Below are 70,313 nucleotides of genomic sequence, written 5' to 3'. Positions count from 1 at the left end.
TTTAGACAGACCTGTGGAGATAATAACATGCACAAAAATGAGACAGAGCAAAACCAAGCAATAATATACAACAAAACAACAACAACAAACCAATGACAGAAAAACCACCAAAACACAACAAGAAAGAAAAGCGTATAGTTAGTTAGATTGTTTGTTGGCCTTTAGGAGTGTTTTCCAGTCCAGTCTGTTGGGGCACCATGCCCTGGCCCCAAAGTCCCACCTTCAGGATTCCCTGGGGACCTTGCTGCTCCATTCCCTTGCTGTTCTGTTGCATCTCCTTAATGTTTGCCTCGGTGTGGCGGGATCAGATTGGGTGCAATTCCCACACTGTGTCTCCGGTGTTGTCCCCTGTAGGGCTATGGGTCAGTGAGGGGCACATGTCTCATAGTGAGGCTGGCCATGTGGTCCTCTCTGCTGCTCTAATTGGGATCATCATCCTCAAGGATATGCTCCACTCTCTCCTCCTCCCCCTGATGAAAGGGTTTATGAAGGAAATTAACAGCTTGCAGTGTAGGTGAGAAACGCTCAGGATACAGTGGGTCACCAGGACACATTGCAAACTTCTTTCAGGACTGTTGATAAATGCCCAAGCATGCCAGTCCACTGTAAGCCTCAACCCCAAAGCATTCAGCCTAAGTTCCCTGGATCAGGGAACCTATGGCCCCCAATGAGGTGCCCAGAGGCACCACCTTCCAGGAAGTCTCCACCTGAAGGGACTCACTTTCCCCTCCATGGGGCAGCAAGCCCAGCGCCCCCGGTTCAGTGCCCAGAGACACCCCATGCTACGAGTCAACCTGCTGCTCACAAACACCCCCCTCCACTTGTTTTGCAGACTGGGAAGTCCCCCACTCTGTCTCTCGCTCTGACTCCTGCCTGGTTCTGCTGCTGCCCCTCTGATGTCACAGCTGTCTTCTGGATCCGGGCGGTTCATGGATCGCAGGGTCCACTTTTGACTCTTGCTGGTTATCCAATACCCACCTTTGCTTCTCAGAGGGCTCATTTTATACCCAGTGGGGTTTTCTGCATAGACGAGAGAAACAAACCCATTGAGACACGTATATGTATAAGAAAGGGATTTATATACAAGAGCGATTGAACATTGAGAAAACATCCCAGCCCAGTTCAGTCGAAGGCCATAGTCTAATATTAGCCCATATGTCTGATACCAATTTATAAAGTCTTCTTCAGACTCACAAAACACATGCAATGAAGCCAAATGCAGGACAATCACAAGCCAGTGGGTAGAAAGACTTTGTGTCAGTGGCGTTGGAAGCACCTCAGTGCTGGTATGGGTCTCTCGGTAGCTTCTCTGGCTTCAGAGGTCTGGTTGCGTCCATGTGGCTTGTCTTCTGCAGTGTCTCCCAGGGAGTCACAGAGAGACAGAGAGAAGTGTCTTCTGCCTCCAAGGAGGAAGAACCAGATTTCCCAGAATTCTTAGGAGAAGACCATGCCCACACAGAAGTCTCATTGACTGTCTCCAGATTGACAGCCTAGACTCCACCCACACTCTTAATCCTTAAATTGACACCAGATTAGGTGACTACCGCCTGCCAACAATCCAATGGCACTCTGACGAAACCTGTTCCCCATGACTCAGGTGAGTCCTGCTTGTGTCTCCCACCAACTTCTTCCGAAGGCCCACACAGGAAAAGGTCACTGGGTGGGATTTACAGAGACGGTGACCACAACTCGTTCCCCGTCCAGGTGAACCCTTTCTGAGAAGAATAGCCTTTGAGACCCACACAGCCCAGTGGCACTCCGACCTGGGAGGTTACCATGGCAGCCCCTGAAGTCGTCACACTGAGACTGGGACTCGGCCGGCTATGGACAGGAACAAACAGCCTCTCGGGGCCTGCTGCAACCCATCAAACTACAGCAAGAGGGTCTGTCTGATCACTGAAGCAGAGCTAGAAGGTCAGATCCAGTGAGTCAGGGGTCCACCCACCCAGGTGCACAACCCAATGAACTCCTTGAAAAGAAAGTTAGGCCGCTCCTGACAGGGCAGTCATTGCAAAGTGACACAGTGTGAGTTGGCTGCAGCTGGAACTTGAATGACTGTGACCAATCAAAGGCTCCCCTGATTGTGGAGCTATATATGTGCATGTACATGTCTATGTCTGTATATGCTTGTTTTGAAGAAGGAAGCGCCCCTCCCCCTTCCTTCTTCCCTTCCACACACCCTCTGAAGGTCTCTCCTTTTGACACCTTGATACATTCCTTTCTGAGATTGAGGGAGACGCGGCCCACCTTCAGAAAAGCTCCCCTCCGGTCTTTCTTCTGTATCGACATTTACCTATTTCCATTACCTCCAAAACTCCCTTGCCTCATGTACACTGATACAGATAGGAGCTGGAAATACAGGGAATCCAGGACAGACGATCCCTTCAGGACCAGTGTTGAGAGTGGTGATACCTGGAGGGTGGAGGGAAGGTGCGGTAGAAAGGGGGAACCGATTACAAGGATCTACATATAACCTCCTCCCTGGGGGATGGATAACAGACAAGTGGGTGAAGGGAGTTGGCAGTGTAGGGCATGACAAAATAATAACAATTTATAAATTATCAAGGGTTCATGAGGGAGGGGGTGGGGAGGGAAGAAAAACCAAGGGCTCAAGAAGAAAACACATGTTTTGAGAATGATGAAGGCAACAAATGTACAAATGTGCTCGACACAATGGATGCATGGATGGATGGATGGTGCTGAGAGTTGTACAGCCCCCAATAAAATGATTTAAAACAAAACAGAAACCTCTGAACAGAGACTGAGAATATAAAAACTAATTCAAGAGGTTACATCTAGAGAACCGTGAGGCTCCTCTTTCCTGTGGGGCTTTTTCTTTTTAAATAAAGAATGTAAGACAAAAACGTTTTCTTTCTTTCTTCCTATCCTTTGAACTCTGACATATGCTGAATGACCGTGGTAAGTCTCAGTGCTTCCAACCCATAGCTGGAAAGTATTGTTAAGAGTTTGGCACCGTTTGTATTTCTGTCAGAGCTCGGATGAGACCACAGGACATTTCGGGCCAAAGATATTTGGTATCACTTTATCTAAAATTCAAACCGTTGTCAGCCGTGTGCTCTGGATGAAGGATGAGCTTTTCTCCTTGGCAATCATGTCCTGCCTCAATAAATTACCATTGCTGTCCATCCCCACGGAGTCAGCCTGACTTGTGGGGACTCCAGGACTGTCCTGTCATCAACCTTCCCCGTGATGGGTTACAGATCGGGGTGCTGTGATCAGCGGGGTTTTTGATCACTGGTCGTCAGAAGGCAGTCTCAGGGCCCTTCTTTTCTGTTTGTCGTAAACCCTGTGCAGTCCGCATCCTGGCCACCCATGGGTGCGACACAGCAAGGTCTCCTCGTCGAGGGCGAGGAGTCTCCACTTGACCCCGGCTGCCCCCCTCAATCCCAGCATGGACGACCTTCTTGGGGTCTTACAGTAAAGTCATCTCCCTTCCTTATCTGAGCCATCAATTTCTGGATTCAGTACTTTTTTAAAAGCAAGGTTTCTTAAGGTCATTAAGAAACTCAACAGTTGTTATTACTTTTCAAAAGCTTTTTATCACTCCGGCGTCCAGATCACTTTATCACGTTATCATTTGCTGTTAAACCCAGAGACCAAGCAAACAAACTCTTTTAAATTGCTAACACGCGTCTTTGAAGTGGCACATCTGCGATGTCCTGCCCAGAGCTGTTGCTTCTTTCAAAACTCAGGAAATGACATCTCCCATCCCCACCCCTTTATGGCTCAAGCCAGGGTCTCAGCATCCAGAGTCCCTGTGTCCCTAATGTGATCGAAGAGTCCGCCGTGTCAATGATGATGTCATATATCTACCTCCTGTCCACCTGCTTCCTAGGTCCATTGCCATAACTTGGCCACACCCCACCCTCCGGTCCCAATACCATTGCATTGCCCCCACATTCATCTCTCGGTTCCTTCTTCGATGCTCTGAACTGGACGTAGAGTGGAAACCTAGACTCTACACCGTGGGGGTTGCAATGGTTAAGCTCAACTGTGAACCCCTAGATGAGCAGTTAGAATCCACCAGCTGGTCCCCAGGAGAAAGACGGAGAATTGGTTTCCAGAAAGATGATAGCCTGACAACACTGTGGGGCTGCCCTTCCTTGCTGTACAGCATCCCTATGGGCTGATGAGGCCAGAGTAAGGCCTGCAGTCCATTTCACCTGAAGTCAGAGAGCATCTCAGGAACTAATTTGATCCATTGAATCCCAGTGACTTGAGGTCCAGTGATTTGGGGGCTGACATCGAGGATACCGTACAGGAAGAAAGCAGATGGTCCTTTAAGACAGACAAGAAAGGAAAGACCAAAACGGAGGTCAGAAAATAGTCTGGAACTTGTTCTTGAACACAGAGTAGATAATATGAAGGAAAGGAGCAGAATAGAAGATATCAAGTAAAAATGTAAGTATCCAGTTGTAATACTGAAGGAGCCTATGGGTAGACACTGGGCAATGAAGGAGACATCAAAAGAAGATGGAAGGAATACAGAGTCATTGTAACAAAATAAATTAAACCATTTAGAAGGTTCCATATGATCAAGAACTAATGGCATTAAAGGAAAAAACACTCACTGTCACTGGGCAGCAAGCTGATTCTGACTCATGGTGACCCCACAGGACAGAGCTGCCTCTGCTGGTTTCCAAGACTGTAAATCTTTGCAGGAGTGGAAAGCCTCACCTTTCTATCACAGAGAGGTTAGTGGTTTCGAACTGGTGAGCCCAACTCGTAGCCCTCTACACCACCAGGGCTCCTTTACAAGGCTCCGGAATGGATGCAATACCAAGTGAGATGTTTCAAAGAACACATGCAATGCTGAACTTGCCTTGCACGGCGACGCCTAGAAGCCTGCAAGACCTACAGACACAGATGCCTGCGTGCGCCTATTCCAAATGCATGAGCTGCCGTCCTCTATCACACAAACAAATCTTTGCTGAAGATAATTTTAAACTGGTTGCAGTGTGGTGCTTCAAAAGGGAACTGCTGGAAAATTCAAACCAGATTCAAAAGAGGATGTGGAACAAGGGATATTGCTGCTGATATCGGATGGATTTTGACAGAAAGTAAAAAAAAACATCAGAAAGATATTTATTTGTGTTTTATGGACCAGATGAAGGCGCTTGGCTGTATGGATCATTAAATAATTATGGAAAACATTGCAAAGAAAGGGAATTCCAGACAACTTCATTGTGCTCAGGAAGGCCTTGTGCCTAGACTGGAGGCAGCCCTTAGAGCAGAATACGGAAATCAGAATAAGCGTCTATGCGGGTTGCATCCTTTCACCATGCTGAATCCGCATGTTGAGCAAGTAATCTGAGCATGTGGACTCTGAAGGGGAACGAAGCGTCAGCACTGGGGGAGCCTTTTTAACAACCCGCGGGACTTGAGTGCAGATCACGCAACCTTGCCTACTGCAAGTGAAGAGAACTTGAAAGCCTTGCTGATGAAGATCAAGGAATTTAGTCTACGGTATGGATTACAACTCAATGTGTAGACTCATAAATGGACCGATAAATGTAGATAAGGTTGAAGTGGTCACAGATTTCATTTCATTTGTGCCTCAAATCAATTTTTTTAAAAATTATCATTTTATTGGGAGTTCTTACAGCTTTTATAACATTCCATACATCAATTGTATCAAGCATATTTGTACATATATTGGCCTCATCATTTCCAAAACATTTTCTTTTGACCTTTGGTATAACCTCCTCTTTTTTAAATCGTTTTATTAGGGGCTCATACAACTCTTATCACAATCCATACATACATCAATTGTGTAAAACACATCTGTACATTCACTGTCCTCATCATCCTCAAAATATTTGCTCTCCACTTAAGCCCCCGCATCAGGGCCTCATTTCCCCCACCCCTTCCCGTTCCCCATTCCCTCATGGGCTCTTGACAATTTATAAATTATTATTTTGTCATATCTTGCCGTCTGACATCTCCCTTCACCCACTTTTCTGCTGTACGTTTCCCAGGGATGGGTCACATGTAGATCCTTGTAATCGGTTCCTTATTTCCAACCCACTCTCCCTCTACACTCCCAGTATCACCCCTCACACCACTGGTCCTGGAGGGATCATCCGCCCTGGATTCCCTGTGTTTCCAGTTCCTATTTGTACCAGTGTACATCCTCTAGTCTAGCCTGATTTGTAAGGAAGAATTGGGATTATGATAGTCGGGGGAGGGGGAAGGAAGCATTTAGGAACTAGAGGAAAGTTGTATTTTCATCGTTGCTACATCGCACCTTGACTGACTCATCTCCTCCCCTAGACACCTCTACAAGGGGGTCTCCAGTGGCCACCAAATGGGCTTTGGGTCTCCAATCTGCACTTCCCCCTTCATTCACTATGGTAAGGTTTTTTTGTTCTGATGATGCCTGATACCTGATCCCTTCGACACCTCGTGATCGCACAGGCTGGTGTGCTTCTTCCATGTGGGCTTTGTTGATTCTGAACTAGATGGCCGTTTGTTTACCTTCAAGCCTTTAAGACCCCAGACACTATATCTTTTGATAGTCGGGCACCATCAAGCTCCTCTTTTTCCCCTTCCTCCCACATACTTCCACCCTCATGAATCCTTGATTAATTATATATTATTAATATTATTTTGTATTTCACACTGTCCTTTGTCACCCATCACCCACATTTATGTTATTCATCCCCTTTGGGGAAATCTATATATCCAACCTTGTGATGGGTTCCCCCTCTCTCACCCTTCCCCCTCCCTAACCATCCCACTACCCTCATGACATGGGTACTTCCACTACTGTTCATGAGTGGTTTATCTGTCCAGAATTCCACATGTCCAGAGCTCTTATCCTTACCTGTGTGTGTTCTCTAGTCTAGCCAGGTGTATAAGGAAGAATTGGATCATGTTAGTGATGGGGGGAGGAAGTATTTGGGAACTAGAGGAATGATGTGTGATTTGTCAATGCTATACTGCACATTGGTTGAATCATCCCTTCCTTATAACCCTTTTGTGTGTGTGTGTGGGGGGGGTGTTACCTATTGTCAACAGATGGGCTTTGGGTCTCCCCTCCAAGTCCCTTTGTTTGCATTGATATAGTTGTCTGTTTTGGGTCTTTTGATACCTGATACTTGCCCTGTCACCACCTCATGATTATACAGGCTGGTGTGCTTCTTCCATGTGGGCGTGTTTGCTCCCCTGCTAGATGGCCACTTGTCTGACTCCAAGCCTTTAAGACCCCAGACTCTCTATCTTCTGATAGTCGGACACCAGTCCCTCTCTTCACTACATTTGCTTATGCACCCATTTGTCTTCAGTGATCGAGTTGGGAAAGTGAGCATCAAAGAATGCCAGATTATCAGAACAAAGCGTTCTTGTGTTAAGGGAGGTCTTGGGTAGAGGCTCAAAGCCCATCTACTATCCTAATACTTATGTAATAAATATATGTACAATGGCCTCTATCCCGTTCAGTATAAATTAATATATTTATATACATGCCTATAGCTATACTTCTATGAATAGCTTTTGCCTCCTACTTCTTTCCTTTATTTACTTCCACCTTCCTCCTATCCCACTATCATGCTTACCCTCTATTCAGCTCTCAGTATTTCTTCTGGGATACATTGCTCTGGATCAAACCCCACCCAGCATTATACACCCTCCTCACCATCAGGTTTAGATTTCTTGTTGTTCCCTCATTTCTGAGTTTGTTGGCTCCCCACACTCCTTCCCCGCACCTTCCTCTCCTGTGTCCTTGTGTTCCACCAGTGCCATTGTTTTCTCCTCAGGATGGTTTGTCCTGCCTATCTTATACAGATAGACATAGGGTAAAAGAAAAACAAAAACAGAACATAACAGAACAAAATCAATTCTTACGAAAGCAGCAGTCAAGAAATTTAGCAACACATTTTACTGGGAAGATATGTTGCTAGTGGTAAAGGCAAAGATGACACTATACCTGCCATATGATAGTTTAGATTGCCTCACACACATTCACAAGCTGGACAATGAATAAGGACGATCAGAGAAGAAATGATGCCTTTGAGCTATGGTGTGGATGAAAAATATACCATGGTATTGATGCACCACAGAGCACTGCAGAATGAGAAACAACTTTTGGAAAAAGCACACCCAAAATGGTCTTTGGAAGAGAGGTTGGTGTTATTTCATCTCAGATACTTGGAACACTTTATCAGGAGGGACTGATCCCCGAAGAAGAGAATCATATGTGCTAAACCAGAAGCTCAGAGGAAAGTAGGAAAGAGACCCTCATCAAGATAAAACGACGTGAGTACAATGGGCTCAACCAGTGACATCTGTGAAGATGGTGCGGGGACAGGCGGCATTTCATTGTGCTGCACAGAGGTTGGCTACCAGCAGGAAGTGACTTGACTGCACAAAACAACAAATGTGGCAGAATTAATGTGTTAGTCTTGGTAGACTAGAGAAACAAATCCAGAGACACTCATATGTGTATAAGAAAGAGCTTTATCTGATGGTGCCCGGCTATCAAAAGAGATAGTGACTGGGGTCTTAAAGGCTTGAAGATAAACAAGCGGCCATCTAGCTCAGAAGCAAAAAAGCCCACATGGAAGAAGCACACCAGCCAGTGCGATCACGAGGTACCCAAGGGACCAGGTATAAGGCATCATGCAAAAAAAAAAAAGAATATGTGTGTGTATATATGTATATATATATATACATATGTGTGTATATATATATATACCATATTGAACGAAGGGAGAAGTGCAGAGTGGAGACCCAAGGCCCAAGTGTCGGCCACTGGAGATCCCCTCATAGAGGGGTTTAGGAGAGGAGATGGGTCAGTCAGGGTGCGAGGTAGTACCGATGAAGAGCACAGCTTTCCCCCAGATCCTGGATGCTTCCTCCCCCCAACTACCATGATCCGAATTCTACCTTGCAGGGCTGGATAGAGCAGAGGTTGTACACTGGTACATATGAGGGTTGGAGGCACAGGGAATCCAGGGTGGATGATACCTTCAGGACCAAGGGTGTGAGGGGCTATGCTGGGAGAGTGTAGGGTGAGTGAGGGGGAACTGATTACAGGGATCCACATGTGACCTCCTCCCTGGGAGAGGGACGGCAGAGAAGGGGGGGAAGGGAGACTCCGGATAGAGCAAGATATGACAAAATAACGATGTATAAATTACAAAGGGCACATGAGGGAGGGGGGAGCGGGGAGGGAGGGGGAAAAAAAAGAGGACCTGATGCAAAGGGCTTAAGTGGAGAGCAAATGCTTTGAGAATGATTGGGGCGGGGAATGTATGGATGTGCTTTATACAATTGATGTATGTATATGTATGGATTGTGATAAGAGTTGTATGAGTCCCTAATAAAATGTAAAAAAAGAAAAGGAAAAAAAAAAGAAAGAAAAGAAAATGATTAGGGCAAAGAATGTACAGATGTGCTTTATACAATTGATGTATGTATATGTATGGACTGTGATAAGAGTTGTATGAGCCCCTAATAAACCTTTTAAAACAAATAAAAAGAGAAAGAGCTTTATATAAATGAGCAATTGTATATTAAGAAAACATCCCAGCCCAGTCCAGTCCAAGTGCATAAGTTCGGTATTAGCCAGTAAGTCTGATATGAGCCCATAAATTCTTCTACAGACTTACATAGCACAAGCAATGATACCGAGTGCAGGAAGATCACAGGCCAGTGTGTGGAAAGTCTGTGGATCCATTGGCAGTGGAAGCATCTTGGCGCTGGCATGGGTCTCCACATGGCTCTTCCAGCTCCAGGGCTCTGGTTTCATCAGCACAGCTCCAGATGTCTTGTTAGCAGGAAGATGAAGCAGCAAGAGCCTCTGTTTCCTACCTCCCAGGACGAATAGAAGAGTTCCCAGAATCCTCAGGAGAAGGCCATGCCAACACAGAGACCTCCTATTTGCTATGGCCTGATTGACAGGTTAGACTCCACCACTTCACAAGTTGACTGGAGATTATGTAACTGTCACAATGACTTGACAGAAATGTACATACCTGTGGAAGTGATCTCGTTTGTACATAGGTTTTCTTCTTGGTGTCCAATTGACGAGTAGTTGTTGCTCTCGTTGTTATTAATGTTTATTGAGAGGCTGTTGAGTCTGTTCTGACTCATAGTGACCCTGGGGACCCCAGAACCCAAATCCAAGCTGGGTGGGTCTTAAATCTAGTGACTTCTGAGTCATAAAAGAACAGACTGGATACCAAGACACATGTAGGTAGACAGACACATGAAGATCTCCCTTAAAACCCACAAGAACTTCCAGCATTACCTATGAAGAGAGAATGGACACAGCCAACACCTGGATTTGGACTTTAGCCTCCAAACCCATGAGACGGCACATTTCTGTCCTCCAAAGTCACGCCTGGTGGTATTTGTGTGCGAGCAACCCTAGAAGTAACGGGAGCCCCATGCCTTCCTGCAGTCTGTGTCAGGATGTCAGCCAGAACGAAGACTGTCCGATGTACTTCAGACAATGCTACTCCCCCTCTTAAACCTCTTCAGTGGCTTCCTCTTTCACTTATTAAATCTAGAGCACTTCTGCCATGTATTGCCAGACAGACCCTTTGAGATCTACCCTGGGTGCACCTCCTTCATCCCCAATAATAAAGACCAGGGACTCCTTGCTTACCACATGGCAGCTCCCTGAGCTGGTTTCTGATGCTGTCATCCGACTCATTCACGCCAGACTTGGAACATTTCCACTGGCATTCCCACTGCCGGCAATACTTGCTCTTGGATTTTAAAGACAGTTTTATTGGATATAATTCCCATACTATACAATGCAATGTTTTAAATATATTCAAGTTGTGCAATCATCAACAAATCAATTTTAGAACATTTTAGTTATTTATTCCTATACTCATTATGTTAGCTCCACATTATCTCCCAACTTCCTCTGCCGTAGCCCTAAAATAAAAAACAAACGCATTGCCATTGAGTTGATGCCGACTCATAGTAACCCTATAAGACAGGGTAGAATTGCCCCCCCCCCCCACCATGGATTTCCAAGACCATAACATAACTCCTTATGGGAGTACAAAGCCCAGTTGATTACCCATGGAGTGACTGGTAGTTTCAAACTGGGGACCTTGAGGTTAGAAGCCCAACATGTTACCACTATACAACCAGAGGGTCAAAACCCTAAGGGTCTATTAATCTGGCTACTATCTCTATGTAATACCCTCTTATAGGAGATCCTGGATTTCCCATAAAGAAAATCATACCAAAAAATTACAACAAAATAAAATGCAGAAAAGCTCTATCTAAGATAAAGCAGCAGATAATAGAAACTAGAAAATTAAAATGGGTCAAAGGGGGTAAAAATGGTACTGTTAGATTTCAACCTAATTTTATTGCAGCCAACCGCTTTCCAACGCCCTCTGTCTGCAGCCAGAGTATTCACATCCGGGCCCAGTGGTCCAAGGGATTTCAGTGGAGGTGCAATCATCACGGGGCCCATGAGAATGGGTCTTGGACTGTCATCCACTTTGCTCTTGATTTTTAATTTCATTGCATTATACTTTTATCCCAATACCCATCTCATTTATTTATGCATTCACTTGATTCCTTCAAAAGCCAATTGTGGAAAGCTTGCAACGGGCGCGGCAAGACCTTAGTGTTGCAATCTCACAGCTATAAAGTTCAGTAGACAAACCTCATTCTCACTTCCTGGGCTGATTTCTGGTCTCAAGGGCAGCCACTTAGTCATCATGTTGCTGGGATGCTGGAAACTTCCGGACTGACACGGACTAGGATGAAAGACATAGGAATCCATTCTTAAAATCCATCAGATGGAAATTGAATGGATTGTCATGGTGTGATTGAAACCAATGATGGGGATGTTGTAGAACCGGGGACAGTCTTTCGTTCCATGATGCATGAGGTTGCCATGGATTGGGGTTGACTTGGTGGCAGCTAACATTAGCTCCACTTCTCACAGAGCAACAAGCATGTGGAAAATGTCCAGTGGCCATGAGAGGCAGGGACCGGCAGAATGGCTGTAGAGGACAGGCTTGGAGGGCAGGCTCCTCTGATGAGGTAGAGCCAGAGAGGTGAAGAGAGGAGCCAACAGGTGTTAGAAGACACACTTTCTAAGTAGTGGTAGTTACATAATCTGGTGTCAATTTGAGGATTAAGGATGGAGTCTAGGCTGCCAATCAGGTCATAGCCAATGAGGCCTCTGTGTGGGCATGGCCTACTCCTGAGGATTCTGGGAACTCTGGTATTCCTCCTTGGAGGCAGGAGACATTTTCTCTCTCTCTACTCTCCCTGCAAGAAACTTCTGTGGAGAAGACACATGGAGAGAGGCTGATGGAGCCAGACCTCTGGAGCTGGAGAAGCCATGTGGAAACCCCTGCCAGTGCTGAGATGCTTATACCACCACTGGAGCCACAAGACCTTCCACCCACTGGCTTGTGATCTTCCAGCATTTGGTGTCATTACATGTGTTTCGTGAGTCTGAAGAGGAGTTAATACATTGGTACTGGACATATGGGCTAATATCAGACTTATGGACCTGGTCTGGACTGGGATCTTTTCTCAGTACTCAATTGCTCATGTATACAGAGCTCTTTTGATACACATATGAGTGTGTATCTGAATTTTTCTCTCTAGCTTTCCCAGGCTAACACATGCGTGAAGGGAGAGCAAACACCGAGACCTTGATGGAGGAGTGCCTGCCTGTGAAGGAGCAGCGAGAAGGCTGGGTCTGAGAGGAGGGTGAACAGGGAGGTTGCACATCTTAGAAGACTGTCAGAGTGTTCCTTCTCCATCCAAGGAGAAGGTTTTGGCTTGTGGTTTGGAACTATCATCTGAAGTGAACTGTGGAGACAGACTTTTGTGAGGGCCAGAGAGCAGCTGGCCATTTTTGTCAAGGGGATATTTCTCTACTCTCTTGAGGACCAGGACTCTGCCACCCCTGCCAGTCTTGGACCTTAGCTATGAAGAACCTCCACTGAGCTCAAGCCATGATCAGGACTTTCCACCCAAGACATCTTATTCAGGTAAAGGCCTGAAGTCTAAAGATTTGGGTTGCTAATTGTGAATGCTTATTCTCTGGTTCCAAAGAAGTGTGTGGTCTTATTGCCAAGACTACCCTCCAATAAACAAAAGGTGTCTTTGCATGACAAACCCAAGTGCCGACTGATTAGAATAACATCCCACACAACCGTTGGAGAGGGCTAGCACCTGTGATAGGAGGATGCACTGCATCTGACTGTCCACTTGACCCGCCCTGTTGATGGCAGTGGGGGTGTGAGCAAGGAAAGGTTCAGGAGACCCCAGGAGAACAGAAGTGATGCTAACTGACGTCACGGATGGAGCTGTAAGAAAAACCAAGTGTGGGGGAAATGCCCAGGAACACTGACTTGAAACACGGTAGGCTTGGCAAGACTTCATTGAACACACTTTGGTCATATGACCAACAAAGACTAACAATGTTTGATATATAGGTGGTCAAAGGAAGAGAAGAAGACCCCCCAATGGGATAGACTGACACAGGGGTCACAACCAGGGGATCAAACTACACAATGTGAGGATGGTGCAGTACAAAGCAGTGCTGTGTTCTGTTGAAGGTAGGGTTGCTATGAGTCAGAAACAACCCAATGGCCCCTCATAAGGACATCAAGTTTAAACTAACTCTTGGACATCTGAGTGGCGAAGACAGGTAGGCACATGGAGTTTTGATCAGTGGGCAGCCTGGGTTGCTTCAGATGGTGTTTTGAGCCCATCACCTGGGAATGGGTATGAACAGGGTAGAGAAGGCTCAAGGGCACAGGAAGATCACAGGTTAGTGGTTGAAAGTATTGTGGACCCAAGGGTGGTGGAAGTATCATGGGGTAGGGGCGTGGGCTTCGGGGTTGGAGGTGAAGGCCAGGGTGGGAGGTAGGGGCTCAGGATGGCAGATGCGGGGCACAGGATGAGAGGTGGGGGCCAGGGGTGGGAGTAAGTGGCCAGGGATAGGAGGTGGAGGGCCAGGTGCGAGGTGGGAGGCCCAAGGTGGTAGTTGGGGCCCAGAGTGGGAAGCAGAGGGCCACGATGTGAAGGGTGTCCAAAGTGAGTAGTGGGGTCCAGGGTGGGGATAAGGAGGGCATAGGGTGGAAGACTGGGAGCTTAGGGTGGGAGGTGAGGTCCCAGGATGGGAGGTGTAGGCTGTGTGGGAGATGGGTTACCCAGGTAGGAGGTAGAGCCCCAAAGTGGTGGGTGAGGGCCAGTATGGGAGGTGTAGGTTCAGGGCGTGAGATGCAGAACTTGGGTAGGAGGTACAGGCTCAGTGTAGGTGGTTGTAGGCCTTGTGCGTGAGAGGGGACCCAGGGTGGGAGATGGGAACTAGGCTGGGAGGTGCAGGCTCCATGAAGGTGGTTCTGCAGGCCTGGCTGGGAGTCTGCGGGTGCTGGGAGTCTGGCTGGCCCCTGTGCCTCTCAGCTAATTCTAGCTCTGCCACTTTCTCCCTGTGACCCAGGAGACAGGCACGGAGCACCCTTGTCCCTTGGTTTTTCATCTGCACATCTCTTCTGAAAGAAGTGAGTCCACTCAGGAGCCCAGGAAATGGTTGCAGCTCTGACTGAGCCCAGAGATTGGTGAGGACTGGGAAGGAGGGAAAACCAGCAGAGGGCCCAGTGGATTGGACCCCTCTGGTCCCTGGGGCTCCATGCCGACCCTCCTGCTGCTGGTGCAGGAGAACTCACTCACCGCCGTGGAGCCGATGCCCACAGGGGATTGCTGCCCCTGTGTTTCCGAGATGGTAGCTCTTTTCAGGAGCAGAAAGCTAGGTCTGTCTAGAAGAACATTAGCAGAGGACAGCCAGAAAAACCCTGAGCAGATTTTTTCCCTCTTCTGGCTCTCCTCCAGCCAAGGGCTCTGCGCATCTAGCTGCCAGCTCCTGTTGAGTTGATTCCAACTCATGTGTCAGATTGTCCAGGCTGTGGTCCTTCGGGGCCACTGGCCTGTCCATTCGCAGGTGCACTTCATTGTTGCACCATTAGGCCCCTTCCTCGGTGTCCAGTGCCCAGGGAGCACCCGGACTCTTGGTGACCCTACAGAACAGAGTACATCTGCCCCTGTGGGTTTCCAACCCTGTAACTGTATGGGAGGAGAAAGCCTTGTCTTTCTCCTGCAAATCAGCTGGTGTTTTGAACTGCTGACCTTGCAGTTAGCTGACCAATTTATAACCATGAGGCCACCACTAGCCAAGGGGAGGGGAGACACTGCCTTTCTCTCTATCTGCTTCCCTGGGGGAGTGGAAGCATGCCCTGGCACTCCCTCTGTCCCTCCAAGAGTGTCCTGTGCCCTCCGCACCACTCCTGTTCTCCTGGCACCCTTCCCTCTCCAGTTCTGGGTGACCCCGGGAAGGTGGCACGGGACAAGTTGTGACCTTGAGAGATGTGACAGGATACCCCGCAGACAGCACCAGCCTGCCCTCCTTGGAGGGGGTCTGCTGAGACCACGAGGGCCGACATCGCTTTGCCTCACGGCAGACCCCGCCCTGCTACAGTTCGCTCCACACTGGTGCTTGTCCTTATGGCTGGGCGCTGCCCCATCAGTTCAGATACAGCGCCTTCAGTCTTACACATGACAGATGTAAGGAGCACTGCCCGGCTTGTGCCACTTCCAGATGGTCCCTGTCACTAGCCCACCACAAAGGGCTCTTCTCTGGGTTGGTGGGGGCGGGGGGAAACACTAAAAACAGGGACGTGGGCAGTGGCCTGTTCCCCCTGTGCCTTCACATAGCTCTGCGGATGAACCCAGGGAGGCAGGGGCTTCCTGGACCCACTTCCCAGCCACCAATCAGGGCCGTCAGAAAGGCTGGGGTTGACCCCGTCCCTGAGGGTGACAAGGATGGGTGCCTGCAGATGCAGCTGTCCACCCAGGACAGGCAGCCCTGAGCTTGGTCTCTCCCCTTCCCTCCAGAGGCTCAGGCTGTCACACAGGCAGAGACAGACACCTTGTGGGCATCTGTGAGCACTACACCGCCAACTGGTTATTTAAACACCACCAGAGGGCACGCTGCAGGAAGACTCCCGCGGGGGCAACTACTCCATAAAAGGGCAGCCAGGCTTTTGAGCGAAAAGAGGAAATCGCTTATGTGCCTTGTGGGGGAAAGGTGGTGCCTCAGGTCCTGTGTTTGGCTGCCTCTGCTGACCCGAGGTGGATGGTGGGAATCCTCCAGGTGACCTGGGGAAGCAAGGTGTGGCCATCAAGACTTCAGCAAGTCAATTCCAAAGCACAGCCACCCTATTGGGCAGGGCGGACCTGCCCCGTGGGTTTCCTAGACAGCTACGCTTTACTGGAGTAAAAGGCCTCATCTTTCTCCCAAGGAGCGGCTCGTGGTTTCATGCTGCTGACCTTGTGGGGCACAGCCCAAGGCGTAACCACTGCATCAGGGCTCCTTCCGTCAAGACTGACAGAATCAGAAATCATGGGGCCTTTTGTTCTACTCTGCACCACAGGGCCACTAAGAAGATGAAGGGTTGTTGTTGTGTGTTGGGGGCTGACTACAGGGCCGGCATTTGAAACCACCAGCACTTCCTTGGGAGAAAGACGGGCCTCTCTCTGCCCTTAAAGGGTTACAGCCTCTGAGACTCACAGGGGCAGTTCTACCCTGCCCTAGTGAGCATCAACTCATTGGGAGTGGGTTCTATTTTTGATAGTAATCTGAATCTATTCTTAGACAGTGGGTTTAGTTTAGTTGTATTACATGGGAATCCATCAAATGAAAATAAAAAGCCCGCTCCCCCACCCCCCAAAGAAGATATAAGTCTCCAGGTAAGTTGTTCATGTTAGGTGTTTATGAGAAAACTCCCTTGACTTGTAGCCCAAGCTGATGATCCCCTTCAGAAGAACCGCATGCTAATAACTAAACAACCGCTTGGCTCTGAATGGGACTACATTCTGGAGCTTTGGAGGGGTGTGGCGGGGGCTGCTCTACGTTCACAAGCGGGCCGAGGTCCCATCATTCCTCCAAACCCTTAGAGATGGCTTTCTTTGTGACACAAGCAGAGGAAACTCCATATTGAAAGTAACCAAAGATGTGTGCTTAGTCACGCTGTTTGTGTAAGTGAACAAGCTCCAGAGGCCCGCTGGAATTTTCCTTACTTGGATCCACAATCCATGCTCCTGGAAGCAGCAGTCAAGACATCAAGACAGGTTGCATTATATCAATCTGCAGCACAAAACCTCTTTGAAGTGTGGAAAAGGAAGGTTGTTATTTTGCAGGGTCCGCACATGGGCTAAGCTTCTGGTGAATCCCGACTATAGGCCATGGACGTGAACCGCTTTGTAAAGCTGATTATGGCCCCTGCAGTCAAGTTAAAATGCAACACCTTATTATTTGATCTCCCCTTTAACTCATTCTAAAGATGTTTCAGGTTTTTAACCTTCTCTTTCTTTTAGAGAGGTTGCCTCGTTTGTCATTGCTGTTGCTTTTTGTTTGCCTCTGGATTTTGTTTTGTATGACTTTCTATAGATGGAATCCAGGAGAGGTAAATTGGATGAGTAATGATTCAGGGACCTGGCAGGGGCAGTTGCAGAAAAGTGAGGAGCTAATGAGTATGAGCAAGAAAATGATCTGAAATCGATTGTGGTAAGAATTGCAGAACTCTTCTTAAAATACCTGCCCTACTAATTTGTATGATGTGTGAAGTATATGCCAATAAGGCTATTGAAACAGTTGAGTTGTTGTTGTTGTAGCAGGGAAGGTTGGTGGGAAACATGGAGTGGAAAACGAGTACAAACTGCTGGCTGGATTTCAACCGTCTGCCTTTCTCACAAACCCCTAAACCAAACCAACTGCCACTGAGTTGATTCTGGCTCAGAGCACGGGAGAGAACTGCAACGTGGGTTTCTGGGACCGTGGGGCTTTGGGGAACAGGAACCCTGTTTCTCCTGGAGAGCAGTTGTGTTCCAACTGCTGGCTTTGTGGTGGGCAGTCCAATGCAGAACCACTGTGCTGCCTGGCTCCTCCGCTTCTCTTGATGTTAAGTCACAGCAGACAAACTAGGGTTCGTTTGCACCCACAGCAACTGCACATGCTTCTGAGGAGTGCACTCGTTTTCTGGGCTCTGACCACAGAAGCACACTGCCAGGCCTTTCTCCCTGGCACTCCTGAGTGGATTAGAACTTAGGACTTTTCCACGTAGAAGCCTAGACGAAATTGTATCACCCGGGACCTTGTAAGCAAGGGTAAACCCAAGACCAAAGTCAATGCCACCAAGTCGATTCTAACTTCTAAGGGTGTGATACCTGAGGAGGAATACCGGTGCTGTTAGTCTGGGTTGACTAGAGAAACAAATCCAGAGGCAGTCATGTGTGTAAGAGACTTATATCAAAGAGCAATTGTACATTAAGAAAACACCCCAGCCTGGTCTAGATCAAATCCTTAATTCTGGTATTAGCCCATATGTCCGATACTAGTCCATGAATTCCTCTTCAGACTAATGCAGCCATGCAAGACGCTGAAGTCAGGAAGACCAAAGGACAGAAGCTGGAAAGTCTTGTGGATCCAATGGCAGTGGACGCATCTCCAGGGCTCCAGCTGCCAACATTGTAGCTACATGTGTCTTATCAACAGAAAGACGTCCTAACTCCAAGAAAGGGAGGGAGGTTCCTAGAATTTTCATGAGGCCACGCCCACGTTACTATGTAGGTCTAGTTGGCACAGCACACGTAACTATCACAGGTACCTTAATAGCATAGTGGATTAAGTCAGGGCTGCTAACCCAAGGCCAGTGGTTTCAAACTGTTTCCCTCAGGTAGAAAGACAAGATTTTCAATTCTTGTGAGGAATTCCATAAACCCTCAGGGGCAGTTCTACCCAGTCTATGAGGGTCTTTGAGTCAGAATGGACTCATGGCAGTGAGGTAGGTCTCTGAATGGGCACAGGGAGTTACAAGTAGAATTCTGGATAAAGAGGTTAGCAAGATCCCTAAGTCCACTTGGCACGTTAGCTACTCATAGTGAAGCTATGGCATTCTGACTTTCATATCCTTATCATGGCAAGTGTCAGGTTCCTCGTGCTCTTTCTGTAATGCTCCCAGAGCCCACATGGACAAGGCAGGGTTGTGTCTGGAAACGCTTCTAAGCTATAGATAAACACATCATTCATACTAGAACCAAACCTAACTCTCATGGCCACAGTCAATGCCAACTCTGAGCCACCCTATAGGACAGGGTAGAATTGTCCCTGTGAGTTTCCAAGAGTCACATTCTTTACATGAGTAGAAAGCCCCATCTTTCTCCTGGTGACTGATAGGTTTTATCACTTTGGCTGGGCCAGGTATCTCCCATGACAAGATGTAGCATGGTGTGGTCAGCTCCATGATGGGACCTTGTGTGAAGCAGCCAAGCAGTTGTGCGGAGAATAGGGTGGAGTACCCCTCCTTAATCAGGTAAAGGCATTGACACAAAGGAAGGAGGGCTCCCTCAGGGTGTGGCCTCCTCTTAGAGTAGACCGATGAGTGAAAGCTAGCCCACTCCTGCTGCTGGACCTGTATCCTGCACCTGCTTCTCTGATCTCCTGTTACACCACCTGGCAACCCATGAGCCATCAGTGGACTGCTGACCTTGATTCATTCTATGGGCATCCACCAGCCTCTGGTCTTCTTGCTTCCTGTCCATCACACTTGTGGCTACCAGAGTCAGGAAATGCTTCCAGCCCAAATTTGACCCATACGGTTCAACTAGACTGGACTTACCTACTTCTGTAACAGTGTGAGCCATTCTTGAAATAAATCTCTTTACATATATATTCATTTTACATCCTTTGGACATGTCAGTAGAGACCAGTCCCTGGAGCAGGACGTCATGCTTGGTAGAGAGGCAGTAATGAGAGGAAGGCCCTCAGTGAAATGCACTCACACCATGGCTGCAACTCTGCGCTCAAGCATGAGAACAGTTGTGAGGATGAGGCAAGGTCCAGGCAGTGTTTCGTTCTGTTGTGTATGATAGTCGCTATGGGTTGGAGCCGAATGGATGGTACCTAACAGCATATACATACAAGCATCGCTGGATTTGGTTACGACAGGGACTTAAAAGTAAAAAGTTTCTGTGCAGCATGTCATGATGCTATCCCCTCTCTAAACTGGCGTGGCAGACCTGCAATGATCAAAGTTTTACATCTACCATGGCGACTCACCAGTCCATGTCATCAATGACCTCATCATCTCTAAAAAGACAGCATTAGGTGCATATCTGAAGTTGACTCACCACTGTTGTGCAAGGTCAAAGTCCAAAAATTGTGTGCAAGCAATGTAGGTATATTCCTTGAGAGAAAACTAAGGCAAGAGGCCCCTCTGTAAACTCTTGGCACTTTGCCAGGAGATCTTGCCAAGAACAAAGATTGGCAAAGAGCAGAACACGCGCAGAGGGATGCACACCCATGCTTTATTGCAGCCATTTCGACAGAAGCCAGAGGGTGGAAACAACCCAAAACTCGGGCTATGGAAGAATGGATAAGCAAACTCTGGTACCTTAATACAACACAGTATTACCTGCCCATTAAAAACAGTGATGAGTCGGTCAGGCACCTGAAGACCATGACAAAATCAGAGAGTAGTATGCTTATTAGCAAAATCAGTCATCTCATAATCATAAAAGGAGAAATAGTTCTCATACCCCAAAGAGCAAAGGTTACGATTTTAAAGACTTCGATGAGGATGTGGCAATGCATGGGGGTGGAAAGTGGTAAAGAAACCATGGCGGGAGGGCCAAGGAAAGTTACTGCTTTGACGAGATGTGCTATACAACTACAGAAGTATGTTTTTCTTTCAGTATTATATCCCACAAGCATTAGGGAAAACTATATAAATAAAAACAAAATTAGAGAGCAAAGGGTCATGACCTTAAAATCCCTCCAGATTCCTTACCCATTGGATCTAAACATTCTTCTCCGTGGCTTCTCCTGTGAAAAACACGTTCGTTTCCAACAAACAGAAAAGGACTATGACACTACATCCACTACCAACTTAGGCACCCAGCTCCAAGAACCTCCAAGTAGCAAAGGTCAAGGCTTCCTACCGAGGCTGCCGCGGAAAACTCAAATCCTGAAAATCCTGACATTAATCACAGGATTAACGTTGTTTGTGAGCGGCCCATCGCTAACCATCTAAGCAACCAGGGATCAAAAGGTATCCGAAAGGGGGCCCAGGTGGCAATGCTGGTTAGGTTAGACGAGGAGGGTGGCGGCTCCGTTGCAGACTCACAGCTTTGGATATACTCCTTAGGATCGCTGTGAGTCGGGTTGACAGCGAGGCGTGGACCCAACAGCCCAGCCCCGGAGGGTTTCCGAGACGGAGCCCCAAGCTCAGCGTTGCTCCCGTGGTGGGACTGGTGGTTTCCAATTGCAGGCTACGGAGTCACCACTCCTTCACCAGGCAGGGGTCCCCTGCCTTGAGTCGAAGGTCCTACAAGGCTCTCGGAACCGGCTGGGGTCCCTGGGCGGTGCACAGTCGAGGCACGCCGCGCCCAGCCAAACAGGAAGGCCTGGCGCTCTAGTGCGAAAATCAGCTTCGCAAACCCTGCATCCCACGGAGCACGGGGCCTCTGACTCACGGGGGGCCTCCGGGACTCGGTCCACCGAGCATGTGGGAGTCGGTCCTGCTGGACCCAGACGTCCCCAGGCGGGCGCGGCGCCGTCGGCTAGGGCGTGCGAAGCCGGCCCCGAGCCGCGTGGGCCGCCGGCTGCACCGGGAAGGCCGGGCGGGGAGAGTCCCACAGGAAGAGACGGCCACCCTGGGCCGACGCCTGGCGGAACCGCAGTCCTCCCTCCCGGCCGGGACCTCCCAGGCCCGGGCGGTGGAGAGAACGCGCGCGAAGCAGTTCCCTCTCCTCATAAATCGCGCTTCCCCGGCCGGACACGCGGGCTTGGAACCTAGCGGCGCGCCGGTGACGTCACAGCGGGGTTCCCACCCCCACCCCCCCCGGGAAGGCTAAGGCGTCTACAGCGTGCCTGTTTCAGAGCACGCTGACGAGCGGAGGGTAACCGCCTCCGTGAAGGAAGAACACCTCCCATGCCTCCCTCACCGCGGACTTCTCCTGTCGCGGGGCTCTCCCGCGCGGCCAAGCGCGGACCGCCGTTTCCACCGTTTGCAGGCGTCCTTTCGGGCAGCTCCGCTCCTCGGCGAGGGGCGGGGAGAGCGAGGGCGGGGCGGGGTCCTGGCTTGTCTGAGTCGCGCCCTGGGCCGCGCCGGGAGCGTTTCTCCGCGGCGCTGGCTCGAGGAGCCGTCGGTCAGCTCCACGGGGACCTCTGCGCACGGATGGACCCGCCCGGACGCGGCGGGAAGCGGCCCGGAAGGCGGCGGGCCCGGCGGCCGCAGCGGAGGCAGGACGGGGCCGAAGCCGCGGGGCCCTGAGAGAAGCGGGCCCGGCAGCAGCACCATGATGCCCGGCGAGACGCGCTCGGCGACGCCCGGGGCGGCTGTGGAGCTGTCGCGGTGTCAGGGCTGCGCCTCGCTGCAGCAGGTGCGGTGTGGCCGGGGCCGCGGGGTGCAGGGTTCCGCTGCGCGGCTCCGCCAGTCCCAGAAACCGCCCTGCGCTGCCGGTTCGGGGCTGGGTGCGTTCTCGGGGGGCGGCCAGAGGCCAGCTGACGTGGGGTGAGGGGACGCGCGGGTTAGGGGCGATCGGGCCTCCACGGTAGGGGAGGGTCAGCTGCGAGGGTTACTTGGAGCAGCGCTTCAGCGGGCCTGGTTCTCCAGGTAGGTTTGTAAATGGATCAAAGAACAGGCCCACCGCCTTAGCAGGCCTACCGACCTGCCCGCATTTTCGCCAGCGATCGTTGGAAGGCTTGCAGACTGCAGCTTTCAACAGCCGGGAGGACGATTGACCCTAGCAAAAGGGGAAGCTGATATTGCCTTCTTGATGACCCCGAGAGCCCATTAGCAGCCCAGACCCTCCCATCTGCACCACAGAGGGGGTCTCCGGTACTTCCACCATCCCAGTTTCTTTATAATGCAAAAGTCCATCTAGCCGCCGCCATTCCGGCCTCCAGCACGATCACCAGGGCCCCTTACCGGGGCCCACACACACCCTCCCAGGCACCCAGGGGTCCCTGGCCGCCTGCTGTTTGCAAAAGGACGATCCCCTCCCCGTGTGGGCTTTACAAAGCTGTGCTTGGTCAAAGAAAAACAAGGGAACTGCAGACGTAGTGGTCTTGTCTCCTGCTGCTAGAGTGGTCAGATGGCTGGGGGTGGGGGTGGGGGTGTGAAGATCTGGGCAGGGGGACCACAGCCAGAGAAGTGCCTGAAGCTTCTGGGGCCCAGAACAGGGTGGGGGTATGGAGCAAGTGGTTAGTGAAATGTGCTTAGTGGTAGGCCAGCAAAAGTGTGTTTTTACTGCTAGAGTCCAATCTGACTGGACAACCCTATGGAGCAGCATTTCCCAGAGTGGGATACCAGCCCCTGGAGGACACTGGGACTATCCAGGGGGGCTGCAAAAGCAGAGACCTAACCCTGGTGGCCTAGTAGGTTAACACTTAGGCTGCTGACTGCAGGGTCAGAAGTTCAGACCCACCAACTGCTTCCCTGGAGAAAGACAGGACTTTCTACTCCAGCAAAGAGTTACAGCCTTGGAAACTTGCAGGGGGCAGTTCTACCCTGTCTTGTAGGGTTGCTATGCATCAGCATTCACTCAATGCCAGTGAGTTTGGTTTTGGGTTTGGACACTTGATCCTGAACAATGGGCAGTATTATAATACATAAGTTTTTGTCAGGGGTGTGTTGAGTAATTCCCCCACCCCCCTTTGAAAAGGGAGCCATGGGCCAAAGTAAGTTTGGGAGCTTGTACTATAAAGAATTTTTCAGACAGCCTCTTTTTTCTGAGGAATGGTTGGTGAGTCTGAACTGTCGACCTTGAGACACCACCAGAACTAATCCATGAATATTGCATGTGACAGGAGGGGCTGCCCTGTGCCAGTACTCCATCACGGTGAAGAGTGGCTTATTGAGCTCACCTGCATCGCATAGACCAGGTCTTTGACCTCAGTTCCCCCGCACGACTTCACTGCCACCCAGGTAGTTCCCATTCAGCAATGAGGTTTCATAGTGGAATATCTTTATGGAAGCAGGCAGCCTAATTTTTCCCCCGTGATTGGCTATGGCAGTGGTTCTCAACCTTCCTAATGCCTCAACCCTTTAATACAATTCCTCATGTTGTGGTTACCCCCCCCCCCAAGCATAAAATTATTGTCATTGCTACTTCATAGCTGTAACTTTGCTAATGTTATGAATTGGATGGCCCCTGAGAATGGATCGTTCGACCCCCAAAGGGGTCAAGACACAGGTTGAGAAGCGCTGGGCTGTGGTTGGCTCCTGAGTTGGCAGCCCCATGCTTAACTAGCTGGGCCAGCAGTAAGAGTCACATTGAGATGTGTAGAGATGTTCCTCCTAGGAACTCAGTCCTCTCTGATCTTTACAAGTTGTATTTTGTGGAGGTCACGTAATTGGCTAGGTAAGTGGAAGTTGTGTCTATGGTTAGCACTGCACGGGGTGTAGCAGAGGGGTCAGAACATTGAGTTTGATCTCTTGGGACTTCTATTCTCTGGGACTAGACTTGGAAAATATAGACAAAATGAGTTAATCTGACACGTTTTTTAAAAAATAAATTGGAGAATTAAGCAGACTCGCTGCCATCGAGAAGATTCTGACTCAGTGACCTTACAGGAGAGAGCAGAACTATTGCCCCATGAGTTTCTGAGACTAACTCTGTATGGGGACAGAAAGCCTTGTCTTTAGCTCAAGGAGCAGCTGCTGGTGGTTTTGAACTGCTCACCTTGCAGTGCTTAACTTATAACCACTCTGCCACTTAACAGGTGAGGAAAGGACCTGTGATTGCTGGGAAGTAAACTGGCAGTCCACATGGGCTTTGTCAACATCTGGAAGGTGCACTGAGGCATGGGACCAGCTGTGGGGGCTGGAGGCTTGACATGGGTCAGGGAAGAGCAGCTGGCTTTGTGGCTGCAGGGAACTCAAGAGGGAGCCCTGGCAGGTGGGGGTTGCAGGCCCATACTCTGGATGGCAGGATGAGTCACTGGAGGGTCCCTGCAGGCAACAACTGGCAGGGTGGGGGTGAGAACGGGCACATTTCAAAGCTTTGAAGTCACAGAGCTCCTACTGGAGCGAAATGCCGGAGCTGGTGGCTGCCCCTCAGCTGTGACTCACAGGGCACAGTAGGATGGAGGACAACTGCCTCACGGGATGTCCAAGGCCATCCATCCTCCTGGAAGCACACAGCCTCATATTTGTCCTTGGGAACCTCTGCTGGTGTGGATCCACTGAACTTTCACATGGCATTGCAGCACCAAGCCGCTGTGGCACCAGGGTTTCACAAATGACTTTGGGGGTCTGTGAGCTTATTAGGGGCTTTTGGTCGTGGTCACAGCTTCTCCATGTAGTAGAACAGCAGCCGTAGTCAGTAGATGGGGGTGCCCCATGCTGAGCAGATTGGGGTCCACACTTAGACCTGACCTTGTGGTCCAGGCGGGCACCCCCCATAGCCATCCTCAGGAAAGTGGGGGCCTGCGCTGAGGCCCCTCCCATCATAGAGCCTCAGCATGAAGTGCTCCATTGCGTGTCTGGACTGGAATGCTGCTTCTTGGAGAAAATGGCCTGCACGGTAACTGCCTTGAGTTTTGTGCCCGTTTCTGCAGGTTACAGGGCTGTGGTGGTTTTAGGGTTGCTGTGGGAGCATTTGTATTGTGGGCAGCAGGTGGGTTGTAGCTGGAGTGGAGTGGGGACTGAGAAGGGAAAGGCTGCAGCTAAGTGAGGCTGCACAGAGGGGACGGCCCGTTGAGGGACTGCTGCAACTCAATGGCGTCGACTTTAGGCCCACACGTGGAAGTCCTGGGGTAGTGACATGGGAACTGGAAACTTTCCATTGTGCTTAACTCGTCCATAGATTCCAGGACCCTCCAGTGCATTGACGCGAAGGGGCTTCATAAAGGTGTGGAGAAATTTCATCATCATCTAATCACCAACATTTTGGAACCTGTGGGTATATTTCCACAAAGACCTGGAGCCGAAGGTCAGAGAATGGGGAATGTGTCCTAGTACATAAAGCCAAGCCAACCAGGCCCACTGCATAGGGTCAAATCCAGCTTGGGGTCTTTAGATAGAGCTCCCAAGGCACCACTGTCTTCGGTGAGCAGCCAGCGCTGGCCAGTGGGTTCAGACCTTGGTAACAGACCGGTGCTTAATCCACCTCACTTACTCGCTGCCGTCGAGTTGCTCTGCCTCACAGTGACCCGGCAGGGCAGAGCAGAACTGCCCCGGTGGGTTTACACCAAGACTCCAGGCGAGAAGAGAGCTTGCTTGTCCTGCAGAGTGTCTGGTGGTTAGAACTGCCGACCTCCGTTAGCAACCCAACACACAACCACTGTGTCACCAGCCCTTTTATAAAAGTTGCTAAAAACCAAACCAACCTAGCCCACTGCTCTCCTGGAGTAACCAGCCTCAGCTGTCCCCCACTGTGTGGTTGGCGAGGGCAGAACCACTGACCTTGATGTTGGGCCTACGCAATGCTTTTAAAGAAGTCTCCAGTCCAGCTGGCACAAATCAGTGATTTGCTTCTGCTGCTGCTGCTGCTGCTCTGGCTTTGCTGTTTTGCAACTTCACAGCCAATACAAACCGCTGGACTCCTGGGCATCGGGTTGGGGCCTGCAACCCTGGGCTGGCCTGTTAGCCACTGAGTGACAGGTAGATGCAGTTGGCTGTTTTGACTGTCCTCAGGCTGGGTTTGCGAGTCCTGCTGACACGGTAGACGTGTGGCGGTGTGTTTGGCCGAGGGAGCCAGGATATTCGCCTGTGAGGAACGACATGGCGGGCTGCATTGGTTAGTGTGCAGGAGAAGTTTTCTGATGCATGTTGGATTATTTCCCATACTGTGAGTCGGAATAGACTAAGGGGCAGTAGATTTGGACGAGCTTATCAGTGGTGCTGTGGGTTGGGTCTCACTGCTAGCTCTGAAGTCCATGGAACAAACCCACTAGTGGCTGCTTGGGAGAAAGACAAGGCTGCCAGCTGCTCCCTGGAGAGGAGGGCCTCTGAAAGCCGACGTGGAGCTGAGCCTCATGGGAGCAGACTCCACAGTAGAGGTTGGTGGGCTTCACCGGCCAGTGTGTAGTGCTCTGTACTTCGGGACAGGACCTTTGTTTCCTGTTCAGTGTGCTTAAGTTGGTAATGACCCCACTTAGCAGCTGGCTCTGCATCTCCTCCCAGTCTGCCCTGTGTTTGAGTCTGGTTGCAGCCAGGTGTCAGCTTCTCTCCCTGAGGGCCTTCCTCTGTCACCGCCCCCCACTTTCCCACCGAGCTTCCTCCTGAGGATGTGCTCAAAGGATGGGGGGCTCAGCTCTTGCCAGCCTTGCTTCTGAGGAGCAGCCTGGCTGTTTTTTTTTTTTCCCCAGACAGATTTGCAGGTCCTTACAGCACCATAATCCTGGCACATGAACTCTTACTCAGCCGTGTGAGTTCCCTGTGGACATCCTGATTGGTAAATGGTGATGTGATGGGAATTAGAGAGCTTGCTCCCAAGACGCTAAGCTGTCCGAAACTCAACTTTCCATGGAAAAGCCAGGAGGACTTGCTGGCAGCGGCTGCAGGTCTAAGGGGTGGTTCCTGGCATGGGTACAGACCAGGGCACCCCCAAAGGGCTCTCCTGTGAGTTCAAGGCCCTGTCACCAATGTGTGAGCACTTCATTGTCCTGTCTTTCCTGTGTCTATGTCCCCCAGAGTCACTGCCAGCCTGGGTTCTCAGCTCAGTCTCCTGTGCCTGGGTGAGCCTCACCTGGCCCCTGAGGACCACAGTTCACTGGACTGGTGGGGCCTTGTAGAGGACATGAATCTGAACCAGGAGGGAAGCTGGCTGCTTATAGAGTTTTGTGGGCACAGTGTGGGGATGCAGTGCTGTCCATGAGGCATCAGGTCACATGGGAGGGAGACCTGAGAGAGGTCTGCCCCTCCCTTACTGGCTCCAGAAGGCTCTCTCTTGGTGGAGGTGGAGGAGAGGGCCTAGCCAGCAGCCGCACAGTCAGAGGGGAAGTGAGTGAATTCAGGTGAGCAGCTCACCCTCCCCTTGTAGAAGGGGTGGCTGGCTAAGGGGACTTAAGAAACCACAACTTAGAAGGAATGTCTGACTAGTCAGTAATAAATGTTGCCAGACCTTTTTTTTTTTTTAAACAATTAAACGGTATGGACAAGCTGTAATAAAGGCACTGGCCTTCCCCCAGGGGCTCAGCTGTACTTGGTGCCGGAGAGGCGATTCCCACTCCAGTGACCCTGCAGGGCATGGTAGAGCTGCCCCTGAAGGTTTCCGAGACCGTAACTCTTGACAGGACTGGACAGCCTGGAGCAGTGGGTAGGGGCACACCACTGACCTCGTGGTCAGTGGCTCAGTGTACAGCCCTCTAAGCCACCAGGCTGGTAATGCTCAGCCATGTGCTGTTGGCCTTGTTTTCACACCCAGTGACTGCTGTTATTTTCCTCAGCTATCATTCTGCACCCCTTTTGGTGGTCAGTCAGTGACTGAGCATGGGCACCAGTGCCCTTGCCTTAACTCGGTGTCGGAGAGCGGCGCTCAAGGCCGCAGAGTTGCTCACTCCCACTGAGTGCAGGCTCGGCAAGGGAGTCGGGCTGTGTGCGCAACTCCACGTGTTGTCTTTGCCCTTCCTGTGGTGCTTGTGTGACCCTGGAAGCCGTGCCTCGGTTTCTGGAGAAGGAGATCTTGCTTGATGAAGTAGAGGGTCAGCGAAAAACAGGAAGGCCCTCAACGCGATGAGCGAACACAGGACTGGGTGGTAGTTCGTCCTGTTACGCGTAGGGTCCCGTAGTCAGGGCCAGCATGGCAGCACCGGACATCAATAACAGTGTGTGTGTAACTCATTCATCGGTTTGTCTCTAGTTTGTTGTAAGTAATGTAAATACGGACAGGAAATTGTATGTGTTACGGAAACACCGAGTTGACTACAATATGTTTTTTCTTCCAGAATTTAAATGAATATGTGGATGCACTAATTACCTTGAAGCAGAAGATCATTAATACTGAGTAAGTGTACCTGCACGTGTTTGGGCTGTGAACCCAGCTTCCTGAGCGGGGTGGGTGAGGAGTGAGCCCTGGGGCGGAGGCGGAGGCGGGGTGCAGGTGTCTCACTGGTGTGGAGCAGAGTGAGACTGTTAGGTTGGGAGCACGCCTTGCTGCTTTGAAACGTGCTGGGTCAGAGGGTATTTCCTGGGGTAACAAAGGAATGTCCCTCTGCTCTGTTGCAGTAACTTGTTGACAGAATACCAGAAGAAATGCGATGATATCCTTCCACTGGCTTCTCTTTTGAATTTATTCAGGGGGGTTTCTTGGATGCGGGGGTGGGGTGGGGGCAGTTTTTCCCATAACTGTCTTTGGGCATGTGATAGTTCCGTGAGCTGTTGAGTGGACTCTGGCTCACAGCGACCCTCTGTGCCACAAAAGGACACCCTGGCCGGGTCTGGGTCTGGGTCTGGGCCTGGGCCATCCAGTGTTTCTCTGAGTAGAAGTCCATCTCACAAGCACAAGGAACAATTGATTTATTTCGATTACTTCCTCAGTGGATCTGTTTGCGTCTGAAATGAGGAGAGCTGGCATTGTGTGTTGGCCTTGGCCTCTGGTTTCCCAGAAGCCTCAAGCCCTTCCTTGACCACCTGTGCTGGCACAGCGGTCTGAGGGCAGTGGAGCTGGGGGCGTGCTGAGTCTGCACCAGGACAGTGGGGTGTCTGCTGGAGAGACTCTGATGACGTCACCCACGGTGCTGGGAAATGGCCTGTGCCTGTCAGAGAGGGTGGGGCCGCCCACAGCCCTGGTCACCCCTCGGGACTCCTGGGCAGGCGCGGTCATCTCCGCGAGAGGCGTCGCTCCAGTACTTACTGTGGCGTGGCATCTGGGCTGCGGGAGGGGTGGTCCTTTTCTTGGCAGGTCAACAACATGCATCACCAGACTTACATATCTTTCCCCAAGAATCCCTCCCCTGAACTGTTGGTCACCCCCAGATGTAAACTTTCCCCCATGAACTTTAAAAGCCCCAGACTTTCGGGGGGTGTGCTGCAGTTCGCGAGCCCCCTCACAGGATCCCAGGCTGCCCCCGGTGCGTCCGTGTCCGTGTGCTGCAGAAGAGGGAGCCATGGCAGAAGAGTCCAGGGGAGTCCTGGCGAGCTCTCGCTTTGTGGGGAAAAGTCCACCTTCATTCTAGTGTTTCAGGAGCTTTGTGAAGCCTCCCTTGGGTGGACCGTTGTAATAACTGCTTACTAAATACTTAGTACAGTGTTGGGTGGTAGATAGAACGGGAAACAAATTTGCTTTGTATTGTTATCCTTAAAGGCTCACAATTTCCTGGCAGAAAGACTGAAAAGAGTAGAATTATTCTAGGGACCCCATTTCAAGCTCACTTAATCCGAATGAGTAAGCAATTTCATCCGAGGGTCTGTTTTGTTTGTTTTTCACGGAGAAACCACTTGACTTGGGAGCATGCGCTGGTGAGTGGGCTGACGCATGGCAGAATTTTATTGTTGTTATAAAAGGAGCTGGGACGATTGCTTTCTTGAGTCTGTGGTCACCTCTCTGTTGACAGTGCCCACGGGTGATTACAGGTACTTACTAAGCCCTCTCCAGCCCGGACCAATAGGCAACGTTCTTGGCGTTTTCCTTAACCAGTGCTTACAGCTGCAGTTCGCAAGAAGGTAAGCCACCTGCCTTAGTGGTTGAGGAAGCCTCCTTGTGAGCCGTTGCTTGAGGGTAGTGTTGAGCAGAGAGGGGATTCTGTGTGAAGCATTCAAGCGAAATGCCTCATGGGATGGTCAGAGCAGGCACTGCTTTCCTATGCATTGCTTTTTTAAAAAAAGCTGCTTTTCCCTCCCAATCAGATTGCCCACATGGGCTTTCAACTCAGGCTTTTGATTATAGTCCTGGCATTGTAGTTCCCACTAACTGACCAGATGGCCTCTGAGATGAAGTCCAGTGCCATCAAGTTGTCACTGTCTCCGGGAACTGCCCTAGTCAGTGTGGCCATTCCCCTGGGGTGACTTTCACAAGTTTAAACAGAGTCACTGAGGGCTCTGGTCACACCTCTCACTCATCCACCCTGCCGAGTGCACAGACTCCCCAGCTGGTTTGAGCGGGCACCAATGTCAGGGTTTCAGGGTCGGACGAGCTGGGCTGCCGACTGTAGCAGCTCTTCAGTTGCCTCTGTACAACTTTGCTAAACTACAGACCATGGTGGCATGGAAGTGACAGGCAGATTGAATAAATAGAGTGGGTTTCTAAAGAGAAAGATCTTTTTTGTTTTGTTTTCATTTGTTTGACTTTGTTAGTTACAGAAGAAACCTAGAGCTGCCAGGACGCTGTGTTGACCCTTTTGTATGGTAACGTCTGCACATTGTCCGCTTTCAGAGAGAATAGCACTCTGCATCACCAAGTGGAACAGATGCTTCAAAAAATTTCTCCCCTGCAGAAATGCCAGGAAGAGCTGGGATCGTTAAAAGCAGAGCTCGAAGAGAAAAAGGTACCTAAAGCTCTTCTCCTCCAGGGCTGTGTCGGCCACTTAGGATGTGCTCGCTGGCCGTACCTGCCGCAAGGAGGAGAGGGGGGCGTGGCAGCCCCCAGGGTGGGCGGTGTAGTTATTGGTCCTGACACAATGGCCTGGGGCTCATGCGCTGACAGGTCCCGTGCAGCCAGCATGGGTGCTGGGGGTCCCGCTTAATGAGCCCTTCCTGGCTTTTTCCTCATCTTATTCATGCCATAAACACAAGTTCACCCATCAAGGTGGAGGCATCAGCCTGTATGTGTGGTGGGGAGGTGTTTGCAGCCCGCAGGCCTTCCCCCTGGGGTCCAGGCCTTCAGAAGGTGATGCGTTGCCATGACATGAATGGCGCTCTCAGCTGCCATGCATTGTCCGGATAATTCTGCCTCTGTCTGCCCGTTTTAAACAGTTACAGGTGAGTGCTCCGTCTCTGCTGGTTTCTTTTTCGCCGTCAGTGAGATGAGCCCTAGAAAAGCACCCGACTGTCTGGGAGTCCATTCTGACTCTGTGACCCCAGACCGAGGAGAATTTCCCCTTCGGGCTGCTGAGACGAGGCCTTCACGCGGGCAGGCTTCTACCCTTTCCTCCCTCGGAGCGTCTGCTGGGCTTAGACCACCCGGCCTGCAGTCAGCAGCTCAGCGCTTAACTCACAGCACCACCAGGGCTGCTGGATGTCCCAGATAACACCTGCAAAACTCTGGGAATCCTAAGCATTCACACAGGTCTCTGAGTCCCTGCTCTGAGTGACAATGAGCTGAGGGCAGGCCTGTGTTGAAAGAAGGGGCCTCTGAGAAAGGGCAGCAGACAAACTGAGCACTTCAGTCTCCCGTCACACTTAGGGGACCGTTTAATGATGAAGATTAGAATCTTCTTCCTTCACAGATAAGATCCTGATGTGGATCAACCTGAGCCGGGGACCAGCTGGCTTGCAGCCCATGGCCTCAGGTTGGGCTCCATGTGGGGCTCGTCTCCCAGGCTCTGTCCGTGGCCGCGTCTCCCCCTGTGCCTTCCTCAGACGGCCTCCCAGCACCAGCCGGCCTGGGGGAGGCCGTAGGCACGGCACGCAGCAGCGTTTGTTTTTCCACTTCACAGAAGTCTCTGGCTGTGCCTTGGGCTGCAGAGCTCACTGCACACAGTCTGACACGGTGTCAGGCGCTGGCCCTGACACGCGTCTCTCTTGCAGAGCTCCCTGAAGCTGTACCAGGAGACGCAGCAGGAGTACGCACGCGTCAAGGAGGAGTGCCTGAAGAGTGATGCGCAGTACGTGTCCCGGGCTGGGCGTCTGTGAGCACTGCCCCTGCCCTGTCGGGAGCTCCTTCTGTGAAGGCTCCCTGGGTAGGGGTGGGGGTCAGCTCACCACGAGCCCCTGTAACGGTGGCCCTGCCCCTGGGAATGTCCTGGGCGGCTCACCCTGCGCGACTCCTGCAAGGCCTGGGGCTGGCTGGGGGCTGTTGAGTGCTGAGTAGCAGCCACTGAGAGCACCTGTAGGAAGAGAGCAAGGGAGCCTCAAGAGGGCCATGGAACACTCCCATGGTCTTTGAATTCCTCTTCTCCAGAAATGTTTTGAGACCCCACCCACCATCCTGTGGCCCCCTGCTTGGGCCCAGGACCTGAGCAGTTGTGCACTAGCCCCTGACTGGGGCTCCTCTGTCGGCTCGGAGTCACGGGGGCTGTGTACTTGCCACAGCACTCGCGGCTCGCTGCAGAGCTTCCTGGAGGAGAGAATGTCACTGCCCCAGCTACACAGAAAGGATCTGAAAGCATCCTGTGCGTGCGTTTCTATGCACGAGGGCCTGGGAGGACAGTGGCATGGTACCATGAACTTCCATGTCGGGCTGCTGTTTGAAACCGCCAGAGAAAGACGTGGCGTGCTCCCATGAAGAGCTAGAGCCCCAGGACCACACGCACGGAGGCAGCTCTGCCCTGCCTCCAGGTTGAGCCAGAGGTGTCAAGGCAGGGAGTTGGAGGACAGTTCCAGGTCATGAGACGCCATGTGCTCCTGCTCCCTGTAGTCTCCCGTGCCGGAGAGCTGGGCAGAGGCAGACCCGCCACCCTCTTGCACAGAGGGATGGGTGACTGCAAACCAGCAACCTTTGGGTAGCAGTGTAGTGCTTACTCCTGGCACCACCAACACTTCTGTACCAAGGTACAGTGTCAGGCTGTGTGCAGTGTGTAATGTGCGATAGTGTGACTTGTAACTTCAGGAACGGAGGCCGCGTCATCTCCAGTCATCCAGTTATCACCTGGTTGGGAGCATTTTCATGTGCACTCTTCTCCTAGGACAGGTATCGTCATCCTATGGCAGATGCTTCGTTAAGCAGTTCAGTTGGCATACATTTCACATAATGTACTCCAAAACTTATTACTGCATTCCTCAGAAGGTGCATTCCTCAAGCCCCCGTCCCTGTCCTCACAGGTGGCTCGGGCCGTGAGGCTGGTACAGGGCCGGGCAGTGTCTCCTGCCCCTGTGCGCGCAGGGCTGCTCTGAGTTGAGCCGACTGGGTTGCCCTGCCAGCAGCAGCTTCTGCTCTGTTTCTGGCTTGCTGGCCATTTCAGCTCTTGTGTGCTACCAGCAGGAATGAAATTCTTTCCTTGTCCGAGTCTAAGTTTTAAAAGCTGTGGTGTGTCACATTGAGTTGTATGTGTATGGGTGTGTGGTGGTTATGCCGATTCTCACCATTGCCTTATGAATTACTAGGAAGAAGAAACTAGAAGCCAAAGTGAAGAAGCTGGAAGGTAACTAACTGGCTCTCTTATTATTTGGTCCAAGGAAATTGCTTGCCATGCACAGACAGCTTACGTTTCAGCCTCTAGTGGGTGGGGTCTGTCCGTGTGTCCTTGGGGGAGCCCTATACGCACTCAGCTGTGCCAGGACTAGGAAGACACGGGCTGTTGTGCACTCGTTAGGTGCCGGCCTCCATGCCCACTATGCTGCATTGCACTGGTCTGTGTGCCAGCCCCATGCCATGTGCCCCGTCAGGTTTCGCTGGAATGCTGACTTTCGAGGGTCGCTGCATTCACAGAGGTGGCACACGGTGCCTCTACAAATGTGTAGGATTTGGTCTTGGGGTTGGACCTCCTCTTTCCTAAAGAGAGGTGTAGATGGGAAAGCTCCCAGCCTCTCCTGAAGTGCTCCACCTGCAGCTTTTCAGCCTGTCCGTTCTGGTGTCCGCACAAGTAGGGCCTCTCCCAGGGGCGGGGCCACAGGACACGGTGAGCCTATGGCCAAGTGTCTACAGGAATGCATGGTTCCGTCCTTCTGCTCAGACATAGGTGTGAACTGTGAGGGCCTTCGGCACATTTGTAGGGAAAGGGAATTTTCCCATGCAGTTTCCATAGCCCCTGTGGTTCTCTCAAACGTTCAGGCTGCCAGTGCTTGTGACTATGAGGAGCCAGGGGCCCTTGGGCCTGGGGTGCCTGAAGAGCCTGGGCTGGGAGGGAGTCTTAGGGCTTCTGCCAGTGTTGAGAGTTTGTGATTGGGGTTTGAAAATGAAGGTGTCCCTGTAACTTAGAACTCTCCGGACACACTGAAGGGGCAGTAACCAGGACGAGGAGTTCCTCGGTGCATCGGAAATGAGAAGGCCCTTCAGCAGTGCAGGTCTTGCACCTTGCTCGCGGCAGTGATGGAGTTGTTAACCTCTCTCTCTCTCTCTCTCTCTCTCTCTCTCTCTCTCTCTCTCTCTCTCCATCTCTCTATCTATTTCATGGTTCGTCTGCGTAAAGAGGCTGCTTTCAAGCAGATCCAGGACTTCAAACAGCTGAGAAATGAAAAGAAAGTGCTGGAGAAGGAATATAAGCAGACACAGGTGAAGGATCACCTTCCCAGGTCCAGGCCCCGACCTGCTTTCTCTACTGCAAACCTGTAGAATGTCGATAGCCAGCCTTACCTGTCAGAATGGCCACACGCCCTGTGCCTTGCAGAGTAGTAGTGCCTACACCAGCGGTTCTCAACCTGTGGGTTGCGACCCCTTTTGGGGTCGAATGACCCTTTCACAGGGGTCACCTGATTCATCACAGCAAAATTATAATTATGAAGTAAGCAACGACAATAATGTTATGGTTGGGGGTCCCCACATGAGCAGCTGTCTGAAAGGGTCGCGGTGTGAGGAAGGTTGAGAACCGCGGCCCGACAGGGCTTCCGAGGTGCCCACACCCTCGTGTCCTCTGCAGCGGCCAGGCCGGTGCGTCCAGATGAGGGACCCTTTTTCGGTTTGTAGCCGAGTGTCCCTCCTTTGTGCCCCAGGAGGTGCCTCCCTAGTGTGTTGTAACATACTCAGTATTTTCTTTCACAGGAAAAACTCGATGAATTTTCCAAACAAAAGCACGACAAGGGTGAGTATTCTATGCGGGCTCGCTTTAAGCTGCGTGTCCTGGGGCTGGGGAGTGTTGCTGCTGGTCTCACCCTTGCTCTCTCTCCCCTTTGTTTCTAGAGCTGAGGCACATTGGGACGCAGATTTCAAGTGATTCCCATGGCAACATAGATAAAAGTGAGTATGCTGGGCTCTCCTGTGACCCGGTGTGTCCCTGACGCTGTGGGTCGGCGTGGTGCTACTCTTACGTGTAGTAGGAACATGTCAAAGCTCTGTCTTGAGGAAACCCATCTGTGTGAACGTGTTCGCCGCTGCCATGTACAAGATTACCATGTATATTAGCCTGTGAATCACTGTCTATTGCCCCGTTGTTTCGCCATGTGTACCACCACGTATGTTACCTTGTATGTTGCCACCTATATGATTGTGAACATTATCACATACAGTGCCGAATGCAGGACCATCAGCAGTACTGTGTACATTACTTTGCGTGTGTACTACTGTGCATGTTACCACATACATTATCACCTGTCACACCATGTCCATCACTACCTGCATTTCTGTGTGCAGTGCCATGTGGTTCCATGCATATTACCACATATATTACCACACATTGTGTCCATGTGTGTCACCACATGTTACCATGTGCATTGCCACCTCTCTCACCATGTATATCACCACATATTACCATCGCTATTCACCAGTTATCCTTATACCTAGAAAGTAACAGATTGAGAGTCAACCCCATGAGAAAGGCTGGTTCTCCGAATGGACACGCGGTTGGTTTAGAGCACTGACAGTAGGGCTTGCTGTTCGGAGACTGCATACGGAGCGTAAGGGAGATAACCTACTTCCTTGCCTGTAGATTAGCTGTAGATCTGTTTCTGTGGAGAGGTTTCCCTGCGGAGATCGCAGCCCGGTGGGTATCCCGAGTTTCCCTAGGTGCAAGGGAGAGTCAGGAGGGTAGGTGGTGGGGAAGTGACAGGCCATCTTCCGAGCCTAGGAGGAGTTTGTCGGAGATCTCCATCTCTGCAAGGGCACAGGAAACCTTGTCTGGGAGGTAGAGAGAGAGCAAGGTGGGGTCCAGTTAGGTCAGGTCAGGTCTGAGTGCAAACGTGTTGTCGGGCCAGAGCTGTGCCCCACAGCGTTTCAGTGACCCGCTTCCTCTGGTGTAGCCCACCAGGCATTTGTTCCCATAGGCAAAGGGCCTACAGTTCCTAGGGGGGGAGGGGTTAGTTCTAAACCTGAACAGAAGATGGATGCAGGAGGCATCTGTGAAAACTCAGGGCTAACAAGGAGGCTTATTGGTGAGCCACATACGCCCACGGTGGCATGTGTGTGTCTTCACAGTGGTTTACACTGTCTGTCCCCGTCGCCCTCAGGCCCTGGCCCAAACCAGGTGATGCCACCAGTGCAGAGCTTGTTCGCACGGCGTGCAGCTGCACAAGGCCTGGTGACACCAAGCAGTGCAACCACCGAGAGCTGCACGCACACCTCAGTCGCAGGATTCATTTATCAGGGACCCGGCATCGGTGCCCATTCCTGACAACCCAAGGGAGCGTGCCAGGCTGATACTGTTGCTTTCCCCTCGCTTGTGGACGTGCTTACGGTTACTTGCTGACTGCAAGGCCACGGGTTTGAAACAGAGCGGCTGAGGGTTGAATTTGGGGACAGTCCTAAGCGTGCTCCGAGTGTTCTAAGTCCTTTCAGACCCTTACTCTGGCCATGTGTGGCTAAGCCAGCCGCCCACAGCCACATGCTGCCTCCTCTTTTCCTCCCAGGGAAAGTCAAGCTGCTGCTGAAGGAGCTCTGGCTGTGCATCAATGCCACTCAGGGACTGCCAGGAGGGGACCACCTGCCAGGTGAGAACGGGCTGGGGACTGGGTTCCTGGACGCCTGCCTGCCCGTGGGGCCTCCCAGTGACTCAGTTCATGTGGTTTTCCATGTTTGACAGCAGCTGCCACCCCAGAGAATTCAGAGGAACCTGAAGGACAGACAGCGGAGTCGCTCCCGACAGGTACACGGAGGGTGCATGCTCCCTCTCGGCATGTAGGCAGCCCAGTGGGTCCACCTGCCCAATGCTGGCTCCCTCTGCTGGTCGTGGGATTCACCAGGCCCTTCTCTTGACTGCAGGAGAGACGGCACCATGCTGGTTTGTCTGAAGGGCTGTATGGTTGTCAGTGGGGCTACAAGTGCTGCATCTAAGTCCTCAGACAGAGCTTTTTGCCAGCCGTTGTTCACGTGTCTGTCCTGAGCCAGCGGATCCCCTAGAGCAGCGGTTCTCAACCTTCCTAATGCCACAACCCTTTAATACAGTTCCTCATGTTGTGATGAACCCCCAACCATAACATTATTTTCACTGCTACTTCATAACTGTAACTTTGCTACTGTTATGAATCGGGTGACCTGTGAAAGGATTGTTTGACCCCCAAAGGGTCACGACCTGCAGTTAGAGAATTGCTGCCCGAGAGCTTCCTGGAATGGGGGAGAGGTGTAAAGACCAGACTGTGGGAGCCACTGAGAATGTGGCAGGTGACTGGGATTTAATTTTAATTAACGCACCTTTAAATAGCCACATGGGACTCATGGCTGCCCAACTGGACCACAGTTCTAACCAGCTTTTCCTCAATGTTCGTAGAAAATGGGGTTAAGAAGATGTGGCATTTCTTCTGGGTTGGCTTGAAGCCCTCTTGTATTAGGTAGATCTATGTGCTGGGGCCTCAGGCACCTGGACTCCTGTCCTGTTAAAGGTGAAACCACAAATAAGCCTGTGGACTCTGACTCACGGTGTCCCCACGTGTGCAAAGGAAACTCCCTCAAGCTTTCCAGGCTGTGCCCAAACTGCTGGCGTGCATCATTGGCCTCTGGAAATGCACTTTCTGATGCCCACAACTATCCCTTCCCTTGGAGTTTGGCATTTATGTCCTCGTAAGCCCTGGTTGTGTGGTTCCAATGGCCAGTGCCCGTCCATTTCAGTCACTGATGCCTTCCATGTTGATCTTTATGCTCCCTATTTTTGGCAAATTTTAACTCCCGACTCATACTTGGTACATTTCCCATTCTGGTTGTTAATATGTGCTTTCAGCTGGTTCTTCTAAGTTTGGGTAGTGCCCTGGGAGCAAATACAGGTCCGCACAGCTCTGGTCCTTCCACGTCATTGTGGTTGACAACACCTTGAGGCAGCAGCTCTTTCCAAGTCGTAGTTTGAGTGCTCTCCAGCCTGAGGGTTCTTCCTCCAGCCCTCAGTGGTGGACCACCTCTTCCTCCTCCCTGCTCTGCCTTCGTTGGGTGCTTCTCTGAAACCTGTTCACCTTGTGCGCGGGATGATTCTGCAGGGAACTGGAATGCCGGAAGCCTTGCTTCCACTGTCGTGGAAACGCACCTGCTACCACAGTCCGACCCAGTGACAGACTAGCCAGGTCCCACACCAGTAACCACCACTGATTGTGCATGAGGATCCTTGGTGGTGCGTTGGCTAAGGCTTCGATGGCTAACTGAATCTCCACGTTTGAAACCACTACTCCTCCACAGGCGAATGGGGCAGCCCTCAGTCGCTTCTGAAAAGGCATGCATGCCTCCGAATCCTCGCAGGTGTGCTGTGCCCATGCTGTGGCGGCGAATTAGGGCTGACTCAGCGGAGGCTTCAGGGCTTGTGACTGACCACCTTGTCGTGCTGGTGGCCGTTTGAATGGCATCCTTTGGGACTTCAGGTCCTTTGCCCAGTTTTAGATTGGGCAGTTTGTCTGTTAAGCTGTAGCATGTTAGATACATGCTGTCTATCAGACCCGTATTAGTTTATGTGGCTTCCCCCAATTCTCTCCTCATCTGGTTGATAGTCCTTAAAAATTCCCATTTAACATTGTGCACATTAGGATACATTTTAATCCTGTAAATGTCTGCGGTATTCATGGCTTCTTATCCTATCTGCGTAGACAGATGCAGAGAGCCTATGGAAGCCGGCGGGCTGTCACCCCTGCAGTACGGGCCCCCCGGGACTCCTGACATGCAGACGGGCCCAGCCGGCATATCAGCCCTGGACATACGAGGTGACTTCTCTGTGTATGAAGACAGTGTGGGCAAGGAGTGGCCAGGGCAAGCAGGGTCCTGGAAGAAAGCCAGCTCCCCTGAGACCTCGGTGCCCTGGCCAAGTGACGAGGAGCAGAGCATGGACTTTGCCCCACACGACCCGTCTTTCGATGAGGACCTGCAGGTGGCCATTGACTTCTTCAAGCTCCCCCCGCCTCTGCTGTCTCCGGTGCCCTCACCCCCTCCAGTGCCATCGCCTCACGCGGGGCTCTCCCCTTCACGCGCACCCGTGAGTTCCACCTCTCGCACAGTGTGTTGTCTGTCCTGGACTGCCTGCCAGTCACTGGCCCTGGCTCAGACCTGAGTGGGCCGCCATGAGGGATGTCGGAAAGTTTAGGGGAAAATCCAGTCTGCTCGGTCACTTTCCTGGGCACTTTCAGAAGCCCCTCATTTGCATACTGGGTTTTTTCACTAAGGTTTGGTTGCAAGGAGTCCTGGGAGTGCCGTGGGCTGCACGTTGGGATGCTAACTACAAGGCCAGCAGTTCAAACCCACTGGCCTCTTGTACAATTAGAGCCTAGGAAAGCCTGGGCAGTGCTGCCTTCCCCACAGTGGACCCCAGGGCAGTGGTTGTTTTTATTTATGTGTTACTGTTGGGCTGGCTTTTGCTTTTTCCCGCAAATCTCTCCTGTCCCATTCCGAGTTTCCGGTGTGTGGTTCTGGGTGAGTTTTGGTACCACTGTCCTGGTCTCTAGTGCCCGTTGTCCTGGAGATGTGGAAGGAATGTGTCAGAGGGCAGTTCTCACAGGCAGGGAGTCCTTGTGTTTAACTCTGATGGGTGTGTGTGTGTGTGTGTGTGTGTGTGTGTGTGTGTGTGTGTGTGTGTGATTTTCTTAGCAGTTCAGTGACTGACACAAGTCCAGACCTGTTGGGAATGGAGGGGAGGGGGGTATGAAGGGGCAGTGAGCGAGGTCCAGGCCTATGTGTGTGTGTGCGCGCGCGCGCTTTTGCGAGTACGCGCACTCATATGCACACTCATAACACTTGGAGCAACATTGGGCTTGCTGGCTCAAAGTCTTCTAGGCACCCTGCTGGGTGGGAGGAGTGGGCGTGGCTGGCTGGGGGCTGAGGGAGGTAGGTGGTTGCTCAGCTGTGCCAACCTGAGCAGAGATGAGTCCTCAGGTAGGGTGAGTCGAGGGTAGGACTGCTGTTCCCTGCAGAGTCAGGGCAGACTGGGCTGTCATCTTAGCCACGGGCACTGGACACTGAAGCGATGAGGTCACGTGTTCAGGGAAAGGCACTGGTACAGCAAGCTTGATGAGAGAGGGTGGGCTTGGAAAGGCCAGCCCATGGACTCCATGGGCATGTAGACCTGGAGCCCAGCAGTTGAAGAAGTGGGGACTGGTTGCCAGTGTGCTGTGAGGTCCTCGAGCAGCTCTGGGGACCACTGGTTCTCTAAGCTCAGTGAGGTGAGGCTCTCAGGCCAGGTGCAGGAGACCGTGCTCCCATGGGCAGCCCAGGAGACCCTGCTGGGGCGGGTAGCAGGGTGCTGTGATTTCACAGTGACGGTGGTAGGACATCGTGTTTGGGATAAAGCGGAAGGCCCTCTAGGAGACTGACTGACAAAGTGGCTGTAACCCCACATGTACGGTCACTGGGTGTCAGAACCAGCTTGATGGCACCTAACACCGGGTCTGGATGGGACTAGGCCTGGTGTGGTAGCAGGAGAGTCCCCAGGTGGGACCGGGCAGGGTGTGGTGGTGGTTGGCTTTGGGAGCCATGGCTGTTGTGGTTTAGAGCTGGTGTGTCGAGTGCTAGGAAAGGAAGATCACCCTGGTCCTGTGCTTCTGGAATTTTGGTTCGTGTCAGGGAGAAGCAGGCTTCTCGGGGAAACTCCCAAACCACACCTGCTGCCATCAGGTCGATCCCCACGCAGGGTGGCTGGGGGACAGCATTGAACTGCCCATGGCTTTCCATGGCTAAATCATCAGCAAGTAGACGGCCACTTTCTCTTACTCGAATCTCCTACCTGCTGGCTAACGGTTCAGCTTGCTACTCAGTGTCACCAGGGCTCTCTCGGGGCTGGGGCTGGGGTGGCGTGGAGCTGTTCTTGGGAAGCCTGCAGCTTGTGTGTGCACGCTTCACTGACGGTGGTAGCGCTGCGTGTTGATGCCCGCTCTGCCCTGTCTCTTCTGCAGGGGGCCTACTTTGGTGCGTTCTCCGACTCCAGTGAGGAGGACTCGGTGCAGCAGCGGCACTTGGCCGGCTCTGCTGAAGAAGAGGATACCGCCGAGCCCCAGAACTACTTTGCATCCTTCATGAGGAGTGAGGGGAGCAGCACCCTGTTGGAGCCACCCGCACCCCAGGAAGTGCTACAGGCGCCCATCTCCTCTGAGGGGAGCGAGGCGGTCAGGACCGAGCCAGCAGTGCTACAACAGCTGCCTGCTGCAGCTGCAGAACCACTGAGGCGAGAGGCCGCGACATCCCCGGGCGCCCCGCACAGAGGTGCTGCAGGGTGGCCGGCAGAGGCCAGCGAGCTGGAGAAGGCTGTGCAGACCGAGGACGCAGACAAGGCCGTGCAGACTGAGGACATGGCGCTTGGAAGTCCCGGTCGGCCCCTGTGGCCTCGCTCACCTCCCCTCAGCCAGAGGTCTTTGCGGGACCTGCTTGAGTCTGGAAAGAAGACCCTCCTGTCCGAGCTAACCAGGCGAGCTCTGGCCAGTGAGATGGCGTCAGAGTCAGACCGCGTGCGAGCCATCTCAGAGCTCTTCCACCGAGTGTCCTGGGAGCTGGAAAAGGGGGAATTGGGCAGGCAGGAACCGGGCTGCAGGGGGACACCCGAGTCAGAAGAAGAAGGCTCAGGGCACGGGGCAGGGGTGGACGTGGACATGGACGTGGACATGGATATGAGCATTTCACCTTCCTCTCCCTCGGGAGCACTGTCTCTCTGCAGTGCGCCCCAGTCCTCTGATGATGAAGACATGCCAGTTCTGCCCACCAGAGTCTGCCCGGAAGAACCTTGTGCCACGCAGAGAACGGCCCTCTCGGGGTCCAGCCTGGGCAGCCGTCAGTCGGAGATCCCGTCCAAGTGCTCTGTGGAAGAGAGCGAACTGGACAGCAGCGGCCACGCTCTGAGCCCCAAGATGGGGACCTCTCGGCTCGACAACCCAAGTGTCCACTTGCGAGAAGGGACAAATGTGGTCAGGGGGATCCATTCGCTTCTTCAGCCCACGTGTTTGAAAGCTGCAAGGGACAGACCCTGTGAGCACAGAGTTGCCGGCTCCGAGTGCCCGATCTACACGCTGGCCCCTGCCCGGGCGGCAGCTGCTCAGAGCTCATCCTGGCACCATAGTGATTTTCTGAGGAAAAGCTTGAAAGGGAGCCTGAAAGCTGCTTTGGATTGCGGGCAGGAGACTACCTCCTCCCTGGAAACCAGAGGCTCCACGCCCAGACCTGAGCCTGCTCCCAACACGAGCCGCCCCGGGCAGATCAGGCCTGCCTCGCTGCTGCTGCTGCCTAACCAAGTCTCTGTCATCACCACGCAGGCTAGACTTGAGAACATCCCAAGTGCAGCCTCTTCCGGGCACCTCCACCTGCAGGGGACGGAGGCCGCACCAGCAGCAGAGAGCCCCAGAGCCGGGCCTGACTCCCTGGCCCCTGCACCTGCACCTGCACCTGCTCCCGCACCCATGCCTGCGCCTGCTCCCTGGGACGATGGAAGGGAGCCTCCCAGAGACCAGGAGGCCGCCTCCACACCTGCTGCTTCCCCTAAGGACCCCACCCTGCAGCCGCAGTTCGATTCGGATTCTGATAGTAGCACTTTGCCAGGGGAAAACTCTCCTTGTTCCACAAGCAGTAGATTATCTTTCTCTCTTGAAAACATCCCAGCCCCGAGTCCAGACCAGGAGGAACTGCAGAAGCGGAGACAGTCCCCTCTTGCCCCCCAAAATCCAGATGTGCCCGGAATGGCCACGTCACCCTCTTCCTCCAGTGAGTTGCCCTCTGGGGACTTGGGTGGCTCCAGCAGCCAGACCCCAGCTGTCTCGGGTGGTGCTCCTGGCACAGCACAGGGCCTTGAAGAGTCTCCACGGCCGGGCTCCAGTGCACCAAGTGCTGCGTTTTCTGAAGACCTTGCCTGTGCGGGACCCACTTCTCCCGCTGCCCTTGTGCAGGAGGAAGAGGCCCGTGCCCTCAGCCAGCTTCGTCCCCCGGAGCCCCCACGTTGCTACACAGGCCTTCGAGACAGAGCAGTGGAGGACACAGAGAGCGAGGGCTTCAGCTGCAGCGAAGCCGAGAGCGAGGCCGGAGCCCTGCTGGGTGCTGGGAAGCCAGGCACGGCAGGCGCAGCCCCAGCCAAGGGAGCAGGCGGCCCTGTGCTGGCCAGCCAGCCTTGCGTCGAAGTGGGTCACCTGACCTCCGCTCTGCAGGAAGTGAACATCAGTGCCCTGTCCGACATCGACCAACTCTCCACATCAGAGGTCGTCCGCTTCCTGGAAAGTTGTCAGTTAAGAGATTACAGCTCAGGGGACTCCTTTTCGGAATGTTCCAGTAAAGGAGTCCTGAATCTGGAAGGGGCTAAAGAACTCCGAGAAGCTGAGGTGTTGGGCGAGCAGAGCAGCCCGCCACCCGGTGGAGAGGAGGGTCCCCCAGAGCCAGCTAGCTCTGAGGAGGAGGTGCTCCCCATGTGTGCTGCGGACACCCTGTCCGAGGTCCTCACCAGCATCCTGCCCGAGTTGCACGGACAGTATGGGGATGCGACTGCCCACGCCTCGGGTGAGGCACTGACACCGGTGACGGCCCAGACTATGGCTGCCCCTCAGGAAGGGGAGGCTCCTGCACAGCAAGCAACCATTCCCCTTCAGAAACCCGCAGCTTCTCTGCAGGAAGTTGGGGCAGCTCTCCTACAGGAAGCAGTTTCTCCCCCACAGGAAGCAGTTTCTCCCCCACAGGAAGCGGTGCTTCCCCCACAGGAAGCGGTGCTTCCCCCACAGGAAGCGGTAGCAGTGCTCTCACAGGAAGAGGCAGCAGCTCCCCCAAAGGAGGAGGTGGCAGCTCCCCTACAGGAGGCCGCAGCTCTCTCACAGGAAGCGGCTTACTGCCCCTCCAATGCTCACTCCCCCTCCTATGTGCTCGAGCTGCCACCATTGGCAAGCCTGGGTCCCCCGAACAGTCCTCTGGCCATTGGTGGGTCTGATGGTGAGGGCGGTTTAGACGCTCCTGGAGACTCGCTGCTATCGGCAGTGACCTCAGAAGTGATCAGCGTGCTCATAAACACAGGCCACAACCTAGTGATTGGTAGCGGGGACCAGTGGACAGTCATAAACAGTGTGGCGGTCCTGTCAGGCCTGGACCAGGTCTTGCTGTGTGACACCTCTGGGGACCCCCATATTTCTCCAGATCAGGAAGGACTGGAAGCTGGTTTCTTAGCAATTTCCCCTGTGGAGAAGGACCCAGAAGGCCTTGGAACTGGCTCTCCAGCAAAGGAGCCTGGGTGCAGCAGCCCCCAGACCTGCAGCCAGGAGGTGGCGGCCAGCACCGGACCAGGTGCCAACTTCGACAAGAGCCGCCTGCGCCTCCGGCCTGTCCGGCCCAGTGTCCGCATCAACGCGCAGATCTATAGCCCGGACTTCGAGTCTCAGGCTGTCGCGTCCGACCACACATACTATAACACCAGGCTTGAGCAGAGTGGCAGGAACAAGAACCGACCCAAGCTTCCCATTAAGGATCAGCCAGCCAAGGTGGTGAAGGCGTCAGCACCCAGCAGGGTTGATGGTGCCCCGAGTGACACTGCTCCGTCGTCGTCGGGGGAAGTAGTTAGTTCTAAGCCTCAGAAGAACCTGGCCCAAGCCGTCGTTGCCAATGCAGACACATCCACTCCACCTGAGGGATCTGCCCTACCTGAAGCCACTTCCGACACGTTGAGCAAAATAAGGCAGGAGGTGGGCCCCCCGCTGCCCCCACTTCTGGCACCCCTGATCGCGACCCCGCCCAGGACTTCACGGCCGGTTTCTCCGCTGCAATCAAGCTGCAGCCCCTCCTCACCAGCTTCCCCGCTCTGCGACGACGTGCCAGCCTCCCCTGTGACATCGCCCCTGCCCGGAGCCACCCGGCCTACCCCTCCCCCCGGAGCCTCTCTGTCACCCTGCACCACACAGGCTGAGGAGAGGGGGGTGCATTCCCCGCTGCAGTTCTGTGCTGCAACACCAAAGCACGCGCTCCCTGTGCCTGGCCGCCTTCCCCCCATGGCACCCAGCCCCACCATGCTGGGGAGTGCCCAGGAGAGCTCCGTGAAGATCCTGGACACCATGTACCCAGAGCTGTCCGCTCGGGCCCGCACCCTCCACATCCTCAAAGGGGGCCTTCAGCTCAGCAGCGGGCCATCTGCTGAGGCCAGCACCCTGTGTGGCCCCCTCGCCGCCGCTGCCAGCTTCAAGGCCATCACCTCTGAGCCCACTGCCTTTGTGAAGCCTGGGGGTGGTGCCAGTACAGACTGCAGCCAAGAGCAGTCAAAGGCCTCAGCTCCCCCCCAGGACGCTGGTGCCAAAAGGACGTTGTCCCTGGTCACACTGCGCAGCGCTAAGAGGCTTCGCCTGGACATTGGGCCCCTCGCTTCAGAAACCAGGGGGGCAGGGACAGAAGGGGTGGACCGAAGTCTCCGCAGGACCGTTCCGCCAACCCAAGCCATGCCAGCCAATGGGGAAGGAAGCTGCTTTGTGGCGGCAGCGGCGCCTGTGGCTCCCCAGTCACGCTCCAACCCAAGAGAAACCGTAGAGTCGCATGACAACACCATCGCCAACGCACTGAGGAAGCTGGAAGAGGCGTCGTTTGACCTGCTGCCTGTCATCCGGAGCCACGTCTATGTAGGGAACATCTCCAAGAAGCCCGTCATGAGATTCCAGGAGAAAGAGGTGGTCTACGAGTTCAGCACCACCAAGAAGGTAGGCGCTGTGCTTTGCGCTCTCTGCTCGGGGTGCGCTAGGTGTGCTGCGTCGCCACAGGCTGCACTGCTGTCGCCTCGGGACGGGCCGACTGGGCCCGCCACACCTCGAGGTGTTCAAGAAAGTCACATGTCAGGGCTGAAGTTGCCTATTTCCCACCATCCTGGTGTATGTTTGAGGTTCAGAATGATTTGTCCCGGAGATGGCCCTCCCTCTCAGGCTTCATTGAGCTGCAGGCCATCCCTGTCACTGCAGGTGACCAGCCTTGTAGCTCCTTCTGCCCTTTTTGGTCACGTGAACAGACCCGAGCTTTAGCCAGAATGGGAATTGCTGCAGGCTGAAGCTTTGCTGCTAGACACTTTCGCACAAAGGGAAGCAGAGCAGCGACCTGGGCACCCAGCAGCCAGACCCCCGCTGTCAGACTTGGATGCCCAGGGACTCAGGCAGAGGTTGTCTGGGTGCTGGGTTCTCTGCCAGGGTCCACTCCCCTAGGGTGGGCGACTGAGGGGCAGAGTTCATGGTGCCTCTTCAAAGCGTCCCTCTGCTGGCCTTCCCCCCGTCAAATGTCATTGTCCTTGGTGGTGCGCAGGTGTTAGACAGCGCCTCTGTTGCTTCTGTGTCAACCCCTGCTTAGCCTCTCTGCAGGATGAGTAGGCGATGTCCTGAAATAGGGCATCTGTGACCCCTGGACACCTAAAGAAGTGCTTAACCCCCACCCGTCCCGCCAGAATTTGGTCATGACTCATACATCCGTGGGTGGGGAGCAAGTATTTGAGGATTGGGGCTGGATTGTGAAGTGGGAGACCTTTTGTAGCCCTGTGATTTCTGAATGACCCCGTGGCGTCTGGTATGGATGACACCAAGGCCAGTGGCCCCTGCTGCGTGGTTACCTTACGGCCTCTCAGCCCAGAGGGTATAAATACCTGCCTCATCTGCTTATGTCAGATGGCACGGCCGTGTAAGTGCCTCTGACAAGGAGGCACATTCTCCAACAAACCACAACTAAAACAACCACAGCAACAACAAAAGCCTCACTGCCATCGTAGCTGATTCCAACTCAGGGTGACCCTCCAGGACAGGACAGATCTGCCCAGCACCTAACACTCTCTTCTTGTTCAAGAGAAAGGGTACCTGGCATGGGGAACCTCCATAGTGTGGATGGGGTGTGCAGAGTGGCTTGGATTGCACAAAGCAGACATGGGCGTAGACCAGCAAGATCACCGTAGCCCAGGACATTGCCCTCTGTTCCCCAGTGCCGTCACAGTAAGCTGTTGGATGTACCCAGACTTGCCCTGTGGCAGGCCTGCAAACGGGGCACTGACCACAGCTGGGAGGTAGTTGCCATCGGCACTCTGTTCCCAGGAAGTGTGAGCTGCCCTATTCCTTGGAATGGTTGTTCTTAGGCATTGGTGTCTCTTGGGGAGGCCCACGGTGAAGCGCCTACACCGCATTGCCTCCCCGGCCTCATGTTCTGCTTCCCTCCCCAGCACCTGGCCGAGTGCTTCCTGCACTCGATCCTCTCAGAGCTGCACCTTCAGAAGAGCTCGGCGCAGCACAGCTACCTGCACGCTCTCTGTAGGGTCTACGTGGGCATCTGCCGGCAGCTCGGGGACCTGGAGAGAGCACGCATGTTCTGCTACAGCATCCTTAAGGAAGGTATGTGCCCCGGGGTCCTGCGGGAGGGGACCGGACTCGTGCGCTCGCCTTCAGCCTTGGTATGCTTGCGTCGGTGGTGTGACGGGGCCTAGGGCCTGCCTGAGGTGGACCTGCGCTTAGCCGTGCAGCACTTAGCTGATGGTGCCAGACAGTGACCACAAAGCAAGCAGAGGCCGTGAAAGTGGGTCTGATCTTTTCAGGAGGATTCACAAGCAGAGGATAAGGAGGAGGGTGGCGAGAGGTGAAGGGCTGATGAGGGTGTGAGACTGGTCTCTCCCTGCAGTGTGTTGCAGCAGCTTCTGCCGTCAGACCGGATTGGAAGCTAGCCCTCAGCGTGTGGGGCTGGGGCTGGGGCCGGGGCCCTCATTGCAGAGGCTCCCCGTGTTGGTCCCCAGCACCTTTGTGGGGCTTTCCAGTCTGCATCTGTTTTGTCCTCCTTAAGACATGTCCCAAACCTGCTTGTCTCTTGTCTAACTAGCTTGCGTCTTCCAGGTGAGGGGTTCTGTCTGTCTGTCCACCACGTTTCCCTCTTCTTTCAGGAAAGTGTGCCATCGGCATGTGCTCACCACGTGTTGTAGAGGGACGACTGGAGGTGTCTGAGGGGCTGGGAAGCTTTCGTTGTCAGAGGGATTGGCTGCTGAGTTGTGGATATGCCACGTTCTGTGATGGCCTTAGGAGAATGTGGCGGAACCGGGGTATCTGTGCTGCCTGAAGCAGGAAGCTGCACGGAGCCGTTAGTTGTCTGCTGCCGGTGGCCTCACAATGTCTGCTCAGTCTTGGCGCGGCTCAGCTGACTGCTGCGCAGGGTCTCACCCAAGGCAGCAGCAGCACTGAGGCAGGACCTGGCTCTCACCCGGGGCTGACTGGGGCAAACTGCCTTCAATCTCTCATGGCTGTTAGCAGGATTCATTCTTTTTGATTTGCTCAGCACCTTAATTTCCTTCAGGCCATGGGTGGATGGCTCAGTTTCTTTAGACATGGCTCTCTGATTTCGGCAGCTTTAATTTGATGAAAGCCAGTAGAGAACAAAACAGAAGTTGAGTTTTGAGCAATTCAGTTGCCAACATGACGCCGTTCACCTTTCTATGAGAAAGGACTCGCAAGTCTGCCCCCTGGGCTGAGTGCCAGGAGGCAAGACCCGAGGAGGGCCAGCCTGCGCTGCCCTGACGCCTCCTGCAGCCTGCCCCATGGTGTCCTGCTTCAGCATGGGGTTGTGTGTAAACAGCTCTGAAACGGCCAGACTCATTCTCAGCTTGTGGTCTGCAGAGTCAAGCTGAGCCTTAGCCGGTGGATCCATCATTGATAGTGTCACACGTCAGCCATAACCCAGTCGTCAATACAGACACAAGTACGGTTGATTTTTGTCTAAATGAAAAAGATGACTAAGAGAAACTTGAAGTTGGCTTGTATGTGGCTTTAGCAGTAGTCAGATTTTAAAGTTGCTATTGTAACCAAGGGGAGAACAACGGGGCTTTCTACTCCTGCAAGCTGTCACAGTCTCAGAAACTCACAACAGCTGACGTTTGTCAGACAAGAGAGGTGGGCCCAGGTAGAGGAGGGAACGGGCACTAGCGAAGTTGGGTCTGGGGATTATAATAAATAAAACTGCATTTTTGAGTACTTGTTTTTTATATAAGACCACATTTTTCTCTTGAAGTACAGAACTATGAAATTAATTTTTTTAATCCTATGCTTCTGATTAATCTGTGGGCCAAAACCCTCCCCACCCAAAAAAATTTCAGAGCAAAGCAAATAGAAAGTACTTTGTGTTCTATGACTGTAACCAGTATATCAAATGTGTTTGGGCTTAGGTAAGCTTAGGAGGAAATGTGTGACATTTAAAACCTGTATTCATTAAGTAGTAGAGAAGTCTGATTCAGTTCTTCAGCTAAGCTGCTGCCTTGAGAAACCAGACGTGACAAAAACAGACATAGAATAAGCTAGACAAAGTGAGAGTTGGAGTCATTGAGGTAATCAATGGTCTACAAACAATAGAGAAACCCTTACAGGATCAGTAAAGCAATTCAGACATCTGCCCCTGCAAAAGGTGCATATAATCAAGCTCAAGCTGCACCGAAGGCATTCGGGAAAAGCTCAACTTCCCGACACAACCGCTGGCGACAAAGCGGGGATAAGCAAATGTGGTGAAGAAAGCGGATGGTGCCCGGCTGTTGAAAGTTATAGCATCTGGGGTCTTAAAAGCTTGAAGGTAAACAAGCGGCCATCTAGCTCAGAAGCAACAAAGCCTCCATGGAAGAAGCACACCAGCCTGTGCGGTCACGAGGTGTCGAAGGTATCAGGCATCATCAGAACAAAAAATCATACCATTGTGAATGAGGGGGGGCCTGCGGAGTGGAGACTCAAAGCCCATTTGTAGGTCACTGGAGATCCCCTTACGGAAGAGTCTCGGGGAGGAGATATAAGCCAGTCAGGGTGTGATGTAGCACCAATGAAACATACAACTTTCACTATCATGATCCCAATTCTACCTAACAAATCTGGCTAGACCAGAAGATGTACACTGGTACAGATTGGAATTGGAAATACAGGGAATCCAGGGCAGATGATCCCTTTAGGACCATCTGGGAGGTTCCTTTACTGTGAGGGTGGAGGGAATGAGGGCGGGTTGAAAGGGGGAACCGATTACAAGGTTCTACATGTGACCGCCTCCCTGGGGGATGGACACCAGAAAAGGGGGTGACGGGAGACATTAGGGCAAGATATGACAAAATAGTGATTTATAAATTATCAAGGGTTCATGATGGAGATGGGAGCACGGTATGAGGGGAAAAAGAGTTGGATGAGCCCCCTGATAATAAAATGAGTAAAATAAAATGAAAGACGAGCTGTAATGTGGGCAGAGGTGTTTGTAACCAAAGGATTGCTACTCAGACTTTGGAAAGCATATTGTTCTTCACATCACAGGCCTCATCCTCTCCTAGGTAGTCCTGCGTGTGTTAAGTGCATAAAACAGCCTGAGAGGACTCGTGCCTACCTCTGGAGAGGGGTGGGCATGGGGCTCTGGGGAGACAGTGTTCCCTTTCATTCATTTCTTTGCTGTTAATTTTCCCCTACGTGTATTCATGTTTTGCTTGCGTTTAGAATATCATGGAATTGGCTGAAGGGCCGAAGGCAGCAATGTCGTCTTGTCTGTGGCTGCAGCCAGGGCCTCCCTTGGACTGTGTGTTCCCATTCCGTCTGATAGGGACACCCCTCACGTCTTAGCGATGTCGATTGACCCAGCATGTTCTTGGTTTGTGGCATGCGCACTCACTGACAGGATCACACTTAACTGCTGCTTATTCGTTTTCTCCCTCATAGATTTTCCTGAGTCTGACAAACTGACTTTATTTATTGTAAACATGTGGCACGACATCTTTATCTCACAGTCGGTGATTAATAAAGCGATGCAGTTAGTTGCCAGGCAGCGTGCAAAAGGGGAGGTTCTCAACTGTCTGAGAGCGTTTCTCAACTGGGAGAAGGTGAGTGGTGTTTTTGTTCCCTAGCGTACCGTTCTTGGAGAGCTAGCATCAATGTTGTTTGCTGTTTTTTTTCCATTGGCTCATAGACATTTTAAAGATGTTATTTTTTGTATTGGATATAGTTAAATATCATGTTTGTTTGAGCTTACGCATTTTGCTCTTATTCAAGAGACATTGCAAGAGGAATGTTAGAGGTTTGTGCTGCAGTTTTAACAGTTTGTACAATAACTTATGACTTGACGAAACCATGCATATGTATATAAGCATGTTTTTCCTAATAAAGGGGTCAGAGAAGATGTAAATTACTTGCTCTTCTAATAGATACTTTATTAGAGATTTTGAAAATTTGGTATCCCAACTCCTTTCTTTGAAAACCTGTTGAATTTCTTTTTTTTTCCCAAGGTGATGGGGTTTATATTTCTTCCCTCTGTTGCCATGTCACTTTTTATTTATTGTTCCACTAGCTGTAAGTGCTCTTTTATTCATAGATCCAACCTAATGTGGGTCTCTGGGTGCCGATGGGGTGACTGAATGAAAGGTCCACGTCAGTAAAGATGGGGTGACTGAAAGAAGGGTCCGCGGCAGGAAAGATGGGGTGACTGAAAGAAGGGTCCGCGGCAGGAAAGTTGGGGTGAGTGAACGAAAGGTCCACATCAGGAAAGATGGAGTGAGTGAACTAAAGGTCCACGTCAGGAAAGATGGGGTGACTGAAAGCAGGGTCCGTGGCAGGAAAGATGGGGTGACTGAAAGCAGGGTCCGCAGCAGGAAAGATGGGGTGACTGAAAGCAGGGTCCGCGGCAGGAAAGATGGGGTGGACTGTGTGCCCTCTTTCAACATTCATGCATCAGTTTTCCTTTAAAAAGCAGGAGTGGAATTGTGCTACAGTGCTATTTCCTCTGCCATTTTCCTTTACTTTTTAGTGGTTTTCGGTATGATGATTCATTTGAATTCGTTTTGTGTTTTTTTTTTCATGAAAAGCTAAAGGCCTGCCCCTCATCTCTGTTCTCCTTGCGGTTGTGTACTGCTTACTGTGGTAATGCTGGAAGTTAGGGAGCCGGAGTTCCAGGTGCCATCAGAGCGGACCACGGCAGACCAGCTGAATACCGAGACAGGCACAAGAAGACCTGGGGAGCTGTGTGGGAGCATCAAGAGCACCGTGTGTGAAGACGGCAGAAACAACAGGCAAGACAGAAAAGAGCAACACGGACCTCGGGAGAACGGGACACTTGCTCTTGAATGTGGAGTGCCAAAGTGGAAGACACAGATGAAGTGAAAGAGCTGAACAGAGATCTGCCAGGGTTGTTTGAGAAGACAAAAGAAGTGAGCAAAGACTCGTGACTGGAAAGTCCAACGAGAAGACCGTGCTCAGCATTTCTCAAGCTGGATGGGCTGGAAAGATAAACAAAGCAAGCCTTGTGTGGAGCGACACTAGGGTTGTACGGGCAAAAGAATGAGTGGTGCAAGAAGCGCCACAAGAAGGTGGAAGGAGGAGTGCCTTCTGAACCAAGAAGAAGGCTTGTATTCAGCCATTTTCCAAGAAAAAGCCCATGATCAACACACAGTGTTTTTACAGAAAGGCACCCAACTGGCATAGGTGACAGCGGTAAAACCGAGGCTGGAAAAATACCTGTGAGAAAGCTCCAACCAGCTGATGGAGGGAAGGAGGTACCCGCTTGTGTATCCTGAGAAATTTAGAGAGCAGCTTCTTAGCCAGTCCGCTGGAAGAGGCTGTCCTTGCCCGTTCACAGGAAGAGCACCCAACACCATTAATGCCACCGGTAGTAAAAGTATGCCAAGGGTAATTTCAAAACGGCTTCAACACGATTGACAGGGAGCTACCAAATTCCGAGGAAGCTGTGGCTCGGGACATCCTGGCTGCTGTCTGTCTGCTGGTCGTTGAAAGCAGCCGTTACAGACGTTTCCTGGGTCTTCCTGCTGTGACTCCTCATCCACGATGCCTGCCACGATGAAGAATGGGAGTTCTAGAACAGACCCTGTGTGTCAATTAAGGAAGGCAAACATTTGAACAGAACGGGGGGTAATGCTTGGCTTAAAATCAGGAACGGTGTGCAGCAGGGTTGTATCCTTTGACCACACTTACTCAATCTGTGCTGAGCAAGTCATCCCAAGCAGCTGGACTGTGTGAAGGAGAAAAAGCAGCGTGAAGGTCGGAGGAAGCTTGCTGACCTACCTGCCACACACAGGGGACACTGCTGGCTGAAAGGGAGGGAAAGGCACCTGCTGATGAAGTGACTGCGAATGGTCAAGGTCAGGAACGGCATCATTCAGTGTGGTCCTCATGTAAGAGCAGCCCTCGCAGTCGCCCCGACAGGAAGCGTGGATGGTAGGGAGCAGATGATGTGGTCAAGGCTTGCTTCTCTCTTGGCGTCATAGTCAAAGCCTCGGAACCATAGAGTGAAGACGTTACACGGCGGGTTTGTTAGTACAAATCTTCTACAAAAAAGACCTCTGTAAAGTTTAAAAAGCAAAGTATCAATTTGATTACTGTGGGGCTCATGACATAAGCCTGGGTCTTTTCGAATGGCCTCCTATGTGAAATCAATCGGTTTGGGAATCTAGGATGTCTTTTGGCAAAATGGAAACTTACGTCATTGTTTTTAAAAGTAAAACCAGTTCATTCCAGTTAGTATGAAATGATCATGAGAGCTTAATATATAAAATCATATGTATTGATGGTGTCTGCATTTTATCTGATGTTCACAAAAGAGCACGTTGCAAGTTCTCTCAGGCACGAGAGAAGGTGGAGCTTTCAGTTCATTTCCAGTGACGTCCCAATACTGCCGATTATAAGAAAGGTAGAAGACTGCTTTCAGGGAGACGGTTAGTTTTAACGGGAAATGCAGCATTAACTTTCTTCCTCAAGAAGAAGAATTCTCTGTTGGTGTATCAAGAAATCAATGTAATAAATTTAACCAGTAAATTCAAGTTGGAGAGAGTCATGCTCTTTCTGAAGTGAAAAGGAGAGTTACTAAACTCCGTTCTGCTAGCTAACAAGAAACCCATAGCATCTATTACCCTGGTGGCAAACAACTAATTGTTCCAGGGTGAAACCATGAATAGGGAGAGTCATCGTCACTGTGATGTGGTCTCTTTAATTTTCCCAACCCAGTTATTAAAATCTAGATGACTCTTTGATGCGTATAAATGACAATTTGACTTAAGTTGATGCTGAATTTTTTAAAATCTCAAATGAGACCGTGTTTTTGATAGCATTTAAAATGATAAATCTTGTGGCATTCATAGATCAGTTACAAAGATAAAACTTGCCTTCGTCATTAATTGTAACCTATGGAAATATTTTACAAGGTTCAGTTCTGTAATTTTCATAGTTTTACAAGTAATGTATATAATAAGATGTGTTTAAAACACTTAGCATTTTCCGATGTAGTCGAGTATTTTGAATCACTGGTGACTCGCAAATGTAAAAAGTCACACTCTGAATGCAGCCGTATAAACATTCAAGCATTATTTGTTAACTTGCATCTCCTTACACATAGGCCAGTGGTCAGAAAGTTAGGGGAAAGCTGGTATTGAAAGAGGAGGGATGTTTCCATGAACTCTTTGAAGCCCCCTCTTCTCTAAGGAGGCCTGAGGGTACAGTAGTGAAGCAGGCTGCTGGTGCCCTAGACGATGACCATCAGACCTCAGCAGCCTGGACCCACCAGCTTTCTGGTAGAAAATGGTAACCCTCGGCTTTTGTAGAGATGAGTCCCGAAACCTTAAGGTGCAGCCACAGTGAGCTAGAATCGACTCAGTAGCAGTGAGTTTGGTGTTGTGGGTTGAGTTCTAATAGCTAGTTAACATCTTCTAATAGTAAACACTCCCAAGTATAATCACAGCTGAAATGAAGCAGATTCTCATACACTTTGAGACAGTCTAACTAACAGACCTCAAATTCATATTCAGTCTCTGGATGTCTCCTTCAGTACAGGAGATCAGAGTAGCAGCTTGGCTTACTCACCCGTGCCCCTTTCTGTCTGCACCTTTTAGAGAAGAAACAAAGCTTCCTGCTTTATAAAAAGATTGCAGTCACTTTTGCACCCTAAAAAAATAGCCCATTGCCCACTCACAGTGCCTGTTTGTTTGTATGCTCCCTCGGGGTGTGTTTACTGTCTCTGCTAGGGTGCTCATGCACCCAGGTCGAATGTTTTGGATCACATTTAATTCTTTGAATAAGGAAGACTAAAGAAGAATCAGAGCCTTTGCATTGTAATGCTGACAGAGACTAGAGTACGGAGGACTGCCAGAAGAACAAACAAATCTGGGAGAAGTACGGCCGAATGATCCGGAAAGGAAAGGGTGCAAGCCTTGGTCTGACTGCTTTGGACACGTCGCCAGGAGAGCCTTGTCTCTGGAGAAGGACCTCGGGGTGGTAGAGTAGAGAGGGGCAATGCAGAAGAGGAAGGCCCTCGACTAGATGGGTCGAAACAGTGGGCTTCAGACGGCACAGTTGTGAAGACAAGGCGGCGAAGATGGGGCGGTGTTCCATTCCCTTCTCCACGGGGTCTGTGTTAGTCAGAGGTGACTGCAGGCAGGACACCTAACAGTAGCAGCAGTTTAGTTTGGGCTATCTGCTAGAAAATCTTGTACTCGGTCAGAAGATCGGAAGATCGACACCACTGCTAGGCCATTATCCTCTGTCAGTCAGCTCTCAGCCTTGAAATTGTCATGCAGATTTTCATATATCCTGTGTTACATGTGCATCGTTTTTGTATTGGACCCTCCACATCACGCCGGTGGGAATGTCACGTGGTACATACAGCCACTGGGCTTTGAAGGAGTTGGACAGCTCCTTATGAAGTTAACGTAACTGATCAAACGGCCCAGCGTTTGCCTGTGAGAAGTGAATGTGTGCCTATGTGAAGACTCACATGTTCACTGTCCCCAAGCCCGAGGAAACCCAGAAAGCCCTTCAGAGGGCCAGTGGATGGACAGACTGCAGTGTCCACACAGCAGTGAGAGCCAGCACACGACTCTCACTTTCTCCACGTGGCTGAAGACCTAACAAGGACACACAGGCATGGAAGAATGCCGGGCTGTGTGGAACTCTGGGATTGCCGTCAGTGCGCCCGGGGCAGAAAAGCCGAAGGAGGAGATGGTTCTTGATTGTAACTTGCGTGACGTACTCGAGTTTGAGATGAGGAAAACGTGGCTGCTGGATGGACTGCGGTTGACCTAGTGTGCCTGTGTGTGCGTGCGTGCGTGCGCGTGCAAGCGCGCACACTTCTAAGGAAGAAGTTATTCATCTGGTGCCTGCTGTGCTCTGGGGAGTGCTGGGGCAAACTGTCTTCTACTGAGACTCCAACGTGTGTTTTCTGTTTTGTTTGCTAGAATGCTCCTCTAGATGTTGGCTTCATGGTTTCTAAGCTGCTTTTGACAATACAGTTATGTCCAAACACAGAGTTTCAGTCGAGCGAGAGGTTTGGTGAAGACCTGAGTGAGAACACGTGGGAGTGCATATTTGCCATTGACCTGCTCTGCTGCCACCAGAAGTGGGTGTGGACTCATGACAACATCATAAGGTGCGGCTGTGGACGCAGGGGGACCAGTGGTGCGGGCTGTGGACCAGCAGTGCAGACCCAGGGAGCATGTGAAATGCAGGGTGGGGGGACCAAGGGGACATGAGGTGTGGGGGGTGGATCCAGGGTGACCCAATGTGCAGGGCAGAGGTACAGTGGGCCGTGGGGTCTGGGGACACGAGGGGCTGAGTGCAGGGGCAGGGAGCCTGAGGTGTGGGCGTGGACCAGGGAAACGAGCTGCAGGTTTGGATGCAAGGTGACCCGGTGTGCGGGGCGCAGGTGCAGGATGCAGACTCGGGAAGGATATAAGGTGCGGGGCACAGGTAGGGCTACCCTGCCTGCGGCATTGAATGGTTGCCTGCAGGAGGAGTGGGTCCTTGATTTGGGTCATGTTTTCTCCACTGAAAAGCGCCAGTTGCCAGCGTCTCAACTTGGGTCACAAACTGTTCTCCTGCCGCCTTGTTTTCTGGCACCAGTCTGTGTCTCCTCACTGATGCCCTGTGGCCACTGCCATGTACCAGCATACCCGCTCCGTCTCCACGGCGCAGGCTAAGCACAGCCGGTGCTGGTCACTGAGATATACTGATAGGGCGGGTCTCCAGGCCAGCAGCCTTGCCCACCTGGGGTTTGGGAAAGAACAGATGCTCTGGAGCATCAGTTGTACAAGTGGCCTTTAAAGGGTTCTGGAAAGTTCCATTATTTGTTTATCCGTCTTATTTTTCTATGCATCCAGAATCCCAGTGGGGCCTCCCTTGGGGATGGAGGGGTGGGACAGAATACAGCCTGTAGTTCAATCCTTTTCTCTGTCAGTCTTTCAGGATATGTTCTGTGGAGACAGGGGCACAGGTGTGGGGGGACAAGCTCTGGTCAAACCGAAGAGGAGTGGCTGGGCTGCCTCTAAAGACAGCTCTGCATGGATGGGACTGAGGCTACTTCCCCACCGCATGTTCTCACGTCACGAGCAGGGGCACAGACTGGGTGCTGCGGTGCTTGTGGGGGACTCTGGAGGTAGCACAACAGTGGGGCCAGGGGGCCAGGCTCAGTAAGGGCAGGGCAGACCCCCTGGAGCAGCTCCTGCCACTTCCGTCCTGAGCCCTGCACGGCAGCCTCCATAAATCCACACGTTCCTGCAGAGAGCCTGCCCGTGTCCCAGGGCAGGGACAGTGGGAACACCATTGTCTTCTGTTTTCTTTTGTTCACGTTTCCTTTCCTTAGTAAGTGTGTCAGCACAGCCCAGAAAAGGTAAATGCTCAGTACGTGCCCTTCTGTTTCACAGCAAGGAACTGTGGCCCGTCATGGACAAATGGATAAAGTACAGGAAGGGGCACGTGAACACCGCGCACACCCCTGATGTCATTGTCGCGTCCGTCCTGAGACTCATTGGTGAGTTAGTTCTGTCTCCTCGTGCACTCTTGTTATTGATGGCGTCACCGGAAGGAAAGCATGCACGGCAACAGCCGTATTAGTCCAGGACCCTTGCCTCAGGGACTGATTACTTAGAATGGTCTGAGCAGGCAACTTTGCTGCTTGATTCAACCTTCTTTCTTGCCCCCTTGATTTATAAATGAGGGGTTGTCTGTCTTTGTCAGTGATTGAGAGTTTATCATTGAACTCTTGTTCGATGCACATACTACTGTACAGTGGCCGCACACACCGGGTCCCTAGGTTGCTATAACTTGACCTCTGCTGTAGTCTAATCTCACCCTTAGCATAAGCAGAGCACCCCCAGCCCCCTAAAATGGTTCTCGACTTGCACAGTAGAGCATCACTCGTGGACTTACATCGTGGGGAGCTTGGTGTTCCTGCCCCGGACTCCTTGCTGGTGTGATGGTGGTGGCACTCGGTGTGCTCGAGGCAGTTCTGGCTCACAGGGATGCCCGGTCCTGCTGCACCCTCACCGTCATGCCCATGGGGGAGCCTGTCAGAGTCTTCTTTCTGCCACCCTATTTCCCAAGCACGACAGCCTTCGACAGGAACTGTTTCCTCTGACCACGTCCCAAGTCTGTGGCAGGGTCTCCATCCTCGGGTCCATGGAGTACCCCGCGGGGCTGGACACTGTACTCCCAAACGGATGCGTTCATTGTTGTCCTCTCTGTCCTTGTCAGTGCCCTAACTCAAAGGCATCAGTTCATGCTGTCCTCTTCATTCACTGTTCAGATTTCCTGTGCATCTGGGGTGATTGAACTTGGGGAGTGACTTGGGGCAGGGGCACCTTGGTCTTCAAGGTAAACACGTGTGACTTCTCTGGTGGAAGCAGCCACAAATGCACTAGGAGCTGGGCTGTGTGTGGCATGAGGTGGTGATTGGTCCCGAGCGAGTGTTGTGTGCATTCACAAGAGCGAACAGTAGGCTGTGGACCTCCGGGGAACAACTAGACGTGGGCGTGAGTGCGGTGGGTGTGGGAGGCCTCTGAGAGGCTCATGCTGAGGGATCCTGGTGGGTAAGGATCTCCTGAAGTCGCACGGGAAACGCTGTGACTTGGGCATGGCTACAACGGGACTCGGTCCTTCTTGCTCACACACTGGAGACCACTTCATGAGGTGCTTCAGCTGCTCTAGACCCTCGTACATGTTGGGGACCATCTGCCTCACTTGCCAAGGAGCCGAGTTCCGGGTGTGTTACACCCTGGTGTGAGGCCCCTCGGGGGTAGACATCTGCCCCCCACTTGATACCAACCCCCTGCTGCCGAGTGGCTCCTGCCTGCCCGTGACCCTGTAGGACAGAGGCTACCCTGAGTTTCCAAGTCTGTCGTCTTGACGGGAGCAGACTTTCTCGTCTTTTCCGTGCAGAGCAGAGCTGGTGTGTTTGAACCGCCAACCTCTCAGTTAGCAGCCCAGGGCTTCACCGCCTGCACTTCACACTTGAAGGGCGTCGAAGCCATTTGATAGCATGTACCAGACTGAGTGTTTCTGGCCTGCCTGGAATGCGATGGCTCTCTGGTGTTAATGGGGCACCAACCACCCCACTGCACTGAGTTCATTCTGACCCATAGCGATCCCTCTAGGCTCCAGTAGAACCGCCCCGTGGCATTTCCAAGGCTGTAGATCTTCATGAGAGCAGGTGGACACATCTTCCTGAGGACAGCGCTGCTGAACAAGCAGCACGCGCTCCTAGCTGTAGTGTGAAAGGTGAAACCTGGGCGGAACTTCTCCTGCCCATGAGAATCCACTGGGCACTGACACACTTAGTGATGCCGGTGTTCTCCCTGGGGAAGTCGGGCGTGTGGCCGGTCTTGGCAGGGCTGACAGAAGCTCTCCAAGGTCCTGACTCGATGACAGGTCAGCCTTCATCATTGGCAGCAGTGACTGCTTTCTCTGAAGGGTGACCCTGCTCCTTTTGGAAGGAGGGCAACCTGGATCCGAGCAGCCGTGGATGATCGTTAGGCCTGGGGGACTCAGTGTCCAGGAATTCAGCCAGCGGCCAACTCACAGGACCGGGACATGGCATGGGCTCTGGTCGCATCAGTAAGAGCTGCGGTCAGAGCTTCTCCCAGCCTGTGCTGATGTGAACATGACCGCAAACTGGTGTTGACGAAGACTCGCTCGGCCTGAGTGAGCCAGGCAGCAACCCTTAGTGCCACGGGAAGCTCTGGCCGCTGGGGTAGCAGTGGCGGACTGGGGTTTGGGCAGACCTTTGTTTCACCATTGAAACATCAGGGGCAGCTCGACCGTGAGTCAGAATTGACTGGACGGCAGTGAGGTCGGAGCAGGAGCCTGTTTTATGGCAGATCTGCCAGCCTAAGCAGACTTTGTCATCTCACCTCTGCTGTTGGCCTGCTGTGCCCGCCGGCACAGTCTGCCCGGCTGCTCTGCGTGCCCCTTACAGACAGTGCTGCCTGCTCTGAAGAAGTGTCCTTGATTAATGGTCCCTAGCGGTGTGCTTTCAGTACGTGACCTCATGCAAAAGAAAACATGTCGAACATCTTATGGGCAGTGAATCAGTGTCTAACCTAGACAGTGTGCTTTCTGCCCCTCGATTCCTCAGGACGCCTTGGCCAGTTGGGTCTAAAGGAAGGATTTCCATCGGCCGTGAAAAACATCAGCTCGGTGATCGGCATGTTCATCCAGCATGCTCAGGACGAAGGTGAGGACTGCTTCATTATAGCCATTGCGCCTCTATTCCTGGCTGTGGGCCATGCCCAGTACCTCTGCTCACTCACGAGCTGCGTGTGACCCCTTGTCCCATGGTCATACCTGAACGAGCAGGTGGGTGCTATGCCCACCCTGCTGGGCCGTGGGGGCTGCAGCCACAGGTACGCTCTCACCGGACTCACTAACGCTCAGCTACCTGCCAACCCCCCGGGACCTGACTGGTACAGTGACAGCCTCTGTTGTAACCACACGTGCCTAGCCTCTGGCTGATGGATGCAGCGAGGTGCAGCCATGCCTGTGCTCTCCTCACGGAGCACACTGCTTGCTGAGGCTCTGTGACGGTCCCTGTGCGGGTCGCCCCTGGGCTTCTGTCTTCGTCCTGTGTGGGGCCAGGGGGCTCTGAAATGGTGTCCTTGACAGCTGATGGTTTCTCCCACCGGAAACTGGACTCTTTTCTAGTGTGCGGTGGGTAAGGCAGTCAGCAGCCTAGTGGAGAACGGTCTTCTGAATGGAGCTAGTAGTCCCCCTGGTCGTGCAGCTGGCCATGCTCAGTCCCAACCCAGAGGGGGCTGGTCCAATGCGCCCGTGGCTCTTCACAGGAAGGCCGGGAGATCCTACTCCAGAGCCCATATGGGGCACAGCTGTACCACTGGACACACGTGGGGTCTCCCTGAGCCAGAGCCAGCTGGGAAGGACAAAGAGAGGCACCCTACTGGCGGTGCTTTCCCAAGTATTTTTAGGAGAAATCTGCAACCTAAACTAAGGGTTGGTTCCCACCTAACCGCCTCCCCTCTCGGTAGACCTGAGCTCACAGGAGAAGGTTCCGATAACCCTCTGTGGGCACAGCATCCGTTCCACGTTCCGGGCTCTTTGAGGGGACAGTTTAACAGCTGTTTCTGTGTGGAAAGCTCCAGGAACCTCACTGCATGGGGGAGCTTTCAAAACATCAGGGGACAGATGGAATACATGGTAATAGCATTTCCCACAATCGTTTTGACCACCCCCTGCTGCATGATGACCCTTGTGTGGGAGGGTGGCCCTGCAGAGGTGTTGTGGGAGTCGGTGTGAGTGTAAGGGATGGGTGTCTGAAACGATGCCTGACTGTCCTCACTGGTGCTGTCTTACATTCCATTCTCATTATCGGCAGGCGGCCTCCCATTGTTGTGTAATGTCTTACTCAATTATCAGTGAGGATTTAGAAAGACCATTGCCTGGGGTACCGACTGACTTGAATATCCTTTTCAGATATACCCTGGGGCGTCCAGTTAGCAGCCGTCTATGCCCTCTGCGACCTGAGTCCCAGCAATCCAGCAGGAATATCCAAGATCCTAGACACCTGGCAGAAGGACTCGTCGCAAAGCATCCCGGCCGCTGTAGTCGCCTACCTGGAGGAAGCTGGTGCACTGTGCGAGGAGGAAGAGGAGGAGGAGGGGCACGGCTAGGTCCCAGGTGGCCTTATGTCCAGAGAAGTGCCTTCGCGTTGTCTGAATGCTCACAGGCCAGTGACCTCTCAGAACCAAGAAAAGTCCCCCCTGAGGCTGATGACAGGGAGAGGCGAACCCTCCTTCCTGCTGGCCGCTGGCCGCACACATTTCACACATGCCGTTGCCATCCCGGGCCCCAGGTCCCTGTACCAGGTCCAGTGGCAGAAACTTGAACTTAGCCCTTTTTTGCTGCAGAAAGTGTCCTTTTAGTGGCTTTTAAAATTGAGCAACATTTTATAATGAATTTCACAAGACAAAAATGTGACTTGTTTGGTTCCCCACCAGCTTTAGGACTCTGCTCATGTCATTGACTCCAAAAATCCAAACCCTCTAGAAGGAACGAGAGAGTCTTCTGTCTCTGCCATCAGTGGGCCCGGTCCCCTCCCAGGTGGGGGTGGTTCTTTGAGGGGCTGCAGGAGCCTCCACGGAAACCTCTGTGGGCGAGTCTTCTCTGAAGCGCTTGCTGGGAGGCGGCCCGGGCCCGGCTCGTGTGGGCGGCATGTACATAAGCTTCAGAGATGGCCGCATGGTCGGCCGTGCCGTGTTCCTCCATCCGAGACAGTGCTGTAATGTGCTTCACATTGGATGCTGTTCCACTTTCGGAATTTAGTTCTGTACATAGAAGATGGGTTAATAGCTCACCGCGCTCCTGATCTTAAACTCATTGTTTCTTAAGACGTGTGTGTTTTTATAATAAAGGAGAAACGTGAACCTGTCCGGATCGTACTGTGGCCCTCGGCAAGGCGTCACCTGACACGGGTGAAGGAGAACTCCCAGCGACGCACCTGCGTCGTCAGCCAGGTCTAGCGGGCTCTCATTACTCCCCGAGGGGTTCTCTAAGTGCCATGAAGTACCGGGAAGTGATTAACCCTCCAAATGGAATCGTTGCCTCTATTTTATTTACACTTGCTGCCCTTTGGAAATCACACTTGTCCACTATTTTGTGACTCCCTCACCATTGTTTTTTTTTTTGAGTAACTCTAATTTATAAATATATAAACATCTCTGTGTTGCCCTTTGGAAGCATCTCAGTTCATTTATTCATTCCACAGATCCTTGTGTGGGTGGTGTGTGCCAGGCCCCTCCCTGGAACTGGGTGTTATCCCATTGGGTACAGGGCTGGGCCCTGAGGATCTTCAGAGCTTCCCCATGTTGACTGAGCGCCTGAACAAGGACTCAGGCTGTCATGTGACCCCCAGGGGTTTGTAGCTGGGTGGAGGAAGGGTGCTGAGTGGTCACTCTCTGCCAGGACCTGTGTCCCGGCCAGCGGATGGAATGTAAAGAAAAGGACACAAGCGGGTGCTGGTGGGGTGACAGTGATGACCATCCTGACCTGGCATGTGGTATGCGGACACACACTGGCACTGATTGGACTGGAGGTGCCTCGCACATGAATTGATGAAGCCTGGACATTGGCAATGGTTTCAGTGGGGGGTGTAGAAGTTGAGGGACCAAAACCCCAAACTAAACCCACTGCCAGTAGTTGATTCTGGCTCACAGCAACTCTCGTTAAGACAGAGCAGAACTTTTAGGTTTCCAAGTGTGTGAGTTTGGATTGACTAGTGAAACCAAAGACAGATGTCCCTGATGGGGAAGGACGGAGGGAGCTGACCTGTTGGAGCAGCTGCCATCAGAGGAAGGAGGTCAATACTGGGCTGGCTTCATGGCCTCTGACACCAGAAGGATTTAGAATCCACCCTGAAGGAGCATTCAGTGTGCTGCCTTCAAGAGCAGGGTGGAGAAGGGACCCAGGGAGACAAACCAGCTTTCTGGGGACACAGGCTGGGGTGAGAGTGGTATAGAAACCATGGGCCCCGGCACACTGACCACGCCATGTGGAGCTGTCTGGGAGTGAGTCACAATCTGGGCTGAAGGTGCCAGCTGCTGCTGCCACAAGGGAGGGGCACCAGGTGGAGCGTCTCTGTTATCCCTGTGATATGTGCTGATCGAGGACTTCCAAGGGGAGTGGGCAAATCCCATGGCCTTAATGACATGGTTTCATTAGCCGTGTGACGTGGGTACACGAGCACGTGTCTGCCCATACTGGCACGTGGCGATGCACACATGTGTACATGTTTGCGTGAGTACAGAAGCCAGCCGCCGCCTTTGATGACCTGCCATGCTTGGGTGCGCTGGCACCCTCTCTGTGGGGGTTGCAGATGCCCCTGAGGATCAGCGTTTCCTGCAAGGACGGGCTGATGTGCCCCATGACTCGGGAGAAGGCGGAGGGAGCTCTGGCAGAGCTGCTGTCCCCACCAGTTTTCACTTGTCACTGGAGGACACTGTGCCCCCTCCGGGAGCCCCTGCTCCTCACGCCCAGGGCCGGCCGCATGGTGGTCTCTAGATGGCCGCAGCTGACCCCGGGGCCGGCAGCGCATCCTGGGCTTCCTGTTGGATCACCCTTTAGGGGCCACCGCTAGGGTTAGCGCTGACCCCGCCGTAAACCCGGTCGCTGGTGCCACAAGTGACAGAAGCCCGACTGCACGACCTTCCGGTTTGGGACGCTTGGAACTAGATGGGTGGGATGGGACTTCCTACCTGGGAAGCTGCGAGCTGCCCGACGGCCGCATGAGGGCGCGCTCAGCCCGCGCCGCAGCCCCCAAAGCTCCTCCCCACAACGCTCCTCCCCCAGAATGCCCCGCCCAAGGCCCCTCTCCCCCACAATGCCCCGCCCCAAGCTCCTCTCCCCCACAATGCCCCGCCCCAAAGCACTCCCCCCACCCACAAAGCTCAGGCCCAAAGCATTTCCTCCCCCTACCCCTTTACCCACCCTGCAGCCCCCCACCCCAAAGCAAGCCCCGCCTCAAAGCACCTGGCTTCCCCCCACAGCACCCCACAACTCTGGCGGAGAGAAAAGGTCTCTTGGCAGGTGCTGCAGGGCTTCTGTCCTTTAAAAAAGCAGAAGCACGTGTTTTGCCCTTTTCGACATACTCTTGCTGGTGATTTTTCTACGGCCCTGACGTGAACTGTTTGCACAGACAAGGGACAAACCGGAGCGGGAATGATCCAGTCTGCCCCTTCCACCTGTCTACCGCAACAGGTTCTCGGACAGACGGACCCAGCACGGGAAGTCGCCAGGACAGGAACAGAGCTCCTCAGGCATTGGGCTGGCCTGGGATGAAGCCTAGCCATGCCTAATGGTTTCAATGGGGCATGCTCTCGAATTGTAGGGACCCAAACTAAACTAGACTAAACCCACTGCCAGTAGTTGATGCTGACTGACAGCACCTCTCTTAAAACCAAATAAAACTTAGGTTTCCAGGTGTGTTAGTTAGTCCAGGCTGACTAGCAAAACAAATCCAGAGACATATGTGTATAAGGAAGATCTTCATATCCGAGTAATTGCATATTGAGAAAGCATCCCACCTCGTCCAGACCAAGTCCTTGAGTCTGATACTAGTCCGTAAATTCCTCTTCAGACTCACACAGCACGTGCAGTGATGCCGAATGCAGGAAGATCACAGGCCAGGGGGTGGAAAATTGTGGATCCAGTGGTGAAGTAGAATGTGTTCCACCTCTAGGGAGAAAGAGGAAGTTCTCAGAATCCTCATGAGAAGACCATGCCCACCAGGAGGCATCATCATCGGCTGTGACCTGATTGACAGGCTAAACTCCACCCCTTCACTCTGTTGATCAGGTGGACATGAAATTATGTGGCTACCACACCAAGAATTTTGATCTTGACAAGAAGAGCCTCATCGTTCTCTCTCAGAGTAACTGGCGGGCTTGAACCATCAACATTGTGGTTTAACAGCCCAATGCTTAACCCACTACACCAACAGGCCTCCTAGTAGTTCCAAAAGAAATCAGAGTCATATATGTCAAGTGAAGGAATTCCTTTCTTCCTTCGCCTGATCTTTCTCAAAGATACATGTCAAAGACACAGGTGTGCTTTTTCCAGACTCTGCAAAGAAGTGTAAAGGGGTAATCCCACTGAGGTCCCTGGTAGAGACCCCAATCCACCCACATGGTTCCTGGTCCCTGGTGGACTGCCACCACCTTGGTCCCTGGTTTCTAGGGGTGCCCCCCACCCCCACCCAAATTCTCTGGTGGAGAACTCCCACTGTGGCTCCTAGTCCCTGGTGGAGATCATCCTCTCAATTTGTTCTCTGGTTCCTAGTGGAGGCCGCATCCCCCCAGTCCCTGGGGGGGGACCCCTGCTGTGGTCCAGAGCAGCCTTTTGGAGACCCTGCATGTCCTCGGACCATGTAGGAGTGACAGCCTCTGCCCACCTAATGGTGTCTTACACCTGAGGTGAGTCAAGTGCAGGTGGCCTGCTCTCCTCTCCTCTCCTCCCGCTGGCTACAGTGGCGGGCGGGCTGGCTGACTGACTGGATTCCAATGCTCTGGACGGTATTCTTGGGTGGACCTAGTGGTCTTTCCTGAAGGAGATGCAGCTCTGGGGTGTTTGATATAAGGTGACCAGATTTTAACATTGGTAAAGCGGGACACCAGGGATAGACCTCATATCCTGGCGAAATAGCCACACGGCAGCCGAAAGCCATACACCTATGCTTGTGCATTCTTTCCAAAAGTTGGGACTCTTTAAACATGCCGCGGGATGTGGGAAAAGTTGTTAAAAATAGGGACGTTCATCTCACCGACCAGAAGAGTCTCTCAGAAGATGAACACATTGCTAAGTCTTCAGGGGACACACCTCAAGTCAGCAAGGCCCAGGCCATCCTGGCGTGCGGGGTGTCCTCTCCCCGCACAGGGCTCGGGGCTCCAGTGCGCTTCGCTGGACCGGGAGGGCATGTGTGTCCAGCACAGGTGTGGGCAAGCCCCAGGCTTCATTCTCCGACCCAGCCAGTTCCCAGGAGGCCTTAGTGCCTAAAACCCAAACCCACCTCAGGTAGCGTCTCTAACCTGACCTTGATAACCTCCAAAGAAGTACCACCTGGAGCTTTGAGTAAGAGTTAGGTTTAGAATAGATGGCCTTCTTTAAGATAAAATCCCAAGGGATGTCTTACTGTTTAAAGTTCAGAGGCTTCTGTGGATCCCTGCTGAGGTCACCTTGTTGAGGGCCGAGTTGGCCACTACCTGTTTACTTACGCCCTGCTGTGCTCCTGGGAAGGAGCCTGCTGGCATCGTGGCTTCTCATTGGGCTGTTAACAACAAGGTCAACAGTTCAAAACCACCAGCCGCCCTGCAGGTGAAGACAAGGCTTTCAGCTGCAGTAAATAGTCTCAAAAATCCACGAGGGCAGCTTTACCCTGTCCAATCGGGTCACTCTGAGGGGAAATTGACTCAGTGGTTGTGAGGTTCTTGCATTTTGGCTTCAGAGCAAGGAGCCTGGGTGGCGCTGTGGATTGGATTTTGAGCTGTGAACTGTAAGGTCGGCAATTCAAACCTTCCAGCTGTAACTTGGGAGGAAGTTGAGGCTAGCTGGTCCCATAGAGGTTTACTTATAATCTCAGAAAGCCTATGAGTCAGAATTGGGGTGTTCCAGAGTAAAGAGTGGGGGTGGCCAATGATGAAGTGCTGGGTGCAAACAGGAAAGTGAGAGGTTTAAATCCCCCCAGGGGAACTTGACTTTCTGAAACGTCAGCCACTCCACAGCCACCTCAAGGTCTCATCGTCCAATGGCTCGCCCCACGACCCCTATCATCTCCTACGGCTGTCCCAAGGCTAGGTAGCTACCTACCCACATTCCCAAGGGCTCCCTAACAACCCACCTCCCACACCCAGTCCAAGGTCAGAGGCTTGTGCACTGCAGGGAGCTCATGTCAGCCATTCAAGGGCCGCCCAAGAGTTTGATCCAAGCTGCATCAAAGCTGTGCCCCTGCATCAGAAGGGGGCTGGGTGGGGGTTGGGGGGAGGGAGGGGGTATGGCAGCCTGCCCAGGACAATGGGACCTGAAGAAGCCGATTCTCAGGGCTGAGCTGCACCTATGCAGGCTGTGGGCTGGCCAGGGTAGCCACTGAGATTCTGAGCCACCTCCCCCTGTCCCCCATCCCCCCATGTCAGAAGCGTCTTTCATGTCCATCTGTCCTTCTGCTCTGACTCCAAATGCCATGGAGAGAGAGTGGTGGGAGGAAAAGTAGCACCCTGGAGGGGCCACGGGCCCAGGAAGCCCCAGCTCCTTCTGCTCTCTCTCGCTGTGCCCCAAGCTGTTCTCCCCGCTGGGAAACAGCCGACCCAGGACATTCTGCCAGCCAGCTGTCTGCAGTGCGGCCACACCGCCACCCACGGAGGGAGGAGTGGCCCGGGCCTCTGCTGTTTCCCGAGAACTTCTGCTCTCAAGTCCAAGATGGAAGGCAGCTGTCATTTGCTGAAAATCTGCCCAGGTCTGTAGGGGCAGCAGAAAATAGCCTTTCATGGTTACACTCCTGCCCCCTTCACTCCACATTCTTAAAGGGGCTGAAAGCCACCCTATCATCTCGAGCATCATCCACGAGGAGGGTGTCCTCAAGGCACCTTTCCATTCATGAAGCTTGCTTGTCGAGTAACAAGGGAAGGCACTTTCTGGGTATCATGCTGAGATGGTTGTGAAACACGTAACTTCACCTTCTGAGCAGAAAGGTGGTGTTGGTCACACTGCAATGAACACAACCAACCAAACCGGCCGTCGTCGAGCGGATTCCCACACCTAGCGATGGCCCCATCTCTCTCTTTCTCGCTCTCTCGTGCACACACACACACACACACACACACACACACACACACACTGTTGCATCTTACACACGTACAAACAACTGCCAAACGGGGAGTCCACAGCTCAGTCAGGAAGACCCTCAAGGAGATAGAGTGACACCGCAGCTGCAACACGTGGGGCTGGCTCGCGGCCACGCAGCTTTCCGTTCTGTGGAACCGAAAGTCTCTGCGTTGGAAGCAACTCGATGGCACCAAACACCACCACCAAGTGAAAGAACTAAAGCCCAGTAACGTACATGCTGCTGTTGTTAGGTGTTGTGTTAGTCTGGGTAGGCTGGGGAAACAAATTCACAGACACATATGTGTCTAAGAAAGAGCATGATCTACAAGAGCAATCGAATACTGAGAAGACATCCCAGTCCCGATCAAGTCCTTAAGTCTGATATTAGCCCAGAGGTCTGATACCAATCTATAAAGTCCTCTTCAGACGCATGAAACACATGCAATGATGCCGAATGCAGGAGGATCACAGACTAGTGGGTGAGGAATCTTGTGGATTCAGCGGTGTTGTAAGCATTTCAGGGCTGGCTGGGCTCCACAAGCCTCCTCTAGTTCCCAGGGCTGCGGCTACATCAAGGTAGCTTCATGTGGCTTCTTATCATAAATT

The 70,313-nt window shown here is 52.5% G+C and overlaps 1 protein-coding gene across 3 annotated transcripts; it reads left to right on the top strand.

Annotated features, from left to right (window-relative positions):
* Nucleotides 1–22,176: 22,176 nt before the first annotated feature.
* On the top strand, nt 22,177–64,075 carry ICE1 (interactor of little elongation complex ELL subunit 1). 3 transcript variants are annotated; one of them, XM_075540854.1, is made up of 20 exons: nt 22,177–22,458; nt 28,970–29,028; nt 29,250–29,285; nt 30,669–30,686; nt 31,396–31,507; nt 32,709–32,785; nt 34,224–34,261; nt 35,249–35,331; nt 35,818–35,857; nt 35,956–36,012; nt 37,617–37,697; nt 37,793–37,852; nt 39,768–40,150; nt 42,060–46,799; nt 48,287–48,455; nt 51,777–51,937; nt 57,290–57,480; nt 58,754–58,860; nt 61,462–61,560; nt 62,814–64,075. In XM_075540854.1, the coding sequence occupies exons 1-20, from the start codon at nt 22,375–22,377 to the stop codon at nt 63,008–63,010; spliced, it is 6,792 nt and encodes a 2,263-aa protein (XP_075396969.1). In that variant the 5' UTR covers nt 22,177–22,374; the 3' UTR covers nt 63,011–64,075. The 3 variants fall into 3 exon arrangements, 2 of the variants coding, with proteins under 2 accessions (XP_075396969.1, XP_075396968.1); XM_075540853.1 differs by having other exon boundaries at nt 37,790–37,852; XR_012782816.1 differs by lacking the exons at nt 61,462–61,560; nt 62,814–64,075 and having other exon boundaries at nt 37,790–37,852; nt 57,360–57,480.
* The last annotated feature ends 6,238 nt before the right edge of the window (nt 64,076–70,313 follow it).

The sequence above is a fragment of the Tenrec ecaudatus genome, chromosome 2 (assembly GCF_050624435.1).
Source record: "Tenrec ecaudatus isolate mTenEca1 chromosome 2, mTenEca1.hap1, whole genome shotgun sequence".
NCBI lineage: Eukaryota > Metazoa > Chordata > Mammalia > Afrosoricida > Tenrecidae > Tenrec > Tenrec ecaudatus.
The sequence above is the reverse complement of the archived record's forward strand: the minus strand, read 5'-3'. Positions and strand labels throughout refer to the sequence as shown.

Bases quoted from the DNA above. Each gene is read 5' to 3' on its own strand.
- ICE1 (XM_075540853.1), top strand. From the start codon at position 22,375: ATGATGCCCGGCGAGACGCGCTCGGCGACGCCCGGGGCGGCTGTGGAG. The intron at 40,151-42,059 runs GTGAGTTCCACC...TCTCTTCTGCAG, and splicing joins TCTCCCCTTCACGCGCACCC to GGGGCCTACTTTGGTGCGTT. The intron at 48,456-51,776 runs GTATGTGCCCCG...TCTCCCTCATAG, and splicing joins CTACAGCATCCTTAAGGAAG to ATTTTCCTGAGTCTGACAAA.